This window comes from Nelumbo nucifera, chromosome 8 (genome assembly GCF_055504915.1).
Source record: "Nelumbo nucifera cultivar China Antique chromosome 8, China Antique-T2T, whole genome shotgun sequence".
Lineage (NCBI taxonomy): Eukaryota > Viridiplantae > Streptophyta > Magnoliopsida > Proteales > Nelumbonaceae > Nelumbo > Nelumbo nucifera.
In genome coordinates, this window is record NC_142656.1 from 50,772,721 (window position 1) to 50,833,668 (window position 60,948).

A 60,948-nucleotide genomic window follows, 5' to 3' on the forward strand; every position below is an offset into this window, starting at 1 on the left:
ACATTCTTAACTTCTATTGCTAAATTTAATGAAAGTGTGAAGGTTGTTTCAGATGGAAATCCTCTATTTCAACAGTAACCAATTTGCCACACCTTCCTCGGTTTAGTAATTCATTGTCATCAGGGACTTTGTGTTCTCCATCCAGCAACCCTTGTCCAACCAAGGGCTCAGAATCTAATTCTGATGTTCCCAGTGAAGAATAATCCAAGCCAACAGGTTTATGGCGAACTTAATCCTGGTATTAAGTTTTCAAGAAGAAAATATTACAGACATAAGGGTTCTCTTACTGTTTCTCCCATGCAAAGCTATTTGAAATTTTGAATCATAGAAAAGAAGGCATTGGTATTGCAATCTTTACTCATTTTCTCATTTTGATGCAAGTCCAATACAGCTCACTGCTCACTAAAGACTCTTCTTATTTTGTAGGTAATGAAAGCTTCAAGAATGCAAGGGATTTACCAGATATTATTCATGATGTAAGTTTCTAAATTGACCCTCTGAAATGATAATTAGTTGGGTATTTAGGAACAGTGGCACATAATGGAGGCTTTGTTAACAGTGAGCTCGTAAATCCTCATTTTATACATTACTTTCCTATTTTGCAGTTGGAAACTGACAAGTGTGAGTTTTGTATCATAGCATGGCATGAGAACAATGGTCAGTTTCATTTTGGTCATCTTCCGGAATGTTATTCTTAGCAAAATAAAAGAGAGGGAGAGAGAGGGAGAGAGAGGTGTCAAAATTTTGTTTAAGTTCTCTTGGTTACACTGGTAAACATATGGTCCAAACATCCTAGAAGGTTAAATTGTAAGTTAAGCAAAGAAAATTTATGTACCGTACTAAAATATAAGGATTAAAAAGCTGTTTAGACCAAGAAAAGTTGATGTTTTCCTGTAACATTATTTAAGAGTTGGAGCTTGGTGTATATGTAGGAAGGGCTAGCTGCAACATTAACCAATGAAACTTTGGAGCATGATACACGTAAATTACAACAAAATATAACAACCAAATGTTTACATTAGTTTATAGGTGAAAATTGTAAGATCAACTTTTTCGACCACCGTATTTTTTTTTTTTTTGTTTTTTTGATAAGCGACCAACATAAAAATTTTCAAATCTGACAGTTAATCCAATTAAAAAGTAAAATTTCAAAAAGTCCTATACACTGTGCTCTTGTAGATTATGTAATATTATAGACTTTGTAGTTGACAATCATCTTCCTACCTTTGTATACAGGTGGCATGCAGTATTTTTGTGGTGTCCATTAGCAAGGAACTTACACGCCACCAGTACTGTATATGTGATCAATCCAGTTATGATCCAAAAAAACGGTAAAAAACTAAGACTGGAGACCAATCTTATAATATTAGGGTTTGTATGACCAACACGATCTCAAATCATTCTAGCCTTATTCAACCAATTGATGTCAGAATATCTTAAAAAATAAAGTAAATTAAATACCAGGATTACATTTCCGGTCTGCTTCAGCAGTTGATTGAATGAGTTGGATTAAACAGCTAGTTAGATAAATCAAATCTCGATTTAGTGCATTAGGGCTGCTCCAAGTTTTTTTTTTTTTTTTTGATAGAAGGGATGCTCCAAGTTTAAATACATAATTTTGGACCTTGTTTTCTGAATTTTAAAACATTAGAAAAAGGAGCACTTCACAAATCAATGGGAGAGAATTCTTTTTGTTGATTCTGTAAATGAGTTAATAGTAGATGCATCTTATACGAATTCACATCTGAGTGTGCATTGGGAACATCACCTTGTCATTGGGAGATGTTCCCAATGCACGGTTTGGATGTGCTTTGGGGCGTCTGTGGGGCACAGATGTGATCTCAACTTATACAGTCGGTTTATTTCTTGTATAGTTTTTCTGGCATGTGTGGTCTGGATGCATTCCTTTTATAATTACTTTGAGGGAATCTCTCCCTCCTTTGAGTAATCCAATATACCTTATTCATTAAAAAAAGAAAAATGGTCCATTCTAAGAGCCATTGCTTGGTTAGGGTGGTAAAATGAATCTCCAGATGACAGGTTGAGAACAGAAGGATTCAAGTTTCAGAGCGTCCACTTCATCTAAATATACAAGACCTGTAGTCGGTAAATTCCTCCCAAACGGCAAATAGACAGGATCATAATTGGGAAATGGTGTTTACAGACCATCGAGCCTCTTCCATGTGTGGTGTGGTTAATGAACATGAAACAGGTAAATTTATTCTTACATCATGTATGGTTCTTGAATACGACAATTATCAATTGCTTTTTTAGTGTTCAATCTCATGTTAACGTTGGCATGTCAATTGATTATGACATTATTGGTTATGGCATATCCCTCTATGCGCATTGAGAAGTTTTCAATTTGATGGCTCTCTTGAGAATGTATGCCATCATATGCCTGTGGCTGATGGCAAAACAATATGACCTGTACGGATGTACCCTCGTTCCCTTAACATCCTTGTCAGTGGAGAACGCTTATGTCATCAGATTTCTGGTAGTGACTATCCATTGGAGTCATTCCTGTCTAGGGGTGCAAGTTGGGCGGGTTGGGCCGGGTTTATGGTCATCCCAGGCCCGGTCCTAAAATTTGGGCTCAAGGCCTGAGCCCAGTCCAAACTCGAGTCAAGCCCGATTTTCCCAACCCGAGCCCAGCCTTGTTCTGTAATTTGATGCACTCGGATAGGGCTTATATTATATAAATGTAATTATCCGAATATATACACATATTTATGAATGTATGGAAATATGTATGCAAAATATCTATACAAATATGTATGTATATATATGTAAATATGTATGCAACATTTACATGTATACACATATATGTATAAATGTATATGATTGCATTGGGTTTGGGCTATCTAAGGGCTAGGCCTGAGCCCAGCCTGAAAAATAAAAATGCCTGACTTCTTGGGCCTGAGCCCAACCCGAGGACCGAAAATCCAAGTCCACCCATGTGAAATTTCGGGTTGGGCCAGTTCAGGCTTGGGCTGGGTTGGCCCAAGTTGCACCCCTATTCCGCCTTGGATTATGGAAATAGTTATCTTAAGAGATTCTACAATGTGGGGCCCCTCAAGGGACAAAGGGTGCTTGACACATCTTCCTTGTATATGTTTCCTCCACTCTTTTATCGCTTATTAAGAAAAATGAACAGATGCTAATCATAAACAAATGTTGGGCCCTCTTAAACTCTCATCTTGTCTAAGTTGAAGATCAGAACCCACTATCATACGAGTCCAGGTGGTCGGTGTAACAAATTCTGATAAATCAACTAGAAAGACACATCAGCCAAACGTGTGTGGAGAGTAAACTCTTTACCTTTTTTTTTTGGTATTATAACTTCCCCTTGACCCCCTTTTTCCCTAAGTACTAGTTGTGGGATTTAATTTTGCGTTAACGCTAGAACAAACCAGATAACACACCAACGAGCTAACCTTGGGTTGGTGACTCTTTACCTATGTCTTCCGAGGATATGGGAAGTCTTGATTTTTTTGGGCTGAATGTGTCATGTGCCCATAACAAAGGTGACAATCGATATCTATATACTTGGTTGCTCATGGAAGACCGGATTTGCAACAATATGGATGGTCACTTTGCTATCACAATAAAGAACCCTTGGAGTAGATAGGGAGATGGTGATAACAATTAGTACACGTTTGAGCCATGGCATGGTATTCTTAGAGGTGTAAGGTGGGCTGTGTCATGCTGGCACAGCACGATTTTTTGGGCCGCTCATGCTTTAGTGGGCCATGCTGTGCCAGTGCACTAGCCTGGGTGGGTTGTGCTTGCCTAGCCCAAAACCTTCAAATGTCAAGCTTGGCACAGCCTGTGGCACGAGCCTAAGGCCCTAAGCAAGCCTGTGTCAGGTTGGGCCAGGCTGTGGGTCGGGACCATGAGGGACATATTTTAAAAAAGTAAAAAATAATGAAAATTAAAAATAAATAAACAAGAAATTGAAAAAAAATCTTAGAATTTTATTTTATATGAATTTTGCTGTATACAATTGCTTATATATGAACTATGAAGTAATAAAATGAAATTAAAAAAAATTACAATGCAATGGGAATAAACTAGTATAATATATACCATGTAGGGCAAAGCCACTAGTGGAGGATAGAAACAACTGATGAGAAAGTGTGACATTGAGATATTGGACCACCTGTAGAGTTATAAGATGCTCTTGTTATGGTGATTGTAGATGTTGGTTGAGAACATGGACCGCAAAGCAAAGTTTTAGTCATGTCACTTAAAGATAAACTAGGCATCCAACAAGCTGCTTGTATTGTGTTGGATGGCTTGCAACCCGTCATGCTTGATTTAGTTATGATATCCTAAATATAATTTTGTTGGCCAAGAAAAATGCCATCAGGAGTTCCAGTTAACTTAACGCCTAAGAAGAATTGTAATGGGCCCAAATCTTTTTGTTTGGAAACAAGTGTTGATGTAAGACTTCAAAGAAGAGTTATGATTGGGTCATCACCTGTTATGATCTATGATGATCAGGTCATCTATATAAACCAACACTACAATGTATAACTTGGATTTGTCTAAAACAAAGACGGAGTAGTCAGCTACAAATGAAATTCATAATCAAGTAATGCTTAAATGAGCTTGGCAAACCATTGGCGTGAAGCTTGTTTCAGATCATAAAGAGATTTGTTGAGCCGGCACACTTTATGATCATGAGAAAAATAAACCAGAGGAGTCATATAGATTTCTTCATGAAGATCATCATAGAGGAAGGCATTGTTGACGTCAAGTTATAATAACCAATTTTGCCATAGGTGCAAAAGTATCATGATAATCTAGGTCCTCGACTTGGGTGTAACCTTTGGCAACAAATTGAAATTTTCAATTGAACCATCAGCTTTAAACTTGGTGTGGTATATCCACTTACACCCAATGGCCCATTTCCCAGATGAAAAATCAACAAGTGTCCAAATATGATTACGCTCAAGAGCATCAAGTTTATGTTTCATAGCCTACTGCCATTTTGGGTTTATGGCAACTTGAGCATAGGAATGAGGTTCAAAGGGGGTTGATAAAGAGCTGAAAAGAGCATGGTGGAAGCTAGACATTTCATAGACAAAGTTAAATGAGTAGGTGGTCACCCAGTCTGAGTAGGCTTGGGGATGTGACTAAAATCTAATGGTTTAGGTTTAATGGTGGGAGGTCAGCCAGTTCAAGGGTCGTCAGTTCAAGCTTAGTCATGGGCTGCCCAGATTCAGGGTTTGGAGTGGGCCTAGGTTGTGGAAGAGTTAGTGAAGCTAAATAGGTGGGGTAGATAGAAATCACTCATCAGCCATAGGTAATGGCAGGGTTACATGTCGATCACCAAGGGGTTCAGTCGAGGATTAGAATGGGCTCATGAAAGACAACAAGATAAAATTTTCTTTTTAGCTACACACACATTAATATATTGTGTGGGGGAATATTATAAAATATGGAGTGAAATGCTCTTGCAACAAATTTATCAAGGGGGTGAGGCCCAAGCTACACAAAGGGTGATTTATTAGACATCAATGGTGTGGACATACGGTGGATGACAAAATTTGTTGTACGCATTCACCCGAAAAATTTAGGGCAAATTGTAAAGACCCCCCTGTATTTTGTTTTGCGACAAAAACCCCTCTGTACTATGACCGTGAGACAAAGACTTCCTTCCGTTAGTCTTTTGTCCAAAAAAGCCATTATAATATTTTTTAATCCCCATACTACCCTTGTAATAACTAGAGGAGAAAAACAGTGTTCATCTTCCCCGACCTTTTGGTACTACCATTCCGTTACTTCACATTTCTCTCTCTCTCTCCCTCTCTCTCCTCTCTCTCCCCCGATCTCTCTTCTTGCCCTTCCCCTTAACAGCATCGGGATCGAACCCATTTAATTCAATCCCGATCTCTCTCTCCATTGAGGTGGGGTTTCGACACCTTGTGGAGCTCTGGAAACCAATTAACAAAATACATCTCTTCATTGCTTCTCTTCTGTGAAACCATTTACAGAAGATATGTGATTTTGGCGTATGTAGTCCATGAGTCCAACCACGATGTGATGCCGGCTACGGCTCGTGGACTCAGCTGATCGCTGAATTCCCCCATATTGAATCCTTAAGAGAAAGATTTGCCAAGTTTATCGATTGTAGCCTCAGCTGATCGCTGAATTGCCAGAACGACTACTGATTGTTCTCCATTTTTCTCCTTTGATGATTCAAAGATATTTGAGCAGAGAGGGAGAGGGAGTCTCTCAAAGAAACCATTCAACCTAAAAGCTTAAGCTGTTAGGTGAGGTCCTTGAATATGTTCATATTCTCTAACATGCCCCCTCACATGAAAGTCCATTGGACTTGAAGTGTGAACAAGCACAGGCCCACCCATACCCTTTGCTGAAACTTAATTAATTATAATGGGGGTACTGAGGATCGAACACTAGACCACTTGGTCAAAGTGGCTCTGATACCATCTCAAAGAAACCATTCAACCTAAAAGCTTAAGCTGTTAGGTGAGGTCCTTGAATAGGTTCATATTCTCTAACAGAGTCCTAAGATGGAGATAAATAGAATAAAGAAGAAAAGAGGAACCAAGTAAACGAGGCCGATAATCCAATGAATGTTGGAAGAAGTGATGATATATAGGAAAGGATCAAAGGATTGAGATGGGAAGGGGAGAGGAATTTTAAGGGTAGAGTGAGAGGGGGGGGGGGGAGGAAATAGGTTTGTTCCATGTAGATTTGTCAAATCGGAGAATCAAAAGCTTGGAAAGGAAATCTGCATAGTCAACAGATTTGGTAGTTAGTAAGTAGTCGATGGGCGTGATGATGCCAAAACCACGTATAAATGGTTTTGGTAGTTAGTAAGTAGTCCACGAGTCCAACCATGACGAACACGTTTAGGTCGGGATGTGACACCGGCTCCGCAAGTGTTGCAGGGGAGGCGGCTCTAGCTCCGGCTCTGCAAGTGCTGCAGGAGGAGAGTCTCCGGCTCCATCAACTACAAGTCCTTCCGTCCTTTTTTTTCTCCCTTTGCTAGTTGCCATGGAAGCAGAAGAAGTCGACGATGACAATGAGGAAAAGATGGAAGATGGAGAAGACGAAGATATGGGCAGACATCTGTTGTTGGGCCATCAAGCATTGCAGTTTCCCATGATCGCGGCATTGTTGGCAACGACTATAGAGACGAGATTGAATACGGAGAATAGAAGAAAGGGAAGATGAAAAACGGGTTTCCTCCATCCTTTCATTTAGGAGAATTGGGAGAGAGAAAGAATGAGAGAGGACGGTGAGGGAGGGGAAAAGAGAATAAAGGGAAAACAATAGGTTAAATAGGTTTTAAGAGAAAAAGGGCAAAAAAAAGATAATAGAAAAAAGTTTAGTGGGGTATTTTGGTAATTTAATGCAATCTGTCATCTGACTTAACGGTCAAGGGGGGTCTTTATCTCATGGTCATAGTACAGGGGGTCTTTGTCGCAAAACAAAGTACAGGGGGGTCTTCGTCACAGACCCCATAGTACAGGGGGGTCTTTATAATTTACCCCAAATTTTAATAAGTAAATGGGCTTGAAACTAGAGAGTTTAACAGATGTAGATAATACAGCGACTTCTAATTTGATTCGTCACAAGTTATTGTTGTTGTCTTTCTCGTTAAAGACGGTGATGCCATAACTAGTGGTTGTTGCAGAGTGTTATCATTTAGTAAGGAAACACACACAAAAAAAAAAGGATCAAAGCTAACTTGGCTCTGATACCATGTAAAAATTGTATGAAATACAAGAAAAGGAGATGACTTCATTGAAGATTCCAAGGGTATTTATAGATGTAAATAGCCAGATAACTAATTTAACTACGTAATTCTTGCCATGTAGGATAACAAACCCTTTTTTTGTTACAACCCACTTATGTCTTATCTTTAACACACTAGTGGCATCTTATCTTTAACACACTAGTGGCACACACCTCCAACTCCTCCCCAAAGACACAAAAGAAGAGGAACCCTAATTCTATTGCCTCTTCTCCCATTAGCAACAAGAGTAGAGGTGTAAATCAGGTTGTGTCGCCCATGGCACGATCCAACCCGACTTTGGACCGGCCCAGCATGACGACATGTTGGTCGTGCCAAGCCTGACATGATGGTTTGGGTTGTGCTGGGCCTGGGGTTTTAGGTCCACGGGTCGGGCCAACATGACACGATTGAGCGGGCTGTGCCGCCCACGGCCCGGCTTGGCATGGCCCATATATTATATATATATATATATATATATTTTTTATATATTTATATATAATATATAAACTATAATTATATAATAATATATAGTATATAATATATTAATAAAATAAACAATTGTTTTCAATTTTATTATACTAATTTATTTAACTATTGTATATATAAGCAATTGTATACATCAAAATTCATATAAAATTAAAATTTTAAGTTTTTTCTTTTTATTTTTTTAAATAAATAGACAAAAATAGCTTTGAACCAATCCACGACCTGGCCTGGCCTAAGGCTTGGCCCACAAACCAGCCCGACTCGCAGCATGGCATGAGCCCACACGGGCTTGGACCGTGGGCTGTGCCAGGCCAACCCCCAAGTTATAACAGGGGAGGGCGGCACGACCCATTTTACACCTCTAAACAAGAGTAACACTACTACACCCAGCACCAATGTCTAAGACCACTACTTCTGCTACCAACAAAGAAGAAACAAGAGCCTGCCATTGATTTCACAAACCCTTTACTCAGGTAGACCCTTCTTTTTTTTTTTTTTTCTTTTCTATACTTCTTTTCAGTTTGCTTTGATTACAAGAATTGAGTATGATCTTTCGTACCTTATTATTTTTAATTGATAGATTCTGCACCAATTATGGTTGTCATTTCTTGGGTTGACAGTTCTATCATAAAAAATTTCTGCTAAACTTTCTTTTATGGATTACTGATTTTTCAATTGCGTTTCTCCCAAAATGTTGATGTGGCTTGTTATAATAGAATCCTTTCATTCTTACCTTATCCATGATGTTGCTAACAATGCATGTCTTGTATCTTCCTTTTCTTGGTAATCTATATTTATCTATACATGAGGTTTTCTCGTTTTGTATATGGAACTTGAGACAACATTATATGGATAATCTATTGTCAGTGATAAATGAACATGCATATTTATTGGTAAATTAATAAATAAATAAATAATTCTACTTTCTGCTTTCGTAGTTCATGTCAGTTTTGTATTTGTTAACTAAAAGAAAGCTTTTGATATTTGTTCCTACTTATTTTCTTATTGTTTTCGCTTGTTTCAGGTTGAACCATTGGACCAATTGTCTTGCTTGGTCCTAATGCCTACTTGGGATATGTGGTCAAGTAGCAGTTTCTCAAGGGGGAATTCTCTAGAATTTCTTTTCCAAGGTTATTGCCTTGGGAAGGAGACGAATTATAGGCTTTTTTTAGTTTAAGAGATACGTGGGGAAGAGATTATTGGAAGATGCATGGTTTTGAAAACTGAACTAGACCGGATCAGACGGTCAGACCGGTTGAACCCTTGTAACATGATGAAGAGGATTCTGTTTTTGTAGCCTTGTAGGTAGAGTGGTAGGGGTGCTCACGGGCAGAATGGGATTCCGATTCCGATTCCCATTCCTAGCAGAATAGCATCCTCCCATTTGAGGGAATGGCTATTCTGACTGACCTTGTAAACGAGGATCTCATTCCAGCTGGCCATAAAAACAAACAACAAAAAAATAGCAAGTGACTTAAACTCCCCTAAATCCTTTATCTCTTTACTCAACACCAACCCTCCTTGGAAAAAAACTGCTAGGCAAACAAAAAACATGCTTAAAAATGTTTAGATATGAAGATGCTGATGTAGATGAGAGCTAAAGTGGTAGGAAATGATCAAGGACTTATTTGAGAGAAAATGGCTTCTGATAGAGAACAATGACAAGAAAGGATTTGAATAGTCAACCCCAAATGGTAGGGATTAAGATGCTTAGTTATATAGGCTAATAACTTTGCTGATTGTAGCTGGTATATGGGGTGGTAATTAACTTGGAAGCAGTTTTCCAGTATATGCCCTGTCCAAGTAGATCTTCAACATCTCTAGACTAAACTGCAGTCTGTAAACAACTTTGATGCCTGCATCTGCAATAGGGTTAATTTAAGATACTGGCTCTTGATGTGAATTCTGTGAAATGGGCTGAGACTGCACCAAGGCTCAGTTTGGAAAGAGTACAAATACAAATATGTACAATGCAAAATAATACAAAGTACAAGGTTTTGTACTCTACATATTTGTATTTGTACTCCTCCCGAACTAAGCCTAAGGCTGAGTTTGGAAAGAGTACAAATACAAATATGTACAGTGCAAATACATACAGAATACAAGGTTTTGCACTGTATATTTGTATTTGTACTCCTTCCTAATTGAACCTCAGTGAGAGGGAGAAATGGATGTCTATTTGCACTGTACATATTTGTATTTGTACTCCTTCCGAACTGAGCTCCAGTGAGAGAGAGAAATGGATGTCTCAAATTCTAACAATAGGATTAAATTTAAAAGGTACTACAAATATCTCAAATTTTACTTAGTCTTCAACTTTTTTATGGGTAAATGGAAATTTCATTGATCAAGAGAAATATATAAATATATACAGCTGCTAGCAGTCACCAGACCCTATTCAACTCCTTTTTACATAAATAAAAGTTCTTTTATCCCTTTTTCTTGTTTGTATAAAACACCTCCATGAGAGATATTTAATTTATTAACAATAGTAATAACATATTTACATAAAAAGAAGAAAGAGATGCATTGTTTTCCTTTGGTAGTAGAGTTACCCTTTGTTTCCACTAAGAAGACTTCAAACAATCAAACATGGTGTGGAGAGAACAGACTATATAGAGGGGGATGCCATTTAAAGTAGGTAGTAGAAAATAAATAAAAGTTACAAGATCAAAGTGACCCCTGTTGGATATAGTACAAGGAAAAAGCTGCAATTGAACTTTTTGTTAGTGGCAAAATGGTGAGATTGTACTAGATGTTGTGATCTAAAATGCCACCGTCTCTCTTATTCCACAGATTGGGGCACTAATGACTGCAGACACAAATAAAAGCAGAAATTCTATGATGGGAAACAACCAATTAGAAATGTTCAATTAGTAACTTACACAAAGCAACGCAAGAGGGATGACTACTACTCTCTCCTCCCTGAGATAGATGATAAAAATGCCAAGGCTCAAAATTAACGAGGCTGAACAGTGAGTTAAGGCTGAATATGCAAATGTGGGATGAGACTCAGGTCACTCATAACATTTATGCTGGTTCCACTTACAGAGCCTTCTGCCATAGACTTTAGGGCCAATAGTTTCTAATTCATGTAATACCTTTTGGCATATAAACCACTTTTCCCTTGATTGTCAGCTTTCAAATTCACCAGAAGCCTCACTAATCATTTTGCTCCATGTCTACCTGATATTTGGTCAATCTTTCAATCTTTTAATAATGATGATATTCATTATTAAAACCTTGGGATGGCAAGTATGAGAATGTGGATTCAAGTCTGAGGGCAGCCACTTTGTGCACAAAAAATGCCAATAGGACTATACCCAGTCTGTCCCTCGCGTTCCCCCTCTTCACCTCCCTAAGACCAGAACAAAAATTCCTTTTACATGTGCCTGTACCACTTATTTTATGACAAGGCTAAACATCCCATAATCTCTCTAATACTTGTTAAAGTGCACCTATGGTCTCCATGATTTAACAAGTAATGCAAGGCTGACCAAGGATCAGCATTGTAATTTTCACCCAATATAATGTTCTCTACCTTTATATCAGTGGAAGATGCAGTTTGACACTCCTCATGAAGAATTATAATTAGAAATAAGAGTGTGTACAAACAGCAATTATACCGTGTAACAGGAGAGTAATAATTTAACAAAATATTGAATAGACCAAATAAGCAATCCTTAGTTAAATTGAACTTGTACAAGAGTATATGCATGACAGATGGAAGAAAAATCTCAATTTGAGAGCTTGAACCATACATAAAACAAGAATACAGGGTATATAACAATTAGGTTATAACAATACAACAATACAACAAAACTTACCTGCATTAGTCTTCTTCATAGACAAGATTTTTGGAAGGATTATAATTTGAACTAGCTGTCATACAAATTAAATGTGAGAAAGAGGGTTCAAAGTTCAATTTTGAAGCAGAGAGGATGAAGTTCTCTCAATGTTCCTCCCTGAAACAGATGATGGAACTCCTAAGGCTTGGAATGATGAGGTTGAGGATGGACCTGGACCTGAAGCTGCAAAGGTGGAGAAATTACTCACACTACTACTAGCATTTATGCTAGTCCCACTTACAGATCCCTCTGTCGTGGCCTTTGGGGCTGGTGGTTTTTCAATAGATGTAATCCCTTCTAACATTTGCACCACTTTTCCCATCATTGGCCTCTGAGATGGCTGCTCCTGGATGCACCAGAAGCTCACTTGAACTGCTCTCATTGCTTGTTCCATATCCACGTCATGCTCAGTCAACCTTCTGTCAACAATATTCTCTATATTTCCCCTTTCAAACTCTTCATAAGCCCACAGAGAAAATTTCTTATGGGATGTGCTAGCTGAAACTTCGAAATTCCTTCGACCACTGACAAGCTCCAATAAAACCATTCCATAACTGTAGACATCAGATTTGGATGTTATGGGAAGGTTTGCAAGCCACTCTGGTGCCAAGTATCCCCTTGTTCCTCTGACACTTGTTAAGGTCCGCCTATGGTCTTTTGGATTTATAAGCTTTGCAAGGCCAAAATCTGAGACCTTAGCACTATAATTTTCATCTAGCAGAATGTTCTCTGGTTTTATATCACAGTGGACAATGCAGTCCCGACACTCCTCATGAAGGTATGTGATACCCCTTGCAGTTCCAAGTGCTATATTAAAACGGGCCTCCCAGTCCAACAATCTTACAGGCTGCTCTTCTGTTGTGAAAAGGAAATTATCGAGAGAGCCATTTTTCATGAACTCATAAACCAGCAACCTATGGCGACCTTCGGAGCAAAACCCAATCAACCTCACCAAATTCAAATGGTGAGTACTGCTTATTGTTGCAACTTCCATCCTGAATTGCTTCTCTCCTTGCTCAATCCCTTCAAGCTGTTTCACTGCAACCACTGTTCTATTAGCAAGAATCCCTCTATAAACAGCACCGAACCCACCTGCTCCAAGCTTCTCCTTGAACCCTTTTGTTGAGCGCTGCAGCTCCTTATAGGAGAACTGGACTGGAGCACCAGAGGCATATTCAAGAAGAGCATACTGAGCTGAGAATCCCCCAAAGTTGGGGCTATTCCTACAGCACCACCACCACAATCCACTCTCCAAGAGGACTAACCCAACCAGTGTTACCAAAACCACAACCACAACTACCCATGCACGCAACCCCCGAGTCTTTGTATCGGTTGAGCTCGGGGAAGATGGGGGTGAGTTGGGAAGCTCTGGGCTGCAGACCTTGACAAAAGAAGTACTAGGAAGGGAAGGGGATTGATACCCACAAACGAAATCTGAAACCTTCAAATAACACTGTCCCGTTCCATCAGCCAAAGAGGTAGACGCAACACAGGAAGCACCTACGAGGCAATTCAACCTGCAACCGGATATTCCAACAAAGAAGACCTGGGAAGAGAGCTCAGGAAGGTAAGTCAAAAACTGGGTATGTTCCAGTTGCAGCATAGTTGAATTGCCAGGGCAATCTTCAATCTCTACCTTTCTCTTGCACCCCTTTCTACTGTCATTCGGATCCACAAACTCGAAATTCTGAGATGAGCAACCACAAATAGGCTTGGTATCGTTGTAGCTACAAATCCCCATGTTACCACACCACCCGAAAACCTGACACTGGTCTAAAACAGCAGCCCACCTCTCAGTGGAGGCACCGGAACCCTTAACAGAGCTGTAGATTCTCAAGTTTCCATCAGAATCTAACTTCAGAAACCTAAGAACATCAGTACCCTCTCCATAGTCGCTACTATAAGCCACAACAACAGGTTGAGCAAGCTTAAGATCGTAAAGCGACAGAAGTCCAATAGATTGAAGGGACAAGCTGGGGGCCGTCAAATTCGCATCAATCGACGAATTCAAACCTTGATTCCAGTAAACTATGGTGTCGTTCCATCTTAGAGTCAGATTTCCAGACTTCAGAAGAACAACAGAGTAAGACCCAGATCGCAATCTCTTATCCATAGTGAAATTCTGGGTCGGCAAGATCGTATCTGTTGGATTATCGAAAGTAGACCAAACCATAACCGAGTCGTTCCTCAGAACAAAATTACCTGTGTCTTCAAGCGTCGCCATTGTAACGCCGCGGTTGCCCGTCTTAGACTCCCAGACGACGTAGCCAGATCCATTAACGAGGCGGAGATTGCCATCTGTGCGGAATTCAAAGGCCGCATTGGAGTCAACAACGCCGTCGTCGCCACCGGCTATCCAGACAGGGATGCCGGAGTAGGAAATTGCAGCGGCAACTGAAGATGGGTTGTTTGAGTTGACGCTGATGAAGGACAGAGAAAAGGTGTTGTTTGCTGATGTCAAGTTTGTGTTGGGTCCCCCAACTCGAAGCGTCCAGCCGGGAGAGATGCTTGCAGAGATCAGGCAACAGAAAAGACCAGACAGAAGTAACAACAATAGAGAGAAATAGGGAATCATCATCATCTCTCTCACTCTCTCACTCTCTCACCTTCTCCTCTTTTTATTCTACCTGGTTCTGTGGTTACAGGGGTGTTGGGGTTTTTGAGAGGCTGAGTTACAGAGTCAGAGAGGGGGAAAACGGAAGTGGGTTGGGGTAGAAGACTTTGACAGGAGGAAAAACTTGTGGCGACAACGTTGGTTGGAAAATTAGACGAGTTGCCCGTGGTCCAGCGTGGTAAGTAAGTTGCCACGTGGAAGATCAGACCGTTGACCGGATGACTTTGAAAAGACCGTGTCATACGCAGGTGGCTTGCCTGTGATCCAGCGGGGCAAATAAGTGGGGACATGGCACTGATGGCAGATCAGACCGTTAAATGGAAGACTCTGAAAGGAAAAATTACTAATAAGACAGTCATCCAACAGGAGTTGCTTGTGACCCAGCATGGCAAAAAATAAGTAGCCACGTGGCAGAACAGACCGCTGACATGGGAGATCAGCCCCAGGTTTGCCTCTCCAATTTTCACATTTCACCATCTGAGTCCCACTTTTACTTAACATCATCACTTCATGTGATTCAGGGTGGGCTCATATCAACACAGCGATGGTCACGGTTTTTGGAAGAGGTATGCCAAGCCAACGGAGGTAGCAGATATTTCTCGATTTCAGGCGTATCCAACCAACCATTCCGTTAGCCACGTGTTAGAAACCTTGAATATTGGATAATATACCAACCTCTGATTGGGTCAGAAATTTGGAATGTTTTATGGTCTGCCACGTGGCTATGAAATAGGCCACGTCATGCCTCGGGTGTATCGCCGTTGGTGACGTCATTACGCGATAGGATTTGGCGTTGCAGGTCTGTCACGATTTAAATATTTGAAAGAGATACTTTGCTGTTGGTGCGAGGCCTGACCAAGGAGCAAGGGGCGAGGAGGGATTTGATGATTTCTGTCTGAACTCTGAATTCATATGCTTGTACAAAGTTTGGGTGAAATTTAATCTGGGTGTACATCACCTATCACCTATCGCCTGTACATCACATCGTCATTAATGGACCGTAGATCTAATTGGTGGGTCCATGTGATCATAACTAGTTTAGTCCCCATTTGATGGGGATTGCTAGATTATATTGGCCTCTCAAATGAGAAACCCTCACAAGGTCACAGTTCAATATTCAATATTGAGGGCCCAGGCCCACTACCATTGACCATTATCACCATGTGTGGTCTATTAAAATCCATTAGTCTCGGCAGAGAAAATTAGGATATGGGCAACTAGTCCTCCCTCTCTGACAAGATAAATATATAAATATGAGAACGGAACAAGTAGAATGGTGGAGCATCCCAATATTGAATATTGTCATTGCGTTATTTATATGGGAAATAGGAAATATAAGAATATAGGTAAATGTAAGTTTTTCCTAGAAAAATATTTATTCGGATATAAATAATTTATAAAAAAACGAATGGGGCCTTAATTTCTATTAATTAATTAATCATATACAAAAGTGAGAATTACTCTTTTAGTTTCAACTCATATATTATTTAATTTCTATTAATTAATTAATCATATACAAAACTGAGAAGTTGAAAATTAGGGTCCGTTTGATTCATGGACAGGATTGGAATCGGAATCATCTATTCCTGACACCTGTTTGGTTCAACTAGAAGCTGGAACCGGAATCAACCAAAATTTCCAATTTTGCCCCTGTTAAAAAAAAATCACAAAACAACCCACTTATTATATATTTTCAACAAACGCATATTGATAACCTGTAACAAGTGCACATATGGAGAAAATATGAAAAAATGAATGATTATGTGCTGGTAGATTTATACAGTCAAACACTGAGCCATTATACCCTTGCCAATAACAGCCAAACACTGAGGAGAGCAATTTTATTGATTTCGGCCTACAGGTTGAATCACTGGCTATACCTGAAAGTTGTCCATTGATAAAGGCATGCAAAGCATGCTAGTTGACTCCAAAATAAGAGTGGGGTTTTGTCCTCCATGTAAAAATGATTTTGATGAACTAATGTCAACTAAATAACTTATAAACCTGTGGTACAGAAATTCAGGAAACCAACTATTTTCTGTTTCCTTGGAAGGAAGGAAATAGCAGGAACATTTCTTTAAGGTGTTATCAAAAAACTGCCTAAATGGCAACACTTGCTCTGCCAATGAATGTTGCACAAAGGAGGGGAATTAGTTAATCAGGAGTAGCATTTTGATGGCCTTCATCAGGGAATTTTCTAATATATGAGGATGATGTTTAAGTTTGCAATCAAATGATCTTAATCATTGCATGTGTGACTATTCTTTTGGAAGGTCAGAAAACCAAAAACAAATGGGAGTGTCCCTTTATTTATGTTGTTTTCTGCATTTTGGTGTGGGGCATCTTTAAACTAAATGGACGCATTGATATGGGCCCAATCCATTGTAGCAACAAAAAAAAAATACAATAAATTAATAAATTATGAAAAAAGGCATTACCAAAGAGAAGAAGAAAAAAAAAAAAAAAAAAAAAAACTAAAACAATGCATTTTCTTTTTTTGTAGACAATACACCATGAAGGCAAGAGATGCAAAGGTCCATCTCTAAACTATACAGAAAAAAAAAAATTCTATTGACCATGAAGATTGATATATGGAATAAATTCCTCCTATAATTCCAAGGATTTGTTCCTTGAGCAAATGCTAATGATCTGCATCATTGTTTACAGCAACATGGTTATGAAGAGAAGGATTCCATGTGGCATCCTATCGTTCATTACAAGAGCCACAGGTAGAAGGGAAGAATTTCATGTGGTATCTTGTCTTGGATTTTTCTTTCCTTTACCACAGCTAGTAACAGCATATCTCTTGTTAAGCCCACCTCAGCACCATCTTCATGCATGCCATTGGTGAATGCAGCAGTTGCTACAAGTAGCACAGATTCAGCTTGTGTAGCTTCGAATTGTAGATCAGCTATGATTCCATCAACATCTTCATCAAATCTTCATAATATTAGCAAGCTAAGTGATAAATTGGCTCTAAAATAACATACTGTAACTGAGAGATTCTCTCTTTATTTTCTTATTCTTTTCTATTCACTCAATCTATAAATGTATTCAAAGGTAATGAAATCATTTGAGATTTTTCCCACCATTGGATTTGGATCATTGCTTTCTCATTCACTTTATCTCTGATTATGAACTGAAACTTGGCATAGACTCAACAAATTCAATCACTTATAATCCCTCTTATGGATAACGGTTTGACAAATGAGTAAAATCAAATGTATATGACAAAACTTTTTTTTTAATGTCTTATCAATATGCATTTCTATTTTTTTGGGGTAGTTGTTTGTTGTTGATAATGGGGATAAGATAATTATTGATGCAGTTGTTGCTACCAACGTTGATGATGAACTAATTAGATGTAGATATTGTGACATGAAATCTTTACTGTGTTTAACTAATTAGATGTAGACACTTGTGCCCATCTGTTATGAGAAGGGTATTTTTGGCATTATGTAATGTTTAACTAACGGATGGACCTAAGTAGGGGTGCAATTTGGGCGAGTCCAAGCCGAGTCCAAACTGGCCCGATCCAAAATTTTATACGAGTTGGGCTTGGATTTTCGGTCCTTGGGCCGGGCACAAGAAGTTGGGCTTTTTTATTTTTCGGGCCGGGCTCGGGCCTAGCCCTTAGGTAGTTCGAACCTGGACCGAGCCCAGCCCAATTATATACATTTATACATATATGTGTATATATGTAAATGTTGCATACACATTTACATATATATACATACATATCTGTATATATAACATTTGTATAGATATTTTGCATACATACATAAATATATGTATATATATTTGCATAAATACATTTATATATGTATAATTTTAGAGTGGATTTATTGACTAATCCGAGCCTAGGCCAGGCTCGAACCCAACCCGAGTGCATCGAATTATAGGGTGGGTTGAGCTCGGTTTGGGAAAATCAGACTTGACCTCAGGCTCAGGCCGGGCTTAGACCTTAAGCCCAAATTTTAGAGTCGGGCCTGAATTGACCATAAACCTGGGCCAACACACCCGACTTGCACCCCTAGACCTAATGTCTATTTTTGAGAGTTCAGGATACTCAAGTTTTGCAATTTAAAGTTCAAGGTATCTATCTGCCACTATCCCCAAAGTACAAAGTACCTATCTGTAATTTATTCAATAATAATCACCCTTCTCTTTGTGTTGCAGGTTTATTAAGCACAAGAAGCCTCTACCAACCAACCATACAGGAGAAACATTTTGAGGCATGCATCTTCCCCTTTTCTACACTTAGAATAGGCTCCATCATTTCTTTTCTTCCTTTTTTTTTAATAATATCAAAAAGTTATTTTTAGAGGTTTACTTTTACTAAGAATAGACACATAGAAACAAATAAATGTATTGAAACTTTAAAAGAGAAATAGTGATGAGGAGGATTGTTGTATTCCTATTTTGCAAGTTCCCCCTATTACTCCTCACCTCTTAGGACTGTTGGTTCAATAAACCCAAGAAACCAATGTTGAAAATTTTAGAGGCTAAGGCCTTGTTTGGCATTCTCCAGAGTAAAATCTCGCTCCTTGGGATTCATCTTTTTTTTTTTTTCTTTTTCGGGTGGAATTTCTCATCCGAAGGCCCGCTCCCAAGAAATGAAAAAAGATCACTTCAAAGGATGAGAAAATTTTCATCCACCTAATTCTTACTATGATGGTCTTTAAGTGTCTGTTCGGCATCGATGTCGTTGCTCCAGAAAATGATGACACATTAGTGCCATGTCGGAAAAAATTGTGCTCTAGGAAATGTCTATTTGTTTGGAACCATTTTTCCGTAAAAAATTGTACTCCAAGCCATGCCTTGGAAATTGAGAATGTGTAGTTTGGAGCAATACTGAATTTGACGTTTTCTCAGATTGGAGCTCATTGCTACCAATGAGGATGTGATGTGGCAGTGACGTGCACATCCTATAATAGATACCAGTGCTAAAAACAGACATGGAGCACTGGTACAAAATAGAAAGTGTTGTTGTTGCTCCAAGAAACGTCCTACATGACAGCAACATTTCCAAACAAAAAAAGACACCATTATTTTAGAAAACAGTGCTTCCAACCCACACATCAGCAGCACCTCTTCCTCTTATTCCTTAATAGTTAAGCAAAGCTAATGGAATAATAATTTTTCTTACTTTATACAAGCGATGACCTATGTGATGCATGGGATACTGTATTTATACCTTTTTATGTATAGAATAGTAGAAAAAATTTTCTTTTTCAATTTTTCATTTTTATATAGTGTATATATTATGAGAAGCACATAAACCAAGTGATAGTGGCTCAATTGATTCCTTATCTAGTTAGTTGTAGGAGAGACTTGGATTGGGGCAATGGATTACCTCCCATTGTATAAGTTAAAAAATAATAATAATAATTTCAAAATTGAATTGATGAAGATAACCAAAAACTTGCATTTAGTTATTACTACATTTTATTATTGAATCAGAACAATACATTAAACAAATATACATTTAATTAAATCAATAAATACAAAGGAAGAAACCCGGACCATGGAAATAAGCAAAATAGAGGAAAAAACCTGATAACTCAAAGAAAGGAGCAATTATTTGTTTATATTGGTTTTTAGACATTAATTTGGGTTCAAATTTAGGTTTTTCTTCTTCTTCTTCTTCTTCTTCTTCTTCTTCTTCTTCTTCTTCTTCTTTCGATAAGCAAGGTTTATTTGTAGGTTGATCCTTAATCTAACCCAACCCGTATAATTTACACCCTACTTTATTAGAGAGAGCCAAAAGGGATTAAGAGATATTCAAGACTAATAGGAAAATAAGGATTTAATGGGAAGGGAAGATGTTACAAACATTGACTATTAAGGTGAGAGAGAGAGATTTATTAGTGAGTAATAAATATGCATGGATTTTATTAGAGACAATAAAGATCCATGAGATTTTTAATGATTTAATATAAAAATAAATGTGCACATGTGTGACAAAGGAGCAAAGGAGGAGGTACTTGTGACTTAAATCTTTGTTCCTCTTTGTGTTCATTAGCAAATCTATCAACTCTAACCTATTTGGGATTGTTCATGAAGGTAAAAACACATTCAATTTAAAATAAGTTAAATTTATTGTCCATGATAATGTTATGAATGCAGATTGATGAATAATGATTTGACCCACCAGTTATAAAATGCAACATAGCAAGCCTAGACCGTCTTATAACACCTTGGTTCTTCTTGGAGATCGTTTGTTCCTAACCAGACCGGGCAAAGCCGACCTGACTGAGGTGGAGATCGGATAGCAAGAGACCGGTCTTTCACTCCTCAAGAGAGCGGAGCACCTCACCCCAGTGGAGCAGGGCCATGATCTCAAGTGACAACCTGCACTCCACCTGACCTAGGCTGCCAACGACTGGAGTAGCCAATCGACCTATGGGGTACTGACCTACGTAGCGGGCTATCCTAATCTAGGGGTACGCCTATCCATTCCAAAATGGGCAGCATGTCACCCCAAGATTTAATAGACTACATTATCACCATGAGTGGTCTATTAAAATCCATTAGTCTCGGCAGAGAAAATTAGGTTATGGGCAATTAGTCCTCCCTCTGACAGGATAAGTATATAAAATTGAGAATGGACAAAATATTTATCCAGGTAAATGTATATTTATCCGAGTAAATAATTTATAAAAAACGAATGGGACCTTAATTTCTATTAATTAATTAATTAATCATATACAAAAGTGAGAATTACTCTTTTAGTTCCAATTCATATATCATTTAATTTCTATTAATTAATTAGTCATATACAAAAATGAGAAGTTGAGAATTACTCTTATAGTTTCAATTCTATCCTTTCATTTTTTTTTTCATTCCAACCTATGTTAGTTCTTCCGGCATGACACGAGGCAAAAAGGGTTACTTTATTTTTTAAACCTGTTTTTACAAAATGAATGCAAGTGCATGTGTTCTCATTTTCAATAATAATGGGTAAATTACATATAGTTACCTGTACTTAGGGGTACCAATTGGATTGGATTTGGTCCAATCTGTTTCAGTCTAATATTAGTCCATTACAAATGGACCAAGTCCAATCCAATGAATATTTTAGACCATTTTGGATCGGTCTAATTCAATGTTTGGACCGTCCAATCTGTTCAAATTTGTTTTAATTAGATTGGTTTCAATCCAAACCTAGTCCATTGACACCTATATTCTTATCTTATATCAATGGACCAGATTTTGGATTAATTCAACCCAATCAAATATAAATTTATTACGGATGGACCAACTGCAATCCAATCTAATAAATATTTTGGGCTGGACTGGTCCAATCCAATATATCTTGTTGGGCCATCCAATTCGTCCAAATTGATTTTGGACTAGATGGGATCCAGTCCAAAATCGATCCATTGACACCCTTACCTGTACTTTGGGGGTAGTGACAGATAGGTATCTTGCACTTTAAATTGCAACACTTGAGTACCCTGAACTCTCAAAAATAGACACTTGGGTCCATCTGCTAATATTCCGTCAGTTAAACATTACATAATGTCAAAAATATCCTTCTTGTGTTTTTTTTTTTTTTGAGATCATTCTTTGGAGCAAAATCATCACATCGTTCAAAATTTTGAATATGTTATTTGCTGTACATGTGAAAGCATCATCATGGGGGAGACGTTCGTTTACCTAAGAATGATATCAAACATACATGAGAAGGCTATTTTTTACATTATATAATGTTTAACTAACGGATGGACCTAAGTGTCTATTTTTGAGAGTTTAGGGCAACCCAGTATTGCAATTTAAAGTTCAAGGTACCTATATATTTGTCACTACCCCCAAAGCATAGAATACCTATCTGTAATTTACCCAATAATAATCACTCTTCTCTTTGTGTTGCAGGTTTATTAAGCACAAGAAGCCTCTACCAACCAACCATACAAGAGAAACATTTTGAGGTATGTATCTTCTCCTTTTCTAACACATAGAATAAACCTCCATCATTTCTTTTATTCTGTTTTTTTTCTAATCATATAAAAAAAAAAAGTTATTTTTAGAGGTTTACTTTTACCGAGAATAGACACAAAGAAACAAATAGATGTATTGAAACTTTAAAACAGAAATGGTGATGAGGAGGATTGTTGTATTCCCCTTTACTCTTCACCTCTTAGGATTGTTGGTTCGATAAACCCAAGATACCGATGTTGAAAATTTTAGAGGCTAAGGCCCTATTTGGCATTCTACTGAGTAAAATCTTATTTGGGTTTGTTAGCTCATTGGAATTCAACTTTTTTTCATCCACCCAATTCTCACTATAGTGGTTTTCAAGCGTCTATTTGGCATCAATGTCGTTGCTCCAAAAAATAGTGACACTAAAAAAAACGGTGCTCTAAGAAACATATTCTTGTTTGGAACCGTTTTTCCATAAAAAATGGTGCTCCAAGCCATGCCTTGGAAATCGAGAAGGCATGGTTTGGAGCAACACCGAATTTGATGTTTTCTCAGATTGGAGCTCGTTGCTTCCAATGAGGACGTGATGTGGACTTTCTATAATGGGTACTAGTACTGGAAATAGATATGGAGCACTAATACAAAACAAAAAGTGTTGTTGTTACTCCAGAAAACGTCCTACCTAACAGCATTGTTTCCAAACAAAAAAAAATGACAATTTTCTCAAAAAACAGTGCTTCCAACCCACACATCAGCACAATAAAAAAACCGGTGGCCAAAGGTGTTCGAATTCTAGGCCCGTTTTTAAAACATTGACATAAACACAATAAAAACATGTTCTTGGTTGTTTTTCATTTTCAAAACCGAAATGGAAAAACATGTATTATTTTAAAAACCATTATTTTGATAGAAAAACATGTATTAATTTTTAAACAAAACCAACTTATTTTTCCCTTTAAAAACAAAGTGTTCAATACCATGTTTTTATTTTACTTTTGCTTGTGGTTTCAAACAAAAAACATTTATGTTATAAAAGACCACCATATTAGCTTGGATCCATTTCTGGACAAAAAAATGTCCATTAAGGTTGTGTTTGGTTTGAAGGAAAAAGTAGGAAAGGAAGGGAAAGACAGGAAAACCTATACAAGGTTTGTAAAGGTTTCCCTTCATTTCCCTTCCTTTCCCTACCTTTTCCTTCAAACCAAACCATAGCCTAAAGCTTTGCAATTCCCTTCAATGATGATTGAGACTGGCAATAAGGACATGTATTCGACCAAATGTTAATGACTTAGGGTCCATTTCATTCACAGTTTGGAATTGGAATCAAAATCAAAATCCATCAGAAACAGAATTAGAACGATTTATTCCTTGTTCGATTCAAACAAGAATCAGAATCAACTGGAATGGATTCTCATTTCTCAATGGAAGGGGAGGGAATGGCTATTCCCTCAAATGGAGAAATGCCATTCCACCAAAAATGGAAATGGGATTACAATTCCGTCTAATCATATGATTGGAGATTCTATACCAAACCCCTATTCCATGAACCAAAAGAATCCTAACAGTTAAGAAACGTCTAATAACCTTTCTTTCTGTTTTTATTTTTAAATTTTATAAGCAAGTTCATGCACATGTATGCATAGTCTTCAATGTACGCCAAGACACAAACAGATAGAAACATTTGGCTTAACTTTGTGTTTTTCATTACAAACTTCAATGTTACTACCAATGTTACTATGATCATGTTAGCTGGGTAGGCCAATGTGGATTCGAATCCTGCTATTACCACCTACATTGAAAAGTTAGTGTGTGTTGTGTTAAATACCGAAAAAAAATGTTACTGACTTCTTTTTCTTTACTCGTTGATTCTATTAATTCAAATTTTTCCTATTTTGCGCACAATAGTCAATTAGGAATTAACTCCAGGAAAAATAACATATCTTCTAACTTTACACAAAAAAAAAAGCATATTTTCCTACGACTATTGAATAGAAAACTAATTAGTTACAACTTCATTATAAGGTCTCATTAGGAGATACTCTCATACTCCGGCGAGGATTTGGATGCTGAGTGAAATAAAATCTGCTCATTGTATATACAGCTAGGGGTGAGTGGGTTGGTCCCATAGAACCAAGTCTACTTTCAAATTCTTGAAACCAACACCCCAAGTCTAGGGGTTTATCCTAGCTAAACCGACCAAAATAATTTTAAGATGTAAAGATTTGAACCCAAATACTTTGAAGATGTAAAGACCATTCTCACTTGACCATAGAGTCATTTTAAGTGATTTGATCATTTTTCTTCAATTTATTATTTAAATGTGTATAATAAATAATGTAAAAGGTAATATTTACAAAATTAAAATTAAAATTATAATGATAGGTTACTTTTTGGGGGGCAACAGAGAGGTTGCACGAATAAACCCTGAAACAGGCCCTAAAATCACCAAAACCAATCTTGATACTAATTTCCATAGGGTAGGTTCCAGTTCCAAAACCTAGAACCCACCCCTATAGGTAGGGGTGTCAATGGACCGGTTTTAGATTGGACCCCATCCAAACCAAAATCATTTTGAACAAATTGGACAAACCAACAAGACATTGAATTGGACCAGTCTAGACTTAATGGTCCAAAGTATTTATTGGATTGGATTGAACATAATCCATCCATAATGAATTTATATTGGATTGAGTTGGATTAAGCCAATATCCAGTTTATTGATAGAAGATAAGAATATAGGTGTAAATGAACCAGGTTTGGATTAGAATTAATTTAAATCAAAACAAATTTGAATTGGACGATCCAGACATTGAACTGGATGAACCATTAGAAAGGTTAGAACCCTAATCAATTTGTTGGTCCATAGCCATGCTGGGACGATTAAACAACTTCCCAGTTGTGCTGGAACAAGGTTCAAAATATCGATATGCCCGATATGTTAGTAGGGGTGTATCTGGCGAATCGATACCTTCTTTTTACTTTTTTTATTTTTTATTTTTTTAAACTGGTTCAGAGGCCGATTTAGGTCTCCTCCACCCCTTGAACCGGTCAGACCCCCGCCCGATACACCCACTATATGGGTGTATCGGAGGGGTCTTGGAATGATACGTATCAACTTGTATACGTGTTGATACTTTGAACTTTGGCTGGGACGATTTTCATAGAAAGTATCGATATATGGGAGATATAAAAATAGCTAAGAAGCTGTTTAATTTACTTAAGAAGACGATTGAGAAGATTGGTGAAAAGAATGTCATTCAAGTGATTACCGGCAATGCTTCAAACCATGTTTTGGCAGGTAAATTTTCTAACTTGTTTATTTTCTATACAACTTTTACTTTCAATGGGTCCATCCTCTCAATCATCTTATCAAGTAAATTAAAGCAACTTCTTAGTTGTTTTTATATCACCCGATGCATCGATACTTTCTATGAACATCATCCCAACACAACTATGAACCAAAAAATTGATTAGGATTCTATCCTTTCTATCGGTCCATCCATCAATCTAGACTTAATGGTTCAAAGCATTTATTGGATTGGATTGAACATAGTCCATCCATAATGAATTTATATTGGATTGGATTGGATTGAGCCAATATCCGATTTATTAATAGAAGATAAGAATATAGGTGTAAATGGACTAAGTTTGGATTAGAATTAATCTAAATTAAAACAAATTTGAACAGATTGGACGGTCAAGACATTGAGCTGAACTAATCCATAATATTCATTAGATTGGATTGGACCTGGTCCATATGTAATGTACTCACATTGGATTGAACCAAATCTAGTCGAATTGACACCCTTACTTACAGGGTAGGTTCCAGGTTATGCCTTAAACCAAACCAAACCGACTCATGCTCACCCCAAAAGGTAAGGTGTATCAAAAAGATAATTTTAAGAAGCATATCAGGATACGCTTTGGATACGTATGGATGCAAACAAAAAATCAAGATACGCATAAATATGCTAAAAGGCTTAAATAAATCCTAAAAAACATAGTAATAACGATAGTTACAAGTTTTAGATGATTGTAAATAAGTTATTTAAAAGTAAAAAACTGTAATTTAATGGTCTATATAAAATTTGAGATATCGAAACACTTAGTAACTATTGACAAATGATGGAATAACTAAAACATTAAAAAAGAAAAAAAAAACTAAAATGTATATTGATATACATTAGTTTTAAAATAATCAATGTAATTTATCTTAATAGTTATTAATACATAAAATTTAATAATTAATTCTAACATTTATTGATAAGAATATTCTAAGAAAAAGAGAAATTACTTAAAAATAAAAATGCATAACCAAATAGCAAGCAAATGGGCATGGCTTAGTGGTGAACCTCTAGTTCTTAAAGCCTAATGTTTAGGGTTCAAACTTGCTATTGCTAATTTGTAGTTTTATACTAACAAAACAAATTTAATGAGAAAGAGGGTTATTAATTAACTAAATTAATGAAAAGAGAATTCCAATTAGGTGCTAAAACTAAAATTCAAATTTAAAATAATGCATTAATTATATGAGTAATTAACTAATTAATGAGATAAATTCATTTAAATATAGGAGTAAATATATAATTAATGAGGTAACTCGGCCTTAAATATAATTTAATGAAATTAGTGAGAGAGAAGGGGACTTGTATTTGTATCGAACTGTTTCAGAACCATATCGGTCGATACAGACCTGAAACTGTCCGATACAAGGCCCAAAATGGTCTGATACAGACCAATACATACTAAAAGGAACGCTACAGATAATTTCTGTGTTCCGTGTAATGGACTTGTACCGAAACGATACGTATCGACTGATACGATTCGATACGTTGCAAAATTTTGAACCTTGCCCCTAATATCAGCAGCATTATTTTGATGAACACCCTTAGGCTGTGTTCCGTTTGAAGGAAAAAGTAGGGAAAGGAAAGGTAAGGAAACCTTTACAAAACTTGTATAGGTTTCCCTACTTTTTCTTTCATACCAAACATAACCTTAGTCAAGCAGAAAGCCAGATAAATGTCTTATTCTTGGAATTTTGAAAGAGTTCATCTTTCTTCCTATATTCCAGTCATGAATCCACCTTATAGACTATATAAGACTGGGAATTATACACTCTTTAAAGTTTTTTATATCTTGCCCTGCTTTTGTATAAATCCCAGGTCTCCCAAACACATTTCTGTTTCCTCATTTTCTTCAGCAAGTCAGCATGGCTACCCTTCTCCTGCACCCCAACTCCCTCTTCTCGATTTTGACCTTGCACACCTAAAATTGAACTTCAAAAATCTAAAATTGAGGAGAAAGCCATTCAGGATGAAAGGTTGTTATCATTTCATGCGCTCTAGTCCCTACAAATCAATACTAAACGTTTTCATACAACACAGTAACATGAATATTTGATACTGCAGTGGATTGAATTCTCTACGTTTGTAATTGATTTATAGCAATGGAAATCAGGAAAATAAACTGTTTTGCACATAATTCAATGCACATTTTTTATTGAGTTCAACACATAAGCACCACTACACTAGGTGCTACATAAGATACTTGACGAAAATGCTATCCAACCAAATATAATTCTAGTATGAAAAACTCAAAACACCTACATGACACTTGAGTGAGTCTAAACGGAAATGCAAAGATATGGTCCCAAACATACCCATGGTCTCCATACAACGAAATCAGCAACTGAGACGTCAAAGACCAATATACAGTTCTAAGAATCTAGGGCCCATTTGGGAGGGCTGAAGCGTTGGATGAGCAGCTTTGGAGAAGCCACTAAACAAACTTCAACAGAGCCATGTTTTGATTTTCAGACGGTCAACAAGAATAACTCTTTGGCTGTCCAGGTGGAGTCCACCTCACAAAGCCAGAAGCCACTGAGTGAAAGCCATCAAAAGCCCATTTATCAAAAAAAAAAAAAGAAAAAGAAAAGAAAGCCATCAAAAGCCCTACCAAAGCAGGCACTACACTTACTGAGGTTTGATTTAAAGAGTCTAGATTTGATGCAAACACAAGTGTGCGAATTTGGCTAAGTAACCAATCACAATTGAACACGTCAGTGTTCCATACACATGGAGCCCCACACCACTGGCACGTTCATTCACGACTGGTCAATTAACCAGGTTCTCACATTTGTTGTTCGTACCAGATCCCGCACAATTCAGATTTCAAAATCTACAGTTTCAGTAAATTTGCTGCATCGTTTTTTCTTCATTAAACGAGCTGATGTTTTCTGACCTGAACAGCTTCTAAATGAAAAAATATACAATTCAACACCATACAACTAACTAGACAATAAATCAAGTAAATAGTACACCAACCACAATTGAAGCTGAAGTGAAAATACCTATTTCAGCTCACTTGAGCTGACACCGAAATTTGTATGCTGTCGGTTTAACGAGGAAAGAGGCTACATCCCATACAACAATGCCACGTGAAGTTTTTATTGTTGCCATGTATCTCGGAAGCCTCGGCAAGATTACCACTCAGCATAACACGTTCAAGAAATCCAAGACAAAAAAATCGGCACCATCTTTAATGTTCCCCATTCTGGACCATCATTTGGACATTCTAGCAAGAGAAAAAAAGATCGACAGTCACAATTGTTTAGATCTTTTAACATAAAACAGTGTAGTATATACAAGAGAAAGCCCACCAAATGGAAATAAACACCCCACCCCCCACCCCACCCCGCACTGCATGGGCATCACCAGATTTGGGCGTAAAGCATGTAATCAATAAGAAACAAAACTCAAATGCAATAAATACTTACAGCAGGAGAGGTAACCATGGTGCTGGTGAAATACTACTACGTATCTTCATCCAATACACTCCAAATCATCCTACAATAAATGGGCACAAAAAAGTCAAAAGAATTTCAGTCAAGCTTTCTTAAACATTACTTTCTTAAGAACAGGTTTCTTATAACGATACCAGAATATAGTAAAGAAGACCAGGACGATTAAATAAACAAGCTTAACAAGTCGTTGCTTCTTTTCCCAGTTGAGCATGTTGAAAATCTCAGTTACATCCACCAAGTGCTGCCTGCGCATATACCTGATGATGGAAACACCAAAACAAATTCAAATGAATTGGTTTGCTTCAGACTAGAATCTCTTAAGGCCTACTTGCATTTTTGGACTAGATGTTCAATGAAGCATAGAGCAATGTAATCCACTAAGGCACCAAAATCTATGAGGTTGCTCCAAAGGGTACGTGAGTAAAGTCAAGGTAACAAATGTGAACATCACACTAGCTGCAAGGAAGGAGCAAGTGAAATACTTTTGGCCTTAACCAGTAACCATGGATTGTTCCTCTAGCAACATCAACACGTGAGACAAAATAAAAAAAGGACCAGCAACAACAAAAAGGATCTACTCAAGTGCAGTGGTTTCAAGTAAGCTTTTGCTCGTTCTAGCTTTTGTTTAAACCTTAAAGTTCTAACATGCAATGAAAGAAGAACAAGCAACAAGTAGCATAAAAGAAATTGCACAGTATTTCATCTATTTTTTCAGGTCTTATGACCATCAGATGCACGTAGAAAAAGCATTCTTTTGAAAGATTGTAGAAAAGCAAAATTTTATGAACTTTACAAAATCCAAGCATCTTGACCAATATAACATCACAACAGACACACACTACATTAGTAAGACATCTCGGATTGGAATGTGATATGAATATAAAACACAACATCATAAATGAATTTAATTAATCCTAGCTAGAGAGATCTATTGGCATTTTCCTAGGTGAAGTAGAGGAAACGTGAAATAAATTTAACTAATCCCAGTGGAGATTGCCTTTCTTGCAGAAAGAGTGACTAAAATCAAGGAGACTGTTAACGAACATTCTACAACTATTCCGTACTAAATGTAAAGTAAAAGAGATCATAGGAGAAAAGAAATCATATTTGCAGATAGAGTGAGTAAAATCAAGGAGAATGTTTATGAACTTTCTATAACTATTCCCTACTAAATGTCTTGAGTAAAAGAGATCATAGAAGAAAAGAAATCATATTGAAGTTTATGTTATCAATAGATGACTGATAAACCAAACAAGAGGATGGAAAAGGGAAGATGAACTCTAGCAAAACAGTAGATAGTAAAAGCAACAAAATAATCATAAGAAGAAAGCAAAACTTCCCATAAAACTGCTCAAGAACAGAAACCCGCATCATATTGTGACACATTTTGTTCTTTTTTCATAGGTAACCCAGAAATTTATTTTTATGCATATTGTCTCGTGTCAAACCAATAAGCATCCTACCATAACAATAACAATTTTATTATTGTTATTGTTTTAGGGTTTTCTTCTCCTATAGCAGGGAAGTATGCAACCTCCAAGGGGCAGCAACAGTTTCACAGGTAGAAGTGGTGGCTGCAGTGGGGACAGGGGCGGACGAAGGACATCCTGCTGAAGTCATAGAGGTTTTCTAGTTTGAAAATCTTTTTGTAAACTCTTAAAGATACACTTTTATACAGTTGTTTAGAAGAAATTATTTCAGGTATATATCCCCAATGTACAGGGATCCCTCTTTGTATATTTTTTTTATTATCTTTCTAAATTCAATATAATACTGTTTCAAAAAAGAAAAAGAAAAAGGAAAGTGTTACTGGTTCAATTTAGGAGGTAGTAGGAGAGGCTGAGATAAAGAAGAGGTTCATTAAGCTCGGGAGAAATTACGATTGCAACAATGGCAGTAGCAGCAGAAGAAGGAAGAATAAATGGTAACCAGATGTGAAAAGTTGACAGAGGATGCCCACCCTATTTTTGGTGCCTTTATTTGTTTAGAAGGCTCAGATGTGAAATCTACCATTTTCTTAATTCTCCATACTATTTGGGCTCTGAATTTGAAAGTCAAGTGCAGAAGTCTTTAGAATTAGATATCCCAGATATTGGTCAGTAAATAATGCCAAATACTGTGTTAAGACAATGATTAATAAAATATACAATTCCTGCTACAAACTGCTATCTTACGTGGTTTTACTCTACAAATTTCACCTTAGTACATCACCATTAAATATACTCATTTCTGGTGCACATGTAGTTCTTCAATCAAGGACTACCTATCTTCAGTGTGTATCTCTTATCCTTCAACCTCTATTTAGCTTCTGCTGATTCTTGAACTCAAATCATAGTTTCATCATTAGTGGTTGAGAGCTTATTTATAACTCTGTATGCTGTCTTCCTGCCCCACCCAGACAAAGTGAAGTCACTATAGCTAGAATTTATTGCTCCATGCAACCAAAGGAATAACATATAGTGGAATAATTGATCAAATAAGATGAATGTAAAGCATAACCATGGAATTTGTTCACTATGCCTCATCTGTTCATCATTGTTCTTCTTGCAATCAAAATAAGTGACAGGAATGGATGCTTATGATAATCCACATGGGTCAAGTTTCAGCCGAGGATAAATTGATGGGACTATTGAAATTTGAACTAAAACTTGCTTGTCTAAGTTCAAGTTCATGTCTCGATTTCAACAACGCCTAAATCAATGCATAGTAGTAGTGTGGTAAATAAAGGAGGGGGAGGGCTTACATTCTTGCATTGTAGTACAGATATGGAAGACACAAGATAAACATAAACCAATGCCCTGAAATGAGAAAGAGGAAACAGAGGGCTCCTAATGTGCCAAATTCTGGCAAGACCACACTATTTATCCTTCTTGCTGAATCATAAGGATTGATATAATCAAATTCTAGGTCAGCCAAGCACATAAGCTGCAATAAATATTTCCAGGTGTCAGAATGCACATTTTTTATGTAAAATGTAAAACTGAATAAATTAGAACAACAAATTCATGTGCTAAATATGCATATTACTTAACAAGATAATAAAAGTACCACAAACCATATGGTTCAAATTAAATGGCTTTGCAACAACATTGTTTGGACAAACATTAGAAACACCAATGATATCCTACAATGATTGTATGGCAGTTTTCAGGAAAAAAAAAAGAATATCATACCTTGACTTTAGGGGCCATTGCTTGGTATAATGGTAAAATCTTGGGCAAACTCTGAGAACATAGTTCAAGTCCAAAAACAGCCACTTAATGAAAAAAAAAAAAAAAAAACAAAACAAAGAAAGTACCAAATATTAGGTCCAAGTAAATAGCCAGTCCCAAGACCCCAGATAGTTGGGACCAACATCACAACATTCAGATTACCGAATAACCCCACTATATTCAGATATCTGCAAAAGCAGAAAAGATAATTTTTCACTGGATCCTTTCAGAGCTTTTTCAGAGGTTTATTTGGTTTTCGGACTTCAGACTTCAGATTTACCGAATGCCACCTAAGTGGGGGCATGGATTGTAGCAAGGATTTCTTCGGTTACTAGGTTATGTGCCAAGGTTTTTTCTAACTCAAAATCCCCAAGGACCAACCAAGAGTCGCCCTCCACTTTGCTCTCAGGGATCCCAAGGGAAACCAAGTTCTTTTGGAAGGAGTTTAGGACCAGTTCATTTCAGACACCTCTTACCTGTGCAACCTCTGGACGGTGAATTCTGATCTTTTCAGAGGTGTCTCAGTCAATGACCTCAATAGAGATGCTTACCCTTTCTTATTTCTCCCTCACCACCATCAATCACCATTGAGGTTTCCTGAACCCATCCAGTGAACGTAGGTGATATTAAATTTTGATGGAAGTGCTTTAGGTAATCCCGGATTAGCTGGTATTGGAGGGAAAATTAAGGGATGAAAGGGGCAACACCTGTTGGACTTTCAGCAGTCCAATAGGCATGGAAGATTCCACAAAGGCTGAAGTAATGGCTGCCCTCACAGGAATCAGAATAATAAAAAGCTTGGGAATTCAAAATATAACAATTGCAAGTGATTCAGCAAATACTATAAAATGGTTAAGAGACAAAGACGGGGGGGCCTTGGAGATTAAGTCACTATTTAGAAGAGGTCAGGGACTCCTTGGACAGCCTAAATGTAAAGTTAGTTTGGATTCCTAGGGAACACAATCATACAGCAGATGGCTTAGCTAAATGCGGTGTATTCTTAGAGCAACTATATAGCGACAAGCTTCCTCCATTGTAGTTTGTAGGGGTTCTTCCCCTGCTTTGTACATCTTCTCATGTACCCCTTTTTTATTAATGAATTTTGGTTAACATTTTTCAAAAAAAAAAAAAAAAGTTTAGGACCAGTTCAATCACTACAATTGGGGTCACCAGTTATTCCACCCTAGTGGCCTAGTCTCCTAGTACTGTGCCAATGAGTTGTGGTGTGACTCTTAGGGTGAATGCCTTGACCGAAAGAGAAGGGAAAGTAAGCATAGTGATTTAAAAGGCACGCCTGAGGTGCAAGGCGAGGCACATCCCAAACAAGTGCCAGGCGACCCAGCTGAGCGCCTATTTAAGCTATTTGTTGTTTTTTAATTTATTTTTAAATTTATGTTTATATACCAGTATAATTGTATAGAAATTGTTTGTTTCCTTTTATGTTTTGAAATTTTGTACATGGTATGCCGAATTTTGAAAGTGAGAAAATCAAGCCATATCGAGACTCTCAGACTTGCCATGGAAGGCTTTCAACAAGGAACCCAAATGTCTCAACTCTCAGAGTCTCATACTCTCACAGTCCTAGTCGAACTCAAACCCCAACAGCAAGTTCAGCCTCCACTCTCCAGGTTCTTCTTTGATCATTAGGTTCATCCGGTTCAGCACATCTCAGCCTAGGGCAGTGCAGTCTTAGTCGAAAAGTCGAACACTCTCAATCTCAGTCGATCATCAGGTTCTTCTTCCATTCTTTTTTGTTTTGACAGTAAAACAAGGACTCCGCCCCTTGTTTCTTTTTGGTTTTGACATTGAAAACAGGGGTTCCGCCAATTTCTTCTTCTTCCTTTCTTTTTTGTTTTGATAGTAAAACAGGGGCTCCGCCCCTTGTTTCTTTTTTGTTTTGATATTGAAAACAAGGGCTCCGCCCCCTTCTTCTTCTTCTTCCTCTTCTTCTTCCTTTTGTTCTTTCCATTCTTTTTTGTTTTGATTTTGATAGTAAAACAGGGGCTCTGCCCCTTGTTTCTTTTTTGTTTTGATATTGAAAACAACGGCTCCGCCCCCTTCTTCGTCTTCTTCTTCCTTCTGTTCTTTCCATTCTTTTTTGTTTTGATTTTGACAATAAAACAGGGGCTCCGCCCCTTGTTTCTTTCTGTTCTTTCCATTCTTTTTTTTTTTGGATTTTCAGTTCTTCTTTATTTCTTTCTTCCCCATTTTCTTCTTCTTCTTCCTCTTCCTCTTCTTCTAAACTTCTATTTCGGTTCAGTTTTGTTGCATATTATTTTTTGAACATCTGGTTACAGATTGAAGTATTGAATATTTGAATATTAATTTATTTTCGGTTCATATATGTTAATCACTTAGTTGATTTGTTTTAGAGTTTTAGACTTTTAGTTTCATTCTATATTTTTATTTTTGATTGATTATTAAGTATTAATTTAGTTGTCCTCCTTTTTTTGTACAACTAGCTATGGATGAAGGCGATACTTCTCGTGAAATTAATAGGAGAGATCCAGCATGGAAGTATTGCTCTTTACAAGTCCCTAATAATACAAACTCAGTCACTTGTAAGTTCTGTGGAAAAGTGACTAAAGGAAGAATCTATAGGGCAAAAGAACACATTGTTGGTGGTAGTAGGAATGTTAATGGATGTACCAAATGCCCTAACGAAGTTAGGTAAGAAATTTTGGCATATATGCAAAAGAAAATGACGTAAAAGAGAACATGGTGATCGAAGAAAGGGATGGGATCTCTGATTTTGATGATCATGAGAATATGATTGAAATTGAAGAAGATGATGGTGTACAAGTTCATGGAGTTGGTGGTAGTTCTAATTCATCATGTCCTAGGCCTTTTACATCTCCTGGATCAAGTTCCAAGCCATTCATCAAAAGACAAAAAGGGCCTATAGATATGTTTTTGATAACACCTACTTCAGAACAAGTTGTAGAGATGGGAAGGGAACACAAAAGAATGAAACAAACCACCATCAGTGAAACATATAATAAAGAAGTGAGGGAACAAGTTTGTATGCGTATTGCTAGGTGGTTATATCAAGTGGGTATGCCCTTAAATACCATCATTGAAGCTATGGTGGAAGCAATTGGGCAATTTGGGCCTGGATTAAAGATCCCAAACTATTATGAAATGAAGGTTCCTTTCTTGAAAAATGAGGTTGATTACACGAAGACATTATTGCAACATCATAAGGAGGCATGGGAAAAGTGAGAATGTTCTCTAATATTTGAAAGATTGACCGATAGAAAGGATAAAACCCTAATCAATTTTTTGGTCCATTACCGTGTAGGGACAATGTTCAAAACAACTGAGAAGTTGTTTAATTTACTTGAGAAGATGATTGAGAGGATTGGTGAAAAGAATGCCATTCAAGTGATTACCGATAATGCTTCAAACTATGTTTTGGCAAGTAAATTTTCTAACTTGATTATTTTTTATACAACTTTTACTTAGTTTTTATTGTCTTATTTCTTAAATTGTTATTTTTGTGTTATTAGGAAAATATTTGATGGCTAAATATCCTCATTTGACTTGAACACCATGTGCTGCCCATTGTATGGATCTCATTTTGGAAGGCATTGGCAAATTACCTCTTGTCAAGATGACTATTGAGAGGGCTATAGCACTAACAGGATACATATACAACCATCCGGGCCTGTTGAACTTAATGAGAAAGTTTACAAGTCAAAAGGAATTGATTAGGCCGGCCAAAACCCGCTTTGCTACCTCCAATCTTACATTACAAAGCATTTTTAAGCAAAAGAGGTACTTGGGGGAGATGTTCAATTCTATTGAGTGGAGTAATAGCAAGTAGGCAAAGGAAGCCAAGGGTAGAAGGGTTGCAGAAACAGCAACAATACCTTCATTTTGGAATTACATTGTATATATTATTAAGGTGTGTGCCCCCCCTGTTCGTGTCTTACACTTGGTAGATCATGAAAACAAACAGGCTATGGGTTACATCTATGAGGTTGTTGATAGGGCAAAGGATATATACAATGTGCGGCCTAGCACGACTATGGGTTACATAGTATGAAGCATTATCGGTAATCACTTGAATGACATTCTTTTCACCAATCCTCTCAATCATCTTACCTAGTAAATTAAACAACTTCTCAGTTGTTTTTATATCACCCAGTGCATCGATGCATTCTATGAACATCATCCCAGCATGGTAATGGACCAAAAAATTGATTAAGGTTCTATCCTTTCTATCGATCCATCCTTCAAACATTAGAGAACACCCCCACTTTTCCCATGCCTCCTTATGATGTTGCAATAATGTCTTCGTGTAATCAACCTCATTTTTCAAGAAATGAACCCTCATTTCATAATAGCTTGGGATCCTTAATCCAGGCCCAAATTGCCCAATTACTTCCACCGAAGCTTCAAAGCTTTTTAAGCAAATGGTATTTAAGGGAATACCCGCTTGATATAACCACCTAGCAATACGTATACAAACTTGTTCCTTCACTTCTTTATTATATGTTTCACTGATGGTGGTTTGTTTCAAGCTTTTGTGTTCCCTTCCCATCTCTACAAAAAATTGATTAAGGTTCTATCCTTTCTATCGATCCATCCTTCAGACATTAGAGAACACGCCCACTTTTCCCATGCCTCCTTATGATGTTGCAATTATGTCTTCGTGTAATCAACCTCATTTTTCAAGAAAAGAACCCTCATTTCATAATAGCTTGGGATCTTTAATCCAGGCCCAAATTGCCCAATTACTTCCACAATAGCTTCAAAGCTTTTTAAGCGAATGGTATTTAAGGGAATACCCGCTTGATATAACCACCTAGCAATACGTATACGAACTTGTTCCTTCACTTCTTTATTATATGTTTCACTGATTGTGGTTTGTTTCATTCTTTTGTGTTCCCTTCCCATCTCTACAACTTGTTCCAGAGTATGTGTTCTCAAAAACATATCCATAGGCCTTTTTCGTCTTTTGATGGATAGCCTGGAACTTGATCCAAGAAATGTAAAAGGCATAGGACATGATTAATTAGAACTACAACCAACACCATAAACTAGTACACCATCTTATTCAATTTCAATCATATTCTCATGTCATCAAAATCAGAGATCCCAACCCTTTCTTCCATCACCATATTCTCTTTTACCGTCATTCTCTTTCCCATATATGCTAAAATTTCTTACCTAACTTCGTTAGTGCACTTGGTACATCCATTAACATTCCTCCTACCACCAACAATGTGTATCTAGTTGTACAAAAAAAGGAGGACAACTAAATTAATACTTAATAATCAATCAAAAATAAAAATATAGAATGAAACTAAAAGTTTAAAACTCTAAAACAAATCAACAAAGTGATTAACATATATGAACCGAAAATAAATTAATATTCAAATAATCAATACTTCAATCTGTAACCAGATGTTCAGAAAATAATATGCAACAAAATTGAACCGAAATAGAAGTTCAGAAGAAGAGGAAGAAGAAGAAAATGTGGAATAAAGAAATAAAGAAAAGCTGAAAATCCAAAAAAAATGAATGGAAAGAACGAAAAGAAACAAGGGGCGAAGCCCCTGTTTTATTGTCAAAATCAAAACAAAAAAGAATGGAAAGAACGAAGGAAAAGGAAGAACAAGAAGAAGAAGAAGAACTTTATGATCAGCTGAGATCGAGCGTGTTCGACACTTCGACTGAGACTGCATTTCTCGTTCGAGTGTTCGACTGAGAATGCACTGCCCTAGGTCGAGATGGCCTCAACCAGCTGAACCTGGTGATCGAAGAAGAACTTGGAAGGTGGAGGCTGGACTTGCCGTTGGGGTTCAAGTTCGACTAAGAATCTGAGAGTTGAGACATTTAGGTTCCTTGTTGAAAGCCTTGCATGGAAAGTCTGAGAGTCTCGATATGTCTTGATTTTCTCTCTTTCGAAATTTTGAAACATAAAAGGAAACAAACAATTTCTATACAATTATAACGGTATATAAACATAAATTTAAAAATAAATAAAAAACAACAAACAACTTAAATAGGCGCTCGCCTGGGCCGCCTAGCGCCTGGCCTGAGGCGCACGCCTTAGGCGTAGAGGCGAGCGCCTTTCTAAAGTCCTTGACCCATGCGAGGCGCCTAGTCTAGAATGCGCCTCAGGCACACCTTTTAAATCACTGATCAACACCGCCCAATCACATGTCACCCAACCATCCACCTCACCTTCATCATCTTCCTTTCTCCTCCCTTCCCAGAAAGACACTTCAACTTCTGAAGCGAGCCACACCTTATACCACATACCTTCAGATTGAATGTTTAACAATCTTGGCATCTACTCCAACGAAACAACGACCACACACCTTCAAATTGAATGTTTATCTTTTTTATTGTTGACTAGCCAATGTCTAGGAACCAGCTTAATCATCACATTAACTAGGGAGGCCAAAACAATTAGTCACCACCTCACTGCATCAATAACACTTCCCATTTAATGTTAACCAAAGTTTATCATCAAAGAATATCTAAATGCCATTTAAAGACTTGGGTAGCATACAAAATTGGCTTTGGTTTCCTATGCATTTCATAACCATAGATGTATAGGTTGCTCTATGTTTCGTGGTTTCGTTTTAGTCAGTGAAGCAACGTAAGGCAATTATACAAGCATTTATTCTCCTTCCCCTTCATTCCTTGTACATCTAGGGGGAAGGCTGGATTGGATATGAACCTAACATTGGCATTTTTTGCATAAAATGGGCTTTCTCCCACTTGCCAACCCAAGATTTAACTATAGAACCAAGCAATGACCTAGGGGTCCTTTTTGTATTTCAGTGTAGAATTTTTCTAAAAATTTAGTTATTCCTATGTTAAAAGTTGTAAGAACATCTCAAGTAAATCACAACTTTTTTTATCGGCAGTAAATCACAACAATTTAGGACCTAGCCATCTTACAATTTGAGTGGTTCATTTTATAATTCACAATCATTTAGCACTCAGTTATCTTACAACTTAAGTAGGGCTAGGAGTAGTTAAATGTCTAACTTCTGAGACTAAAAACTTATATTAATCATTGAAGACGTGCCTCATAAGTATTCATTAATCAAATAGGATCCTTGTAAACCAACGGCCTGTACACAGGATGTGCATTCAGAATCCCACCTAAGAAATAATTCTGAACTTCAACTTAGCTAATAGACCATCCTCAGAATCAGCTTTGTTTTGTAAGATTTTGGAATTCCTTTCCATGCACAAAGTCTAAAAAAACAGCTGAGAACACAATTTTCCATATAATCTCTCCTTCTTTCTGAAGACCCTTGAGATTCTAACAATTGATAAAGGCTTCCCCAGATTCTAGATTGAATCGTATCACTCCAAAAAATGTTTTTCACCCACTGTGAAAGAATTTCAGTAATCTTACGATAGATGAATAAATTATCAGTGCTTTCCTTCACTGCCTTGCATAAAGAGCAAAATTCATTAATCGATCCAATGCCTCTCCTAAATCAAGCTTTCTTTGTTTAAACATAATTTCAAGCTGCTGTCCACACCAGAAAAGGCACTTTTGGTGGCACATGAGAGTGTCAATATTAGATCTGCTGGGAAATAACCTGCCTCCACAACCGCCATCTTGGAATAAAAAATTCTAACAGAACACTCTTGATTTCTCCCATCTGTCTCTTATTTCTTTTAGTAGGGTCAATTGCAATCCTATTCAGTATTTGAAAAAGATCCACCATACCAGGAAACTAGCAATCATTTTAAATTCCTTTTGAAAGCAGGCCTCCACACAGAAAAATGACACTTCATAGTTGTCCCTCACAAGGGAATTATATTTCCTTCTGAGGGCTGTCACCACACTGTCGGACCAAAATCTGACCCTACCACTATCCTCAATGCCAATTTTATCCCTTTTGAGAAATCTGTGTAAAAGGGCATCCCATTGCACGAGGCTCCCTGCTCCCACCAGTGCAGGGCCTAGGGAGGGACAGATGTACGCAGCATCACAGCCTTACCCCTGCATATACAGTGAGACTGTTTCCAAGATTTCAACCCTGGTCACCCATATCACAATGGAGCAACCCAACCGTTGCACCAAGGCCCACCCTCATTTTGAGAACTCTGTGTGAGCTTTGCTAATCCCTCTCCAAAGAGCACACCCATAGGAGGAAGTCACCTCCTTCTACAGGCCACCATTTTGATCACCAAATTTCCAAAGCCATTTGCCAGGAAGGGAAATATTGACCACCTTAATCTTCCTAATCCCCAATCCCCCATTTTCTTTGCTATAAGTTTTGCCTATAAAAGTCTATGGGGGAACGGTGTTCAAAAAGTGCAAGGCACAAAAAGGTGTAGGGTTCAATTTGCGCCTCAAGGCACAAGGCGAGGTGTGCGCCTTTTTTGAAGCAGGGCACAAAAATAAAAAAAATGCTAAAAAATCAAAAAAATGTCAGAAAAATCAAATAAAAATGCCAAATATTCAAAAAATATGCAAAAAATAAAAATATTAAACATAATATTTATAAACATATGAACTTCAAATTTTAAAATAAATGTTTTAAGAAACCTATTATCTAAAATTAAAATACATAAACATAACATGTAAAGCATATTCAAATGTGATTATGTGAATTTAAAAATAAAAGCAAACATATAAAACATTTTCAAGCATGTAAAACCCACAATATCTTTTTTTCCTCAATTGCGTTACTCAAAGTAGCTACTGTGATGTAAAACATATTACATTCCTGATGCTACAAGTCGCCTTTGTGCCACACCCCTCGAGGCAAGCCCAAACAAGTCCATGTTAGGGTCTTAAATTCTTAGTTCTCATACAAAATATAATGATTTTATAATTTTAATTGCTTTTTAAGATGATATTTTAGTGGGATGAATGAATAAACAACATTACCAAATAAGGGGTAAGGCAAAGCCCCCGACCCATCCGTTATGGTCCAAAAAAAGCAATAAGCACAGAATTTTAAAAAGGCGCACGCCTGGGCCAAGGCGCAAGGCGCATCAAGCACACGCTTAGGTGCACCAAACGTGCGCCTTTTGAAAGGGCTGCAGCACTGCGCCTAGGACCTGGGAAAGGCGCCTACCCTAAAATGCGCCTCGCCTGTGCACCTAGGCGCACCTTTTAAATCACTGGGGGGAAGAATGCTGGGCACTGTACTCCTGATTTTTTGTTTCCAGCTAGAAACCCTAGTTCTCTCTAGAATCTTTGCTTCATCCTGATGCTTGTGGCTCCCAACAAGAACATAATACTGTTCTATTGATGCCTTAAAGCTCCTACACAAAGGATGAAACACTTAATAAGAATAGGAAGTTCTTCCTATACTTCTCTCCTTTCTTTCACTTTTCGGTTTGCTCATCAGCCACTAGCAGATAGATTATCACCTTACGGGCTTGCATTTTGATAAATCACTCTTTTTCTTTTTCTGAAAAGGCAAATATATTTGTATTAGTATCAAAATGTATACATGTAGATTAGCTCATACAAAACGAGATGATATACTTTTTTTTTTGAAAAAAGTAAGATAATTATATTAAGAAAGGAGATGCTATATATAGTAATAAAGTTCAAAAAACAACACTATTCCTTTTGAATCGTTCATTCTTTTGGTATACATATTTGTATCTGCATTCTTCCCAAACTGAGCCTAAGCTACATACCTTGATCAACTATTGCCATTTCATTCAGCATTCATAGGATCTAGCTACTCTGTTTTGAGCATAGCAGCTAGTAGCATGGTAATATAGTCAATGCATCTAGGCATTTTGGCCTAATACAGTCAGCTATTCTCTACTCTCATTTATATAATTAAATATTGTACTAAAATAAGGGGGGTTTGGTTTGTACAAACATTCATGCTCAAGCAAAGTATTTTTCCTGCTTTATAACAATTGCCTTGGCCTTAAGCAATTGGTAGCATTCCTAATATGCAATGCTTCAACCAGACTGAAGCACTCTAATCCTTTTTTTTTTTTTTGATAAATTAAGCACTCTAATCTGTTCTCTAAGACATATAATTGTCAATTGTTTTTTAGACCTTCAAAGTGCCACCTTTAGAGATCATAATTTGTCTATGGATCTTTTCTTTGAGAAAGTAAGGCTCAGTTTAGGAAGAGTACAAATACAAATATGTAGAGTGTAAAACCTTATATTTTATATTATTTTGTATGCATTTGCACTGTACATATTTGTATTTGTATTCCTTCCAAACTGAGCCTAAAGTATTTTGACTGTTGCTGCAAATTTCATCTTGCAAACTGTAGAGAGCATGGGCCAAATGGCCCATAGCCCATAGTTGTGCTTTATACTTTTTGTGTTCTGTTCTGTTAATGTAGATGGAAGTATAGTTGCTTTATTTTCAGGTCCTATTGGTCTAGGGGACTCTATTCAAGCTGTTCTGCAGGAGGCACAACTTGCAAGGGAGTTGAACATTGACAGACTACTAATTGAAGGAGACTTGAAGCTGATAACTGAATCCAGACATTGTTGTTTAGGCCTACAGGGAAGCTATGAAAAGATTCAAATGGTTGACCTCCAATATGACGGTAAGATTTCAGTGGGAAAGGAGATCGGCTAATGGAACTGTTTAGCTAAGCAAGGGGTGCATATGGATCATCTTTTCTGGGCTCATTTGTAATATGGTGCTATTTGGGAGGCTGCATCTTGCACCCCCTTATGGAAAGCTCATTGTACAAATTGTTTCTGCTGACCTATTAATAATTTTTTTCTATTATTTATCAAAAAAACTATTACACCTGGATACCCATGCAAGGTTGCCATATGATATTGGATGCATCAAATTTTAGACTTTTAGTGTAAATTCCATATCCAATAAATAACATGTCTAGCTGTGTCCTTGCCTTCTGTTGGTAGCATAGTTTGCAAATCCATTTTCAACTAAGTAGAGCAGGAGGGGGAAGAAAAAAAGCTCTTGCCCTAACTGCTCAAGATCATGTAGTCGAGTTAGAACTTTTACAAGCAAAAGCATCTAAAGTGTCCAAATGCATATACAATGAGTCACAGAATCATAATTTAAAATTCCTGCTCTAATTGCTTCTTTTTTCTTTTTTTCTTTTTTTTTTGTGGGGGGTAACTATCAAAAAAATCATCAAAGATAACTGATAGGTTACTGGCATATTACACACACTACAACACCCTCTTCTGGTCTATCTTTCCTAACTTACTTCTAAAATCTGTTCAAGGCTTGCTTAAACGTACCAGAACTTATTGTTTCTTTAAAGACAATCAATTTCCACAGAGCTCAGATACAGTTTTTTTATGAATAACTTTAACTTTATTAATATAAAATTGTATAAATAGAGGCAGTACGAGGTAGTACAAGCAACCCTTCATAGGGTAGCGATTACTACCCTATCTCAAAGATAATAAACAAGTTGGGAACTCCATAACTTGCCTGTAACTAAAAAAGAAACTAACAATGGAGGAAGGGATGGAGGACGAGAGAAGGTTCAGAGTAGAAGGACGAGAGAAGGGATGGAGGACGAGAGGTGGTAGACAGATTCCCCATCAGCTTTACAAAGAGCACATCTATTAGGAAGTAGACAATAGTTGGGTCTCTTTCTTTGGAGTAAGTCTAAAGTGTTGATTCTTTCCAAGAAAATTTCCCAACAAAAAAACCCCACCCGAGGAGGAATAGGTCTGCTCCAAATTTCCTTAACTGGAAAGGACAACCCCAGGGGGTAGGAGGCTGAGTAAGGTTTCAAAGAAAGAAGCACAAGAAAAGGTACCAGAGCTAGAAAGGGTCCAAAATCTGGTTTCTTCCTTGGTAGGGTTTAGGAAGACACCCTCAAGGGAGGCTAGCAGAGCTACCAGGCTATCCAAGTCCGTATCCCTAATTGCCCTACGCAGGCCAAGGTTCCAACCAAAGCCCGAAGTGGAAGCTGAAGGGACTAAGAAGGAAGAAATGGATTCATTTTTCAAGTTTGAAAGAGCATACAAGGAAAAAACTTGTCTTTCAGAGGATAATCCCCGACCCAAAGATGTTCCCAGAAATTTATTCGGTTACCAGAGTTTAGACCATACCTGATCCAAGGGGAGAAAACTGAAAGCAGATTGTGGATGGATTTCCAAGGAGAAGCAGCTGAAGCCCTTGCCAAGATTCCAGGATCCCAGCCATTGTCTTCCAGCCCATGAATGCTAACCACAATCTTAGTCCACAATTTATCCCTTTCCAAAGAGAACCTCCACAACCACTTCCCCAGAAGAGCCATGTTCCTTTTCTTGAAATTACCAATCCCAAGACTTCCTTGTGTTTTACACCTAGAGACCACCTCCCAACTCACCCTATGATCTCTCTTCTCCTCTCCAGGCTCCTAGAGAAAGTTCCTTATTAATTTTTCCAAAAGATTTGAAACCTTTGAGGGGATCTTAAACACTGACAGAAAGTAAACAGGAAGGTTAGCTAGGGTAGATCTAATGAGAGAGACTCTTCCACCTAAATAAAGATAACTCCTCTTCCAGGCCGCTAGCCTCTTCTCAAACCTCTCCACTACCGGAGCCCAAAAGCTAACACTCTTAGGATTATCTCCTAAAGGGGGGCCCAAATAAGTCAAGGGACAATCCGTAATAGCACAACCTAGCTCATCTGCAGATTCCCTTAGATCTCTTTCGTTCACATTCACTCCCGCCACACAACTCTTGTCAAAGTTTACCTTTAGTTTAGATATCTGCTCAAAAAGTTGAATTGTTAGCTTTAGATTCCGGATCCAACTAAGGTTCCCTCCTTCACAGAAAAGGATAGTATCATCTGCAAATTGTAGAAGAGTTAAGGGAACCTCCTTCCTTCCTACTCTCCACCCTCTTATCAGATTCCTCGAGTCTACTCTATGGATCAATCGCCCAAACACATCAACAATAAGGATGAAAAGAAAAGGGGAAAGAGTTAAGGGAACCTCCTCCCTTCCTACTCTCCACCCTCTTATCAGATTCCTCGAGTCTGCTCTATGGATCAATCGCCCAAACACATCAACAATATAGGTGAAAAGAAAAGGGGAAAGAGGATCTCCTTGTCTTAGACCTCTCAACGCCGGAAAGAAGTCAACTACAGTCCCGTTCACCAAGACAGAATAATGGCAAGTCCTAACACAGCCCCAGATCCACTTGCACCACCTGTCACCAAAACCAAAACTCCTCAGCACCTCCATCAAGAAAGACCAATCAACCAAGTCGAAAGCCTTCTCCAAATCCAATTTGCAGACCACTCCCTTCTTCTTTGACTTTCTAAAGCTCTCCAAGCTCTCATTTGCAAAGAGGATCTGATCGGTGATCTGTCTTCCCTCCACAAAAGCACTTTGGTTGGGTGCAAAAATAGAGGGGAGCACCTTCTTTATCCTGAGATACAGCACCTTTGCAATGATTTTGTACAAGCTAGTCACCAGACTAATAGGTCTAAAATCTTTTGGTTGAGAAGCATCTTTCTTCTTTGGGACTAAGGCAATGAAAGTTGAGTTCAAGCCCGGGTTTATTACACCCCTCCTGTAGAATTCCTCAAAAACCGAAGCAAAATCATTCTCCAAAATATCCCAGCAATCCTGGTAAAAGGCCATTGTGAACCCATCTGGACCCGGAGCTTTTGTTCTATCCATAGAGAATACTGCTTCCTTTACCTCCTCCATATCAAACCTTTTTTCTAGCCACTCTCTCTTCTCTGCACTTAGAGTCGGCCAATCCAAACCCTCCAACCACACTCTCTCATTCATAGGCCTTCTAAAAATAGATTTGAAGTGATTTACTAGGGCCTCTGCAATTTTAGCCAGGTGAGACAATACTGCTCCATCAACTTCCAAGTTAGAGATGTAATTCTTCTTTCTCCTTCCATTTGCCACTGAATGGAAAAACCTTGTGTTTTTGTCTCCCTCCTTTAGCCACTTACACCTAGATTTTTGCCTCCAACTGATTTCCTCCTTGATCAGGATGTCCCCCATCTGCCTCCTTAAAGCCCATCTCAACTTCCTTTCTTCCTCTCCAAAGGGGCCTCTCTCTTCCTTCAGGTCCAAATCCTCGATTTGCTCCACCAGAACTTGCTTTCTCTCTTCTAATCTTCCAAACTCCAGCCTATTCCACTCCTTTAATTGAGATTTTAGGTATTAGAGTTTCTTGTGGAACCTCATTCCCTCCCAATCAACTACGGGATTAACTTGCTCCCACCACTCTCTGATTTTCTCAGTGAAACTCGGATGAGACAACCACATATTTTCAAACTTGAAAGGGGTAGGCCCTACTCCTCTTAATTCCTCCTTGACCAAAACTATTGGCTAGTGGTCTGAAGTAAGTCTAGGGAGAGCCCTAGAAGTAATAATGCCCCAATGTTCCTCCCAATCTGTTGAGAACAAAAATCTGTCCAACTTAGAGCAAATTGGCCAAGATTGAAAGTTGGACCAAGTGAAGTTATTATTTAGGAAAGGAAGTTCTTTGAGATTAAAAGAGTCCACAAATTGGTTGAACTTCCTCATACTTGTTGTCCCCTGTGTCTTTGGTTCCAGATTCTGTTTCTATTCCATGTCCTGTAACCCATGAATATGCAATCGAGCTAGTAGGCGGGCTCTCCGAGGAGGGGGAGAGGGGAAGGAAGGAAAGTGGGAAGGTGCGGGAAGGAAGGTATAGGAGTGAAAAAGTGTGGGAAATCATTGAAAGAGTGTTTAAGGAAGTGGAAAGAAAGTTGATCTGGATGAGGGAAGGGGAGGAAAGAAGAGGGGAGGGGTTAGTGGAGAGGAGGGAAAGGAATGAGGGTAGAGATGGAGAGGATTACGGGGAGAGAACAGGGAAGGAGGGAGGTAACAAGAGAGGGAGGATGGATGGAGAGGAAAGAACAGAGGTGGGACCATAGGAGAGGAAGAAAGGGCAGGTGGACAGAGATGGAGGGAATTCTGTAGGAAGGGTAGGGGTAGAGAACTCAGTGAGAGAAGACATGATAGCAGAATTTGTAGGGAAGTTGGGTTGTAGGTTGGAAGATTTGAATGTGTTGAAAGAAAACTTACAGAAGAGGAAGAAGGAGATCATAACAAAGAAGAGGAGATTGAGTGAAGTAGAGAGATTGAAGAGAGATGTAGAAGGAGACAAGAAGCTCGGGGTAAAGGAGATAGAAGGAAAGGGGGAAAGTAGTGGGTAGGTGGCAAGGGGTTTAAAAAAGAAGCGGAATGAAGATTCTTAGTTGGAATGTGAGGGGAATTGGGAAAGCAAGGAAGAGAGCGACAATAAAAGAGGTAATAAGACGGTATAACCCAGACATTGTGCTGTTGCAAGAGTCTAAGAGAATGGAGTTTAATAACAAATGGGCAAGGAGTGTATGGAAAGCCAGGGGGATTAGCTGGGTGGCTGCTCCCTCGTGGGGTGCTTCCGGGGGATTGTAACAATGTGGAAGAGGGATGTGGTTGAAGGTTTGGACGAGTTGATTGGAAAGTACTCGGTTTCCATGAAGTTTAAGCAGCAAGAGGATGATTATATGTGGGTGCTCACAAATGTTTACGGACCGAATGACTACAAAGAGAGAAAGGAGTTGTGGGAGGAATTGGCTGATGTTAGAGGGTTGTGGGATGGGCCCTGGTGCATGGGTGGGGATTTCAATGTGATCAGATTCTTGGAGGAATCCAATAAGGTTAATCAAAGAGTGACAAAAAGCATGAGGAAGTTTAACAGTTTTGCGGATGCCTTTGAGCTTAAAGAGATTCCCCTAGCCCATAAGACATTTGCATGGTCAAATCTCCAATCTAGACCCATTTGCTCTAAGCTGGATAGATTCCTGTTCTCTTTGGATTGGGAAGAACATTGGGGAACCTTGGCTTCTAGAGCTCTCCCAAGGGTGACCTCGGATCACTGGCCCATAATGTTATGTAAGGAGGAAATAAGGTGTGGAGGTCCTACCCACTTTAGATTTGAAAATATGTGGTTACTTCATCCAGGGTTTACTAACAAAGTGAGGGAGTGGTGGTATGAGTGTAACCCACTGGTGGAATGGGAGGGGATGAGATTCCATAAGAAACTACAATTCTTGAAAGCAAAAATCAAGGAGTGGAATTTGGTGGAGTTTGGGAGGATAGAAGAAAGAAAGGGAGATCTGATGGATAAGATTGAAAGCCTTGACTCTAAAGAAGAAAGGGGAGAATTTGGAGAGGAAGACAATGATCTCAGGAGAGATTTGAGAAGACAGTTAGAGGACTGTCTGCACAAGGAGGAAGAGGTAAAAATCTCGATGTAAATGGTTGCAAGAGGGAGATAGAAACACTAGGTATTTCCACTCTCTAGCAGATGGCAGGAGAAGGAAGAACTTTGTCTCCAAATTGGTAGTAGATGGAATTGAGTTAGTACAACAAGAGGAGATTGTCGGGGCCTGTGTAGAGCACTTCAAATCTATTCTAAGAAGGCCTGTGAGTAGAAGGTTGTGGGTAGAAGGATTGGATTGGCCAGATGTAGGGATGGAGAACAGGAGAAGGTTGGAAAGAAGCTTTAATTTAGAAGATATCAAAGAGGTTGTGTTCTCTATGGATAGAACAAAAGCTCCAGGGCCTGATGGGTTCATAATGGCTTTTTATCAGGACTGTTGGGATATCTTGAAAGATAATCTTTTACGGTTGTTTGAGGAGTTTATTAGGGGAGGAATTGTCAATCCGGGTATGAACTCTACATTTATAGCCTTAATTCCAAAAAAGAAAGATGCATCCCACCCGAAGGATTTTAGACCAGTTAGCTTGGTTAATAGCTTGTATAAGATCATTGCAAAAGTGTTGTCTTTGAAGCTGAAGAAGGTATTGCCAGATATCATTGCACACTATCCAGGAGCTTTTGTGAGTGGAAGACAAATTACTGATCAGATTTTAATTGCTAATGAGAGTGTGGAGAACTTTAGGAGGGATAAGAAGAAGGGAGTGGTCTGTAAGTTGGACTTGGAAAAGGCTTATGACTTGGTGGACTGGGATTTCTTGAGAAAAGTTGACTAAATTTGGGTTTGGGGCTAGATGGTGTAAGTGGATCATGGGTTGTGTCCGGAATTGTCATTATTCAGTGCTAGTGAATGGGACAGTGGTAGATTTCTTTCCAACCAGTAGGGGTATAAGATAAGGAAACCCCCTTTCTCCTTTCTTGTTCATTCTAATTGTGGAGGTTTTGGGGAAACTGATTCACAGAGAAGATTCTAGGGGGCTCATTAGAGGCTGGAGAGTTGGGAGGGTGGAAACCCCCCTCACTCACTTACAGTTTGTTGATGACACGATTCTGTTTTGTGAAGGCAGTAATGTGAGCTTTATCAGGAACTTGAAGTCGGTGATACAATTGTTTGAGCAAATGTCCAACTTGAAGGTTAACCTTGGGAAAAGTTGTGTAGTGGGGGTGAATTTGGAGGAGGGAGAGATCAGGGAGAGTGCAGAAGTGTTGGGGTGTGAAGTCTCGAGGTGGCCTTTGAACTACTTAGGGTTGCCATTAGGTGATAATCCTATGAGAGAGAGCTTTTGGAACCTGGTGGTGGAAAGGTTTAAAAAAAGACTGGTACCTTGGAAAAAGAACTACCTCTCTCTTGGTGGGAGAATTACACTGATTAAGGCCATGCTTGCTAACTTACCCATCTTTTTCCTATCGGTGTTTAAAATCCCAGTGAAGGTTGCTAACAGATTGGAGAAGCTAATGAGAGATTTCCTATGGGAGCCGGGAGAGGATAAGAGGGATCATAGAGTTAGTTGGGAAATAGTGTGTAGGAGTGAGACTTGTAATGGTTTGGGGCTTGGGAGTATTAGGAGAAGGAAAATGACTCTGTTGGGAAAGTGGTTGTGGAGGTTCCCAATGGAGAAGGAGAAGCTATGGGCTAGAATAGTGGCAAGTATACATGGGCTGGAGCACAATGGATGGGACGCTGGAATCAGAGCAAGGACCACAAGCAATTCTCCTTGGAAAGCCATTCATGACCTGCTACTAGTTTTCTCCCCTAATATCAGGTATGATTTGAATTCCGGTAACTCCATAAAATTTTGGGAACAAACCTGGGTGGGGAATGCCCCTCTAAAGGATCAGTTTCCTTCTTTGTATGTCCTTTCTGATTTGAAAGATTAGACAATCTCGTCTTTCACCACCCTGTCCTCTTCCACTTCTGGGATTGGGTGGAACTTGGGTCTAAGAAGGGATTTAAGGGACTCAGACTTCGACAGTATTTCAAGCCTTATTGCACTTCTTGATAACGTTGTCTTAGACCCCACTAGGGCGGACTCTAGAATTTGGACACCTACCCCCAATGGCATCTTTTCTTGTGCTTCTTTCTTCAAAGTCTTAAGTCAGTCCACCAGTCCTATTTTCCCCCCTTTCCCTATTGATGAGGTTTGGTGCAGAGCAATACCTCCTAGGGTTGGTAGTTTTTGTTGGGAAGCCTATCTGGAAAGAATCAACACTGGTGATCTACTCCAAAAAGAGAGACCCAATACTTGCTTGTCACCTTAGTGGTGTGTTCTTTGTAAAGCGGATGGGGAGATTGGTTTTCACCTACTGGTGTCTTGCCATTTTGCGAGGTCAATTTGGGATTGGGCTTTCTCCCTATTTGGATGTAGCTGGAATCCTCCATCAGACTTGCAGGGCCTTTTTTCCCCTTCTTTTTTCAGGTGGCGGATAAAAAGGGGAAGGACTATGTGGAGAGGACTAAGAGCTGCAGTATGTTGAACACTTTGGGAAGAAAGAAACTCTAGGATATTCTCAGAAGTTGAGAGAGGAGCAGCAGATTTGAGGGCTATCATACATATTAGGGCGGTACAATGGCTGAAATCTTTGGAGCTATTCACAGATTACATTGTGGATGACATGTTGAGGAAGTGGGGTGAAATTGCAAATTGCACACATTCCAAGTCAGTAATGAGTGTGGCTTGGACCCCTCCACCTAGTGGATTCTTGAAATTAAACTTTGATGGGTGTAGTAGGGGAAATCCAGGAGCTGAGATCTTTGCAGTTATGGAAGGAGTTCGGAAAGCTAAGGAGTTGAACATCAGGAAACTAATAATTGAAGGGGATTCAGAGGTGGTGATAAGGTGGCTGATTAAAGATCACAATGGCTTATGGAAGTACAACAATGAGAGGAGGAAATTCAAGTGGCTGGTGCAAGAGATGGAAGTTAAGACATGTTGGGTTAAAAGATCGGCTAATTCCCTAGCTGATGGTTTAGCTAAACAAGGGGCAGAAAGGGATTCACTGTTTTGGGCTAAGTTGTAACTTTAGTGTTTTTTTCTTTTTTTTCCTTTTCTTGAGGTTCTTTGTTGCTCTTGGAAGATAAGTGGGTTTGTCTTCCTCTTGTAAATCTTCTATTGATGATTTAATGAAAGTGTTATTGATAAAAAAAAAGATAATAAACAAGTTAGAAACAAGCCCAATACATTAAGTTTCTAGTAACCCCTTGCTTAGCTAAAGTATCAACCAATCCATTTGTTGATCATGGCACCCATTGAGTCTTCAAATTTATGCTCTTTTTTAGCCAATTAATCTATTTCATTTCATTTCTATAAACTCAAATTACTTCCTGTTTTCCACCCAGCCGATGGCAGTTTTAGAATCACCTTCCACAGTTAAATTATTTATATTCATCTCAAGATTTGAAGGTGAACTTTGAGAAAAGTTGTGTAGTGGGTGTGAATTTGGAGGAGGAAGAAACTAGGGAGAGTGCAGAAGTGCTAGGGTGTGAGATCTCAGGATGGCCATGGGGTGACAACCCAAAGAGGGGGAGTTTTTGGAATCCGGTGGTGGAAAGGTTTGAGAAGAGACTCGCATCTTGGAAAAAGAACTATCTTTCTCTTGGAGGTAGGATTACCTGATTAAGGCTACGCTAGCAAATTTACCCATCTATTTCCTTTTCATGTTCAAAATCCCAGTAAAGGTTGCTAACATGCTAGAAAAGATGATTAGAGACTTCCTTTGGGAGCCGGCAGAGGAGAAGAGGGACCATAGGGTAAGTTGGAAGGTGGTGACCAGGAGTAAAAATGATGGTGGGTTAGGGCTTGGGAACATTAGAGAGAGGAATTTGGCACTATTGGGGAAATGGTTATGGAGATTCCCACTAGAGAAGGAGAAATTATGGGCCAAAATTGTGGTAAGCATTCATGGGTTGGAACTAAACGGATGGAATGTTGGAATTCTGGCTAGGTCCACAAGCGCCTCGCCTTGGAAAGCCATTCATGACTTATTACCAGTTTTCTCTCCTTGTGTCAGGTATGATTTGAACTCAGGTAACTCCATAAAATTCTGGGAACAAACTTGGGTAGGGAATGCACCTTTTAAGGACCAATTTCCTTCCTTGTATGCACTTTCTGATTTTAAAAATAAGCCAGTGTCCTCATTCTTGACTCCTTCCTCTTCCCTGTCTGGTTTTGGTTAGAATTTGGGTCTGAGAAGGGTTGTGCGAGACTCCGACCTAGACAGTATTTCAAGTCTCCTCCTTCTTGATAATGTTTTCTTGGACCCTTCTAAGGATAACTCTAGAATCTAGACCCCCACCCCTACTGGCTTTTTCTCCTATTCCTCTTTCTTTAAAGTGCTTTGCCAACCCTCCAATCCTGTAACCCCCCCTTCCTTGTTAATGAGGTTTGGTGTAGACCAATTCCTCCTAAGGTTGGTAATTTTTGTTGGGAAGCCTTTTGGAAAGATTCAACACTGGTAATCTGCTCCAAAAGAAGAGACCCAATGCTTGTTTGTTCCCTCATTGGTGTGTAATGTTGATAGGGAGACCGGTTTTCATCTTCTAGTATCTTGCCAATTTGCAAAGTCTATTTGGGAGTGGGCTTTATCTCTTTTTGGGTGTACTTGGATCCCGCCATCAAATTTGCAAAGCCTTTTTTGCTCCTTTTTTTAGGTGGCATACAAAAAGGGGAAGGACTATGTGGAGAGGACTGAGGGCAGCAATATGCTGGTCTTTGTGGGAAGAAAGAAATTCCAAAATCTTTTCTGATGTAAAGAGAGGGGCTGGAGAATTGAGGGCCCTGATCCACATAAGGGTTATTCAGTGGATGAAGTCCCTAGAGCTGTTCACAGAATATTCAGTAGATGACTTACTAAGGAAGTGGGGCGAGATTGCTAGCTGTCCCAGATTAAAATAGGGAGGAGTGTGTCTTGGACTCCCCCACCTGTGGGTTTCATGAAACTAAACTTTGAAGGAAGTAGCAAAGGGAACCCCAGACAATCAGGGATTGGGAGTGTCTTCAGGGATGAGAATGGGGTTGTTTTTGCCATGTTTCCAGGCCCAATTGGTGTGGGTGACTCTCTCATAGCTGAGATCCACGCAGTTTTGGAAGGTCCAGAAAGCTAGGGAGATGAAAATTAGAAAACTTATAATTGAAGGGGACTCGGAGGTGGTAGTTGGGTGGCTGAACAAAGAAGACAGCAGCTTATGGAGTTATAGTAATTTGGAGAAAAAATTCAAATGGCTGGTTCGAGAAATCGAAGTTAAAATCACTTGGGTAAATAGGTCAGATAATTCTTTTGCTGATGGGCTAGCTAAACAAAGGGTGGACAAGGATGTCATGTTCTGGACAAAGGTGTGATTTACTTTTCTTCTTTTTCTGTTCTCTCTTTCTCTCTTGTTTCCTCTTTTGGGGCTCTTGATGTAGCTGGAAGATGAGAAATTTGTCTTCCTCTGTAATTATTGTGATAATTAATGAATTAATGAATTGTGTTATTGATCAAAAAAAATTATTTATATTCATCTCCTTAGCCCAATGTAGTCCTTAGAGTGCCACAAGGTGTTCAGCTCCTGTTGACTCTCCTCCTAATGGTCCTGAGAATAAAGCAATGATATTTCCTTCCAGATTTCAGAATACTCCCCCCATACCTGATGGTCCCAGACTGCAAAAACCGCCGCCATCAAACTCTTAGCTTTATAAAACCCTCCTCAAGTGGAGTCCATTGTTTATGGATTTTCAACTTCCTTTGAAGAGGAAGCAGCCACGTATCCCCATCTCCTCCACAAATTATAATAAGAAGAAAATAGTTTCAAAGATTGTACCTAATGCACCACTCTAGCTATCATGCATTCAAATAAGGCATGCAAGCTTCTCTCCTCTTCCTTAAAAATTTTTGCATTTCTCTCTTCCCAAATTGTCCACAAAACTACTACCCTTGGGCATCTCCATAGAATTCTTCCTCTTTTTCTTGGCCACCTAAATGTTTCTACATTGAATAGCATGGGCAAATTTGAGGGCTCCATCCACCTACATGCAAAGAGAGAAAAACCTTTCCAAATACACACAACAAAAGGACAAGAGATTAGTAAATGGTAACAACTCTCATCAGCCACCTTACAAAGCTTGCACCAATTAGGGGACAAACAGCAATTTGGTCTTTTCTTTTGTAAGAAGTACAAAGTGAAAGTGTTAATCTTTGCATGGTAAACTTCCTAACAGAAAGCCCCAATTATTGGAGGAATAGGTCTGCCCCACACTTTTTCGACAGGGAAAGACAATTGAGGGAAAAGGGAAGGGCTGGGGGGTTTGAAAATTGAGGCACAAGTAACGAAGCCAAGGGGTAAGGAACCCAAATCCTGCTATCTGGTTGTGAAGGGTTTAGTCTGACTTCATCTAAAATTTTCAACAAATCAATTACACCGATGGTTTCATTATCCCTCAGCCCTCTACAAAATCCCATATCCCATTCTTGACTCGACAATGATGAGGATAATGAGGATGACAGAAATTTAGAAATTGGTTCGTTTTTTAAGCTAGAAATGGCATACAAAGATGGAAACAAATCTTTGAGAGTAGAGCTGCCCACTCAGAGGTCTTTCCAAAAAAGAATTTTATTGCCAAAACAAGCAGCATACCTGACAAAGTTTAGGAAATCTAAGAGTATGCCATGTATAGAATTCAAAGGAGAAATCAAGGTAGCCCGTCGTGATTAGACCTGTTCATGGGCCCGGACGGGCTTGAACAGGTATATGGACCTCGCGGGCTTAACCTACCTCGAGCCAAAAAGCCCGGCCCGCAATAAATTCGAGCAGGGCACGGGATTTGCCAAAATAGCCCGACCCGAGCCCGGCCCGGCCTAAAATTAAACCTAAAAACCCTAGTCGAATACCCCCCTCTTTTTTTACCTCTTTGCCTCTTTCCCTTCTTTTTCCAGCCGAACCCTTCTTCTCCAATCTCCACATCCTCCACACTCCACAGTGAGGCGGCGAACGTTCACCGACGGCGACGGTGAGTTCTCTCTCTCTCTCTCTCTCTCTCTCTCTCTCTCATTATCACTGGTCAGTGATCACTGTCAAAACCCGAGTTGCTGAAACCAGTCCTCGATTTCAAACCACAAATAACAGTACCCAAGAAGCTTTGCAAGCTCAAAAGTTCAGTGAGAGCCTCAGCCAGTTGAATTCCTCTAAATTGGATTCTTCGTCGTCGAAAGACAACGGAAATGATCTCAACGCCATTGCCTACACGGGAAACGACTGGAAGGAGAAGAAGAAGATGATGATGATGATGTCGAAAGACTGCCAAGGATTTAAGAGGGGTCAACAGAGCTGGAAGTCGAAGATTAGAGAGTTCGTGGACTCGCAGATGAGGAAGTTAATGGAGACGCAAGAGGCCTGGCTGGAGAAAATGTTGAAGACCTTAGAACACAAGGAACACGAGAGGATGTCCAGGGAGGAAGAATGGAGGAGGCAGGAGGCAGCCCGATTGGATAGAGAACAGAAGTTCTGGGCTAAGGAGCGAGCTTGGATTGAAGCTTGAGATGCTACATTAATGGAAGCCTTGAGGAAGTTTACGGGAAGAGAACTAAAGAGATCTTTCACTGAAGAGCCGGTGGCCCCAAACCTCCACGATAACAGTGAAAACCAAAATGAGAATGTAAGTGAAACGCTTGATAGCACCATGAACAGTAATAGATGGCCCGAACAGAGAAAAATTCTAAATTTTTTTATTAGGTCGGGCTTCGGGCTTTTTATCAGGGTCGGGCTCGAGCCCAAGTTATAGGCCCGTTGGTCGGGTCGGGCTCGGGCTCGGGCCTAACATATTTCCATTAATGAAGAGTAAAAGCCCGGCCCAACCCGGCCCATGAACAGGTCTAGTCGTGATATACCTGCATCCCATCCACTGGCTGTCAATCCATGAATGCTCATTATAACCTTGCACCAAAGTCTTTCTTTATCTACAGGAAACCTTCATAACCACTTTCCCACAAAGAATGATTCTTGATTAGCTCACCAATCCCCAACCCGCCCTAGCACTTTTACAAACTACCTCCCAATTCACCAAGGCTGTCTTTGAGCAGGTTCCCCCTACCTTTTCTTTCAAACCAAACACAACTTAAGTGATCCTTCTTCTATCTCCCATAAAAACTCCTTCATTAGCTTTCATGGCCTTGGCTAGGCTTTGTTTGGTTCTAAATGTAGTGTTTGGTCTTGGTGTGTTATAGGTATTTTGTGCTTGTTGGGTTTGGTCGCTTTGTTCGTGGTTTGTTTTGGTTGAGATAGCTCCCTTGTCTTGAGTGTAGGCCCCTCCATATACACCTTGTAGACTTTTTTCTTTTTTCTTTTTCCTTTATAATAAAACTTACCTTATCCTCTTCAAAACAAAAAGTTAAGTTTACCCTACCCCACCAACGAGATGTAGTTTCTTTTCCAAGAAATCAATTTCTTTTTCACCTTCTCTAGGACTCTAGGATAGGATTCCAAAATTACTTGCCTTTGGATTAGCCCCTAGTGGAAGCCCTAGGTAATTTGTAGGGCATAGACTAATAGAACAACCTAGAATTCCAGCAAAGGCTCTTAATTCACCTTCCCCCACATTAATTCTCAGTTTCTCACTAGGCAACTCTTGGCAAAATTTATCCTAGGGTTGGACATCCTCTCAAAAAGCCTCACCAGTCACCACCAATCTCAAATTCCTCAACCGTCGGTAATCACCATTAGCAAATTGGAGGTATGTGACTACCACTCCTTCCCTACCCACCCTCCACCCCTTAAATAACTGTACTCTATCGGCTGTAGAAATTAACCTGTTCAGCACATCTGCTACCAGAGCAAAGAGAATGTGCAAAAGTGGGTTCCCTTGTCTAAGTCCCCTAGAGAGGTGGGATGCTTATGTAAAGTTTTCATCGTTTCATGTTAAACAATAACTAACGATAACGAATGCCAAAAATGAAACAAAACCTTATTTTATGAATGTACGAGAATCCATGAATGCATTGTAACAAAAAAAATCTAAAATTCTCTTGAAAGAAGATAAAATTTAACCAAAACATTAAACATATAGGCCATTCCAAAGATATATTGAATTGAATCTATCTTATAGGGTTTTGAGTGACCTGAAAGATGATAATGCCGATCAGAGCTATGAGGATGAAGAAAGACAAGAGCCACGAGAGAATACTCCAATCCATGCCACCGCCTCTTCCCTCTCCTTTTGCTTTCGGTGGCCCGTTTATACCAGCCAAGCACAGACGCTAGCGCAGAACAACACACTGCACTCCCAATCACAGGACCCACGTCAGCGCTGCACCATGTGAGAGTCGCACATCTCCGAGGAATTTGACGACGTTAAAGACGTCCTTCTCTTATTTTTATTAAATTGGCAAATACATTAAGAGGAAAAAATAAGCGGCAGCTCAATAATTTGAAGTCTTGCATGAAAGAAACAATTAGAATCCTCTGTACAGGAGGAGAGAATCGTGAAATACATCTTTTGGGTCGTGGAGAGGGGAGACGAAGCGTCAATACCTGAAAGCAGCCGTCGGTTTGCTAGTGCATAAGTGTTGTCTCCCTCAGCTCTCCTTGGAATGAAAGAGTCGACGATGTTATTATCTAAGAGAAACTAACAAAAGGCAGAGAGAAACTGAGGGAAGGGGAGAGAGAGAGAGAGAGAGAGAGAAACGATTAATGCAAGGTATGAAATCAACCAAAAAGGGGGAAAGAGGGGGAATGGGGGAAATGAAAAGATATAGGGTTTGTAGGGGAGGGAAGATGAACCTAGTAGTTGCCATCGGTATCCAGAGAATTGATTTGCAGTGTGATGCTGTCGATATCTGGTGCGGGGGAGATGTTGTAGAGCATGTCGGGCAGAAATCCTCTTCCTGAGGATGATCACACGGTCGATACAAAAACTTAGGACGAGGAAGGAGGAAGAGAAGAAAACCCGTCTCAACTCTCAACTGGGCGGACAAGCTGCGACCTTTTGTTTTTTTGTTTTTTTGTTTTTTTGTTTTTATGTTTTTTAATGTAGTACTGTACTGATCATCCCCGTACAACACACGGGTTTTGTCAGGCATCATTTCTGGAGTCGGATCTCCTAAACTAAAAGCAAACTCTACACATGGCACCCGGTCGCACGTTGCGAATATCATTTTACTTATATTAAATTGATGGATGCTCCCGATCTGCGGCTGGATGCCGGTGTTTTTCAGTCTGTGTAGAGATTCTGCTTTTAAGAGATCCTGCTAGGTTTTGTGTGAAGTACTTCTTTTCTTTTTAGTAGAAAGAAGCTTAGAAGTACTTAAACCTCCCAACTTTCTTCTAAATGCTGAAACCTTTTGAAAATGGGTTAGGACTTGCGAGTTAGGACCACCTTTCTTAGAGTTACAGTTATGGCAAATGGAACTGCAAAAAGACTTTTATCTTTACTATTGTTTAAATTTTTCAAGAAGGTGGAATCGTATCAATGCAAACAAGGTTCAATACGTAGGACTTGAACTGTACAAGATTCAAAATTTCGAACCAGTGAGTGGTGAGTGCATTGAGACTCTTAAACTTTATTTAACGTACGTAATTGCTTTCCATGGATTATCGACCGCCATAGGCTGAATCTTAGGTAATGTTTGGGAGTGTTTATATTAAATATAAGTGCTTATTATATAAATGCTTAGAATAAGGTATGCAAAAACCTTCATAAATTGGATACCGGATCCTATTAGTTTGAAGAATAAATTCTAGAATCAGCAAGGATCCTATAAGTTTGAAACATGAATTTTAGGGGGTGTTTTATAGCATAGATGAGAAATTGTGGTGTGGATGAAAACACGCCCAACCCTCAATAAGGTAGTTATTCTGCATCGTAGACAAAGATGTGTGCATTGAACCACACTACACTTCTGTACGCGTTTTCAGTCCATACCTTGTGTTATGATTCCATGCATCTTAGTTACAACATGGGTTAACACACGATAAAACAATAATGGGAAATTGGGAATGCTTCTCCCAAAATTCAGTTAATTTTATGATAGTAGGTGAATAAATTCTTACCAATGGTGACGACAATTGTTGTTGCAACAGATAACAATGGTAGGGGTGCAAATGGATCATTTCATGATATGATTCGATCCAATCCAATTCGAGATATTATCATATTTGGTTGAATTCGGATCACCCCTATTTGGATCTTCGAGTCAGATAATAGGATCCAATTAGAAATCAAATCGAATTTAGATCACCCCCATTTGACCTGAGAAGATTCGATCTGATAGTTATATATTTTTTATGTAAGTATATATAATACATATATATATGTTATTTATTTATTTATAAATATATTATTTATATTGGTATATTTTATTTTTCTTTTAATAATTTATTATTTTTTAAAGAAAACAAATCAGATCGAATTAGATCTGAATATCCGACTTCCTGATCGGATTTGAATTCAAATCCTCGCCTATCAGATTCGATCGGATCGAATATATAATGAACAATGTCAGATCGGATTCGAATATACCTTGATTTGAATTTGATTTGATCAGTTTGCATCCCTAAGGGCAGGAAATGGTGAACAATGGCGAGCTTCTACCTAGCAACGAATTAGTAGCACAAACCAAACGGTAATGACCAATGAAACCAAACGGTAAAAGGGAAATATTTTACAAAAAAAAATAAAAACAAAACGACGATGGAAGAAGGAGATGAATCACTTACATCTGACAATCTAATGATGCAATGGTGTTCGGAGTAGTAACAGTGCCTGACGTGAGATAGAGAGGTAGTAGACGCGAGATTCACAATGACGAGCCCTAAATACAACGATAATATGTTGAGAGTAGTGCAAAGCATGGGAAGACACACTATAGAGTAGTGTGAAGCATGAAAATAGATTGGAGATAAATGTCCACGATAGCAATGGACTATCCACGAGAAATAACCATGGACGATTTTTTGCCTTATGGTGTAGACCAATCCACGATATAGTGTGGTTTGGTCTACACCACAGTGCAACCAAACCACTAGCCTTGGGGTGGCGTGTTTGAAAACGCAATATCTCATGGTGCATCCACACCACCTAACACCACCTTAGTGATCCTTCATGCATAGAATACTTAAACTTCTAACTTTAATTGGACAATCAGTCAATCAATATAGTCG

General features: G+C 38.6%; 3 protein-coding genes across 27 annotated transcripts in view; 1 reads left to right on the forward strand and 2 right to left on the reverse strand.

The window, feature by feature from the left end:
* The window catches only part of CAF1 (RNA-binding CRS1 / YhbY (CRM) domain-containing protein), a 25,306-nt gene extending 23,826 nt beyond the window's left edge, over window positions 1-1,480 (forward strand). For 8 of the 21 annotated variants that reach the window (XM_088893229.1, XM_088893231.1, XM_088893235.1 and 5 more), the window contains 3 exons: window positions 1-342; window positions 427-476; window positions 1,237-1,480. The exon at window positions 1-342 is cut by the window's left edge. The gene's annotated coding sequence lies outside the window, so the exon portion shown is untranslated. Of the gene's footprint in view, window positions 343-426; window positions 477-605; window positions 658-1,236 lie in introns of all 21 variants that reach the window. The other 13 variants (XM_088893240.1, XM_088893244.1, XM_088893242.1 and 10 more) reach the window with 9 other exon arrangements.
* Window positions 1,481-11,926: 10,446 nt separating this feature from the next.
* Window positions 11,927-15,043, reverse strand: LOC104601534 (lectin protein kinase family protein). Its single transcript, XM_010264888.3, has one exon. The coding sequence runs from the start codon at window positions 14,687-14,689 to the stop codon at window positions 12,182-12,184; it is 2,508 nt and encodes an 835-aa protein (XP_010263190.1). The 5' UTR covers window positions 14,690-15,043; the 3' UTR covers window positions 11,927-12,181.
* Window positions 15,044-28,126: 13,083 nt separating this feature from the next.
* LOC104601535 (protein cornichon homolog 4-like) lies at window positions 28,127-58,786 on the reverse strand. Of its 5 annotated transcripts, none has more exons than XR_735893.3 (8): window positions 58,570-58,786; window positions 58,321-58,435; window positions 57,909-58,156; window positions 32,194-32,375; window positions 29,585-29,707; window positions 29,424-29,493; window positions 28,998-29,221; window positions 28,127-28,527 (listed from the first exon to the last, which is right to left on the reverse strand). XR_735893.3 is itself a non-coding variant. In XM_010264892.3 (7 exons), the coding sequence occupies exons 3-6, from the start codon at window positions 57,981-57,983 to the stop codon at window positions 29,460-29,462; spliced, it is 414 nt and encodes a 137-aa protein (XP_010263194.1). In that variant the 5' UTR covers window positions 57,984-58,064; window positions 58,321-58,435; window positions 58,570-58,786; the 3' UTR covers window positions 28,832-29,221; window positions 29,424-29,459. The 5 variants fall into 5 exon arrangements, 3 of the variants coding, with proteins under 3 accessions (XP_010263194.1, XP_010263193.1, XP_010263191.1); XR_016079515.1 differs by lacking the exon at window positions 28,127-28,527 and adding an exon at window positions 28,832-28,899; XM_010264892.3 differs by lacking the exon at window positions 28,127-28,527 and having other exon boundaries at window positions 28,832-29,221; window positions 57,909-58,064.
* Window positions 58,787-60,948: the final 2,162 nt, after the last annotated feature.

What these genes read in the sequence shown, in the direction of transcription:
- LOC104601534 (XM_010264888.3), bottom strand. Translation starts at nt 14,689, where the DNA reads ATGATGATGATTCCCTATTTCTCTCTATTGTTGTTACTTCTGTCTGGT.
- LOC104601535 (XM_010264892.3), bottom strand. Translation starts at nt 57,983, where the DNA reads ATGGATTGGAGTATTCTCTCGTGGCTCTTGTCTTTCTTCATCCTCATA. An exon ending in TCGGCATTATCATCTTTCAG is followed by an intron (nt 32,376 to 57,908) that starts GTCACTCAAAAC and finishes TATTTATTGCAG; the next exon opens with CTTATGTGCTTGGCTGACCT. An exon ending in CTGTACTACAATGCAAGAAT is followed by an intron (nt 29,708 to 32,193) that starts GTAAGCCCTCCC and finishes TTCCATCATCAG; the next exon opens with GTATATGCGCAGGCAGCACT.